This window comes from Rhinatrema bivittatum, chromosome 12 (genome assembly GCF_901001135.1).
Source record: "Rhinatrema bivittatum chromosome 12, aRhiBiv1.1, whole genome shotgun sequence".
Lineage (NCBI taxonomy): Eukaryota > Metazoa > Chordata > Amphibia > Gymnophiona > Rhinatrematidae > Rhinatrema > Rhinatrema bivittatum.
Window position 1 is genome coordinate 55015010 of NC_042626.1, and position 71192 is coordinate 55086201.

General features: G+C 48.3%; 2 protein-coding genes across 3 annotated transcripts in view; one reads left to right on the plus strand and one right to left on the minus strand.

The window, feature by feature from the left end:
- Nucleotides 1-693: 693 nt before the first annotated feature.
- PPP1R9B (protein phosphatase 1 regulatory subunit 9B) lies at nt 694-49242 on the minus strand. Its single transcript, XM_029572939.1, has 10 exons — nt 47542-49242; nt 42050-42182; nt 41440-41560; nt 26629-26733; nt 22450-22585; nt 10388-10543; nt 6741-6794; nt 5916-6145; nt 4971-5067; nt 694-3515 (listed from the first exon to the last, which is right to left on the minus strand). The coding sequence occupies exons 1-10, from the start codon at nt 48922-48924 to the stop codon at nt 3465-3467; spliced, it is 2466 nt and encodes an 821-aa protein (XP_029428799.1). The 5' UTR covers nt 48925-49242; the 3' UTR covers nt 694-3464.
- Nucleotides 49243-65980: 16738 nt separating this feature from the next.
- Nucleotides 65981-71192, plus strand: part of SGCA (sarcoglycan alpha) — a 12200-nt gene continuing 6988 nt past the window's right edge. Inside the window, exons 1-6 of one of the 2 annotated variants that reach the window (XM_029573294.1) lie at nt 65981-66114; nt 67943-68074; nt 68655-68809; nt 69122-69194; nt 69839-70037; nt 71152-71192. The exon at nt 71152-71192 is cut by the window's right edge and continues 122 nt beyond it. In XM_029573294.1, the coding sequence (XP_029429154.1) occupies nt 66078-66114; nt 67943-68074; nt 68655-68809; nt 69122-69194; nt 69839-70037; nt 71152-71192 (637 nt within the window). In that variant the 5' untranslated portion in view covers nt 65981-66077. Of the gene's footprint in view, nt 66115-66675; nt 66752-67942; nt 68075-68654; nt 68810-69121; nt 69195-69838; nt 70038-71151 lie in introns of those variants that run through there. The other variant, XM_029573293.1, reaches the window with a different exon arrangement.

Sequence of the window (71192 nt, forward strand, 5' to 3'; positions counted from 1 at the left end):
GATCCACTAACGTCCAAGAAAAAAACTTCCATTACGCAAATAAAATCCAGAAAAAACCCCCCAGAACCATCAAAAAGCTGCAGAGTACCTTGAAAAGGGCAAAGTTTTAAGCCATCCACTTTTCAAATGACCTTGTCTATGTTTATTTTTACACAAGAATTAAAAAAACAACCCATAAGACTAATTTTTTTTTTTTTTACCAGACCTACAGGAATATAGCTAAGGACAGTAAGGCCCATTCTATCTGCCCAATTATAATTCCTGGTGCGCTGCCAAAGACCCGAGTTCATCTCTGGCTTTTCCCTCCTTCCCTGCATAGCTAAGGATCTGCAGAACCTGCAGGGCTTTCTTGAATTCTGATACAGTTTCTGCTTCCACAAGTTATAGGAGGGGTTGGAGGGTGAGGGGTAGAGAGGGGGTTTGTTATGTGTATCAGAGTTGATTTTTATTGTGGATTTATCTCTGATGATTCCTGAAACAAAGAAAGGTTCTGAGCTTCTGTTTATCAACCAAAATAATGGGAAACCCGGTACATTACATCCATGTACACACACACACACACACACACATATATGAAAGTTCTATACATAGCTATTATATTCATACTATATACAGACACAATGAGACGTGCACAGAGACTCAATCAGAAATTCACTTCATAACTCTCTCCTTGTACAATCCAGAACACAACTCTTGTGTTTTTCACCCATTTGTTTTTATTTCAGATTTCAAACCCTTCATTCTGCTACAGCTGGCCTCTGTGGGCACTGTGCCCATGCCCAGGGTGTTCCAGCACCGTTCCTGTTGGTCCCGGTCCAGCCTGTGAAAAAGACTGGCCAGAAGCCCTTCGGCTGTCAGGTCCATGAAAGAGATCACAGCTCAACAGGGGAAAGAGAGAGGGGAAATAAAAAGCAGCAGGAGGAGGAGGAGAAGACACAGCACAGGGCTCAAGGTGTGACAGAGGAAGGGGGCAGTGCCAGAGAGAAAGGGGCGTGGCTGAGCAGGAACACAAGGTTATAAGAGAGAAGGAAGTGAGGTGTGTAACACATGTCTAAGTGTGAGAAGGAGGAAGGAAGAGGGAAGGAGAGAACCTGGGGACCTGCATCAAGAGAGAATGTGAAAGCAAGAGGAAGGACAGGGAGCAACTGGAGTTAACTGTGGTCTACTGGACACATTTTAGCAGTGCTGGTACAATCTAGCCCCCAACCCGGTATAGGGAGGAGTCTAGAGAAGGGGCTTTAGCAAAAGCAGCAGAACAGTTGCAGAGGCACAGTAAGGGGGTGATGTGTGTGTGTGTGGGGGGGGGGGGGGGGGGAGGTTGCTGGCCTTCCTCTGGGTTATCAGGAAGCAATCTTGTGGTTACCTCTGGTCCCTGAAGGACACAGGACAGTACTGTATGTTAAGATCCCACAAAACATGCAAATTCACTTTCTTCTCATTTCAGATTTTGGATGAAAATGTTTTCCGCACATAGTTCGTTTAGTTGTGCAGAACCTGAAAACCAGGTCAAGACTTGCGCCTCGAGGACAATGAGTGGACCATCATAGCCACAAGGTTATCAGAAGGCAGATGGACTTGATGGACCTCTGATCTTCTTTTGGACTAACCGTGAATTTAACTTGCCTAAACTGCTGAAGTAAAACGCCAATGATATCCACCCACCTCACTGTGCTGCTGGAGCATAAGACCCCCCCTCAGAAAGGAAAAGGCTAGATCCTGTCTAATCAAGACAACTAGGACTGCGAGATCAAGAAGAAGAGAGGGAAGGGGAGACATGTAAAGAAGAGTAGACGGAGAAGAATGAATTGGTCTGATAGCATTCCTGATACGGTTCCATGAGCCGGGGACGCAGAGAAGCAGAACTTCTCTTCCTTTCGAGGCCAAACAGAAGAGCCCAAAAGGACACAAGAGCAGAAGAAAGAGAAGAAGGGGATTTAAACACTTTTTCATTCTATAAAATGGTCAACACAGACAAAAACCAGAGGCAACCCATTATGTACCTTTGTATTTCCTATACAGGGCTTGTTAAAATGTACAAAACAGGCCTTCTCCCCATCTCTTTCTCTCTGAAAAGCTTCCATTCTGAGGCCCCCTACCCCCCAACCCTCTCTCTTTCTCACTGCACACTTCCTGTTCCATACACACTCACGTCACATTTAGATTCTTCACCTTTGTTAACACCATTTGTAACGCACAGGACTGCACCCTGCTGCCAGCCCTGAGGCCACATCTGTCGCGCAACCTGTGCCCTAAAAGAATACAACTGCAGTACAACCAGAGCACAGCTGGAAAGTACCTGCAGTACATCTGGAAGGCACCCAAGGGACATGTCTACCTCTGGCCCTGCTGAAATCTGTTCAGTATGACCTTCCAAGCAGTCAGTACCCAGCACTTCATGCCCCTTCCTACACCTTCTGCTATTTCTGTTTTCCGCTTAGTTCATTTCAGAGCTTCTCACCTTAGTGAATGGACCTCACATTCCTGGTCAATCAGAATAAAAAAGTCAGTCATTACCCTACCAGGAAATGATAAAAGGCCGGCAGATGAAGAAAAGATGGTAGCTTCTGTACTCTGGAGTTGGGAAAGACCCACTTCTCTGGGCACTTAGACAACGTTAACATCACCTCATCTCCGAAATTCAAAATGTTGCATTGACTTCAAATCTGGGAAACTCTTCAGGTGTACAGCACTCAGGAGCTGATTTAGTTTCCCTTCTGGTTCTGGTGGCTTGCGCTAACAATGGATATGTTTCCACCATCACAAATACTGAGAACAATGAAATACACAATTGCATTGCCAAAAATTAATAATTAAAAAATATTAATAATATTTAACCCCTTTCCCGCCCAGCCCCAAAGTCATTGAGCTAAAAACCAAAACAACAACCAAGAAAACAATACAACTCTCTCCCCCAACACAAGAACAACCTGACTCCAGTGTCTGCTCCACAGAAGCGCCAAAACCTGTTTGGATGTGTCCTGGTTCCTGGCAGGATTTCTGCAATGAGTTCACCTCGTGCCCCTTATCGCACTGCGGTGGGGGGAAGGAGGAGAAAGGGAACGGGACGGAGTGAGAGAGCTTCAGAATTACAACCTCCCTCTTTAAGTTCTGACCCTTTTCCCATTTCGAAACGTCCAAAGCAAAAAAAAAAAGGGTTGTATGAAAAAATTAAACATCCAAAGATCGCCGGGGTTCCCAAGACCCCGAAGGGATCATCCTGATCCAAATTCACGTGTTTGTATTCCAGCCTTCCAGCTTTTCCATCCTTTCTAGGACGCAGTCGTCAAATGCACAAAATCCTTCCCCCCTCGTCTCGATTTGCTTTTCTCCCCTCGACTCTCTCCTGAATGGGGGTGGGAGGGGGGGTGGGGCTTAATTGCTATCTCCATTCCTCAGGATGGGGGGGGGGGGCAGGGGTGGGGGCAGGGAAAGAGAGAAGCGACTCCCTCCCAATCCCTTTTGCTTTAGGCTGGAGAAGTCTTCAAGGTCTGCAGCTTCCCCTCCAGCTCAGCAATCTGAATCAAAATAAAACAGATTAGGAGTTTATATCTTTTTGGTATTAGTAAACATTTGCACATCTGAGCAATGTGTGCTCCTTTTCTTAAATGACTTTACTGAGGTTTTTTTCCTGCTATTACAGCTGAATGATAAACTCCTCTACCAATCAGAGAACATTATGTGGCTTCTTCAAATTCTTTTTGCATTTCTTCTTTCTTTAGTTGCTTACATGTTGTTATGATATTACGTATGTTTCTGTATAAGAGTTATTTATCTTGTAGTGATTTTTGAATATCATAAATAAAAATAATAAAATACTGAAAGAGGAGGGAGGAGTGTAGGGGGGGTGGGAAAAATGCTAGAACGTAGGCGAGGACCAGAAGGAAAAAGTAACTAGATGTTAACATGAACACTGGCATATTTTCTTCTTCTTGTTTTTAGTTTTTCTAATTTTATTCTCTAGCCCAAAGCACATTGGGACTTTGCGGTCCTGCTAGAAACCCACATAGTGCTTTAGAATGGATTTTCTAGACGCGGGGCTCCAGAAAAATGTCCCCCCAGTGTTCATCACATCATCCAGCCTCCCAACACGAGCATCCTCCTCTTACCTCCTGTATCCCTTGGATAAATCATCCCTAAAGATACTTGTTTAGGTGTTTGGGGGGAGAGAGGGAGAGGGAACAAGCAGGAACCAACATAAAACCCAACAGTCGCCCCAACTTCTCCAGTGTCTCTCCAGATCCTCAGATCTCTGTTACCAGGCTATGCAAAAAGCTATAGCACTGCTGGATGCTTTATCTCCAAGGCACAATGATATGGTACACACTTAAAACTCCACAGTGTCTAAAATTAAGATTATCAGGAGACTCCAGGTCCATATAAACTAAGCTGAGTCAATTCTGAGTTTGAACCTATGTCTTCACAGAATTAGCTGCGTTTTGATTTAAATTTTCTTTTCTTTCTATTTTAAATGAAATTCAAGTCCACAGATGTAATGAGGCAAATCCCAGGCCTGGCTGAGCTATTCCCTGAAGCCCTGGAGCCGCTGGGAAAACCTACTACAACCCAACAAATCTGAGACCATGACGTACTCAGCCCTAATCCAATTTGCTCCCCTTGGATTAAGTTCCCAAGTTTATTGTTTATTCGGACACTTATTGACTTCTGGTTCCAATCTTCCACTTGTGGAATGGGTCAAGCTATCTCCTTTAGCTACAGGTGCAGTAGTCCTCTTCCCTTTAATTCCACAGGCCTTTGCTGATTAAATGGGTTGGCATCAAGTACGATATATCCCATCCATACCACCACTAGGCTCTATAGTCATCACAGTCAGAGTATTTGGAGAATAAGAGCTTGTAGCCATCCAGCTACAAAGTCTAATGAGACATTCCCTCTCTCGCAACCTCCCACACTTTCATTTCAAATTCTGCATAACTCAGGATGCCTTTCTTTCCGGTATCCCCTAAACTCACCTTCTCTTCCAGTTTATCTATTTCCTCCTTATGAGCCACTTCAGACTCTTCCAGGACGCGCCTTTGGGCTGTCTCCTTCTTCAGAAATTCAATTTCCCTAAGGAGACACAGAGTACAGTTTGCATCTGGTGCTGGCTGATGAGGAGGTCAAGGGCACCACATCACTGTACAAAAAGAATTTGTATCACTGGCCCCCTGCGTGAATCCGCCCAGGCTGCTGGACAAATAGCACTTTTGAGCAGGGGTCTCCAAACTTGGTCTTCAAGGGCTGCAATCCAGTCAGGTGCCCAGCATTTCCATCATGAATAAGTATGAGATCTATTTGCATACAACGGATGCAGCAAATATGCATGCAAATAGATCTCATGCACATTCATGATGGCAATCCTGAAAACCTGGCTGGGGTGTGGCCCTAGAGGACCAGGTTTGGGGGATTCCTGCTTTTCATTGTCTACTCCAGTGATTCCCAGCCCAATCCTAGAAGCACACCTACCCAGTATGGTTTTATGGAGAGCCATAATGAATATGTATGAATCTCCAGTATATGCAAACCTATCTCATGCATATTCATTAGGGCTATCCTGAAAACCTGACCAATTAGTTGAACTTTCAGTACAAATCTGGGAATCAATATTCTACTATCAGAGTCAAAACAGAAATTGCTACTTGAGATTTGTATGTTGGGACCATTTTAAGAAATACATCCCAAGATCTCCATGGGATATAAAGCTTCTTCCTCTGAAATGTGTGGGGAATATTAATCTAATTCCCACAAAGCTCAGAATCTCTATGAGGAGCAAAGCATTTTTCACCCCACTCTTCTTAAAGGAATATACCCCCAGGATCTCTACTGAGAAGAAACCCCTCTGGCATCTCCATGAGATATGCAGAGAATACATTCCACTTGAGATCTCTCTGGAGAAATCCCTGACCGCAAGCCCTTACTTTTGCTGATATTCCTTGATGAGTCGCTTAGCCTTGTTGTACTTCCTCTCCAAAGTCTGGTACTGGGACTGGGTTTCCTTCAGGTGCTCATCTACAGCCTGGCACAGGTTCTGCGCCTCCATCCAGTACCCTTTCAGCTTCTCCATCCTCTCCTTGTTCTCCTCCATGCCCTGCTCCATCTGCGCCTTCTCTGCGCGCCAGCGAGCCTTCTCCTGCTCGATGGCCTGCAGCTGCACCGAGAGAAGAGACAAGACAGGAAGCGGAGGGGGCACTGGGGAGCATCACCCGGCCAAGATCATCAGAAGGCAGGGAAGAGAGGAATCAGAGAAAGAAAGAACCCTCTTCCCTTCTACTGAACCCAGCAGCAAAAGGCCGTCACGGTGAAGGATCTTCCCATGCATGGTCTATGTAGAATAAGTGCCCTTTAACCCTCACCCCAAAATCAGTTTAGGAGTCCTCAATGACTCATTACATGCGCATACATCAGGTGCCCCCTCCACCCTCCAGAATTTTGGTTTGGAAAGGAAAGGGAGAGAGGAGACTTGGGAGGCAATGGAAAACGTCAAGAAAAAAGAGGAAAGGCATCATTTAAGGAAAGGGACAGAAGGATAAGGATACAGGGAAACTGGAGAAGAAAACATCAGGGGATGTAATAAAGACAGAGAGAGAGATCAGGAGGAAAGGAGGAGTCAAGAAAGACAACAGAGGAGGGAAGTAAGCAGACAGCCCGAGGAAGTGGAGAGAGAAAGAAGGTGGCTCCCCAAGACCAAGATGTGAAGCAGGGAGGAGCCTCTCCCCATCCTGTGCCTGCCCTCCTGGGCTCACCTTCCTCTTCAGTTGCTCGATCTCCGCCTCTGTGACGGCGTGCTTGATCTGGAGCTGTTACAGGGGGAGGAACAAGGAGAGACACACAGCGTCAGAGTCGCCCCCTGTACAATCCCCAGCTCCCACTAACCTCCCTTTGTGTCTACATTGCAAATCCCAAGATTTAACCCCAATGCATACCAAAGGTTCTGCAAATCGGCAAACAATTTTAATCATTCAGTATAAGACACCAAGAAAGTTTCTAACTTGCATTGTTAAGGTTAGTAATTAGAAATGCCAGTAATTGGGGTAAAAGAAATGTGCCAGATACATACACAGTCCCACATCTACATATATGCATTCACACACACTTTGGCCCTGTTTCAATCACTGACAACCTGCCTGACTAATACTCTTTGACCTCTCACCTGACCTCAACACAACAGACCACGATATCCCCCTCACCCAAGTAACATAACCAGGGCCAACAGGTCCAGCACTAGCCTGGTTTATCTCCTTCCTCAGTGACCGCACCCAATCAGTCTCCTGGAGAGCAGCGTGCTGTAAACCCATTCCCTTTCCTGAAGAGTCCCTCAGGGCTCTATTCTGTCTCCCACCCTATTCACTATCTACATGCCCCCCCCCCCCCCAGCTACAGCCATCATGGACTGCCAAACCACGCACTCCTCCTATGCAGATTATGTCTTATTATTAGTCCCACTCACCAAGATGAAGCCATCGCCAATCTCAACAGCTACCTCAGAAAGATTACATGCAGGTAGCACCAAAACAAACTTAGCCTGAACTCACAAAAAAACAGAGGGATGCTACGGAATGGTAAGAAGGAACCCAAACAATCGCACCCAAGAGTCATCCTTAGTGACGCGAGCAGTGACGAAAAACAGCTTTCTTCCACCTTCATCAACTCCGCCACCTCTGTCCCGTCCTAGGAGATACTACTTTGGAAACTGCCACATGAACCTGGACTATTGCTGCTCTCTCTGTGCCCCTTTGCTACTGAGGCTTTCATCTCTTACATAGTGAAAACCTCGCTAGCAGAAGGGCACCTCCATGCCTCGCATTCGTCCCATTTTGAAAAAGCCCAATTTGGACCCTGCTACTCTTGACAATTGCTGCCCTATCTCGTCACTACCTTTTCTCACTAAAGTTAGAGAAAAAGTCACCCTAGTGCAATTGCAGCATTTCACTGACAATGACAACTTTCTAGAGGATTGTGAGCTGGTCATAACCCTCAGTCCCTGCTGTTGTCTAGCTTCAATGTCTTTTGCTGCGGCTTTGATGCCAGTACTCAGTTCTTTCTGGTCCTTCTTGATATATCTATGGTATTTGACTACTTAAATATCATGAAATCCTAATCAGGAACCTCCATTCACTGGGCATTACATCTACCGTTCTTAAATGTTTTTCCTCATTTTTACGGAATCAATTACAGAAGATCTTGATCAACAGTGTAAGTTCCATGCTTTTCCTGCTATCGACTGGTGAGCCTCGAGGCTCAGCACTCTCAGCCACTTTATTCAACATTTACATCTTCCCTTTGTGCCAGGTGCTAGCGAACCTCAATGGAGCATATAAGCCGATGATATTCAGTTCTATTTTCCCATCTCTCTTTCAGTGAATGATGCTGTCTGTCTGTCAACATTACCAGGTCCTGGCTTTCCACCAATAAGCTCGCCTTACATTTGGGTAAAGCTGAAACAGTTCAGCTTGCCTATTGTCCTGACGACATACCCAGACCTCTACTGTTTGAAGGGGTTGCCATCTCTATACGTGATCAGGCCTGTGACCTCTTAATATTTGATTCCCCTCTAACATTTTGGTAGCACTTATAAGCAGTGGTGAAAAATGCATTCTTTAAGCTGCAGCTTCTAGAAAATGTATCACCTTTTCTCAGTGACTGCGATTTTCGGCTGAATTTCCAATCGATAGTCATTACTACTATTGACTATTGCAATGCTCTTTAAGTGGGTATGCCACAGAACACCATCAGGGCATTACAAATTTGTCCAAAATGCTGCGGCTCGTATCACGGTAGGTGCTCCCATATGTCAGCACACGAAACCCATTCTAAATAGATTCCACTGGTTGCCAGTGACGTGGAGGATCCAGTTTTAAGATCGTCACCAGGGAGAGATTTAGGATTTTGCTGCCCCTGGGCATTTTTGGTGCTTTCAACCCCCACCTTCTGTAAGGGCTGTTCCAGTGTAGCAGAAGGTTGTTCATTGCTGAATTAAATTCAGCAGAGCTGGAAGGTAACAAATCTTAGGCAGCCTGATGCCCCTAAATGCTTGCCTTTCTAGGCACAGACATAATGGGTGCCTACTGAGAAATCCAGGGCTGATCGTTACACTAGTATGTCTTGATGTGCCTTCTCCAAAACCGATTTGGCTCACTTAATTTCACGAGCGGTTATTCTGTGTGGCTTGCTCCTTGCTTTGGAATTTGCTTCCTGAGGAGCTTAAATCCGAACCATCTTGATTCAGAAAGCTGCACATAAGATCATAAGATTTGCCATACTGGGTCAGATCAAGGATCCATCAAGCCCAGTATCCTGTTTCCAACAGTGGCCAATCCAATTACCCAAACATTAAATAGATCCCATACTACTAATACCAGTAACAAGCAGTGGCTATTCCCTATTGATTAATAGCAGTTTATGGACTTCACCTCAGGAACTTATCCAAACTTTTTTAAACCCAGCTATACTAGCTGCCTTAATCACATCCTCTGGCAATGAATTCCAGAGCTCAAGTCTGTTTCTATTGACTTAGGAACCTGAAACAGTCTGGCCACAGCTCCGCCATGCCTGCGGGGACAGGGGAGGGAGGGGGGTATTGGGGAGTTCTCCTGTATTCTGTATTCATAGTGATGTTGTTCTAGCAATGTTACATTGAAAACTAATAAAATCATTAATTAAAAAAAAACAAAAAAAAAACTGGTTAAAATCTGATTCTTCCAAGCAGCTTTGGGCCCAAACGAGTAACATGCAGCCCCATTTAAAGTTTGTATTATGGCCACACCCTATTGCACTATAAGCACCTTAAAAGTCTCCCATTCTGAAATTCTCCATACTGTATTAAATTGCAACATTTGCATGTTGTCCCCAGATATTGACATGATATTTGTTCTTTTTTATCTGTTATACTGTACTTTAAATATTTACAGTATATTGTCACACTGGCATTGTGTATCTCTAATTATTTTGTTTCTGTTGACACACACACTCAGATATACATGCACTTGCACATGTATATAGCCTCATGTATACTCAGATTAAAATCCATACACATATACAGACATCTATACAAACATATACAATCACACACACACAGACCCACATCTACACACATGTACACAGACTGACAGAACTTAATCCATACTGGATCAATATCCATATACACAGACATATCTACATATACATATACAGACTCACATCTATGTAAATAAATATACCCACATACACACACCTATATACAAAAATAAAGCCATTATACACAGATATCTGTTCACCCACACATCACATATGTGAATAAATTGTTTGCAGACAACTACATACTGATTCCAGACACACATACACACCAGTAACCACAAACTCACACACACCAGGCCAACATACAGACACACACACAGCGTTGCATGCCACCCACCTCCTTAAACTTGTGAACCAATTTCTCAGGATCCATTTCGATGGGGGATAGCATGTCCTCATTCTCCGCCAGTTCAAACACCTCGATGGCCATCTCACTGCCCGGGAACACGGGACTGATCTCCTCCTCTTCCTCATCTGTGGCATACTCTCCTGTCTGCAATTCAAGTCGAAACTTGAGTTGCTAGAAAAATCTTATGAAATGAGCATTGAAACAAGGGGTTTTTTTTAACAGAAAGAGAGTCAGTTCTTAGATTGTTTTGTCATCATCAAAATTTAAATTTCTATGGCCACCAGATCAGAATATTTCCTGATATAGCTAGGAACACACAAATCAGAAGGAGAAAGTTTATGTCTATGAGGAGAGAGGTAACAGAACGTGGGGCGAAGTTTCTGTTAAGATTTCCCTGTTGATGTTTGATTACATATCAAGATTCAAAGTATGCATTTAATCAGCCTGAGCAGTTACGTATTTACTTAGATTCTCACTCCTAAAAACCCCCATTGATCTGGTTTTATTTAAAAATTTTAGGTGGAGTTAAATACACTGCAATTTATTATTGTGTTTAAAATTCCTTTATTAACTGCTTCTTTAATATCTGGGTCTCCTCTAATTTTCTCCAATTACCTATACTGTATGATCAGTATTTACAGAACATCAGTTTTGTATTCAATTTGGAAAATCTGTGGATATGTATAAATTCTGGTTTCTGAATATATTGTTTTCTAAATGATACGTTAAAATTTAATTAAAAAAAAATAAATCATTTAGTACATATGGCCAAATGTGACAAAGTGATGCTAAACAGAAAGAGGAAGATAAAAGAGAAATTACTACTTACCTAATAAGGGTAGGTCAATCCCAATGTGTGGGTTATGCACCTCTGCTAGCAGATGGAGATGGAGCAAAAGCTGATGTCACGGCTATATAGACCCACCCCAACATCAGCCCACCAGTAAGAACATAAGAACATTTGAACATGCCATACTGGGTCAGACCAAGGGTCCATCAAGCCCAGCATCCTGTTTCCAACAGTGGCCAATCCAGGCCATAAGAACCTGGATTCTCTTGAAAAGCCAAACTGTGGACAAACCTGATTAAACTTGAACATTGTTAGCAACAGGAACCATTTGTGTTTCTCAACCAACAGGAACACTGAGCTCAGTCAAAAGGAGGAACATATCTAGCAAACTAAGGGCTAGAGAAGACACTTACCAGATATCAACAAAGAGCAGGAATCATACTCTGCCTCACTCGCCCTAAGAAGGCTAACCACAAAATCCAAATCTGGCAGCCACGAGCAGGTCTGGGAGTGACCTATCCTTCACTAAAGAAAAGGAAATTATCAGGTAAGTAGTAATTTCTCCTTCCTTAGCATTTGGGTAGGTCAATTCCAACAAATGGGATGTATAAAAGCTAATCTCGAAAAAAGGCAGGAGGCTGCCAGCGGCCCAGTCAGAACTGCCCGTGCAAACGTGGTGTCCTCCCTAGCCCTAACATCCAAGCAGTAAAGCTTGGCGAAGGTGTGCAAAGATGACCATGTCACCATTTGACAAATTTCAACAGGCAACAACAAACGAAGTTTCGCCTACAATACCACCTGAGCCCTTGTGGAATGCGGTCTAATCTGCTTTGTTAAGGCAAACTCATCAGCGACATAGGCTGCTGTAACGACCTCCTTAACCAGTGGGCAATCATTGCCCGCATTGCTGGTGCTCCCTGCCTATCTCCATCATGGAGCACAAACAGACAATCAGGCTTCCGAACAATCTTAGTCACCTCCAAATAGCGCAGTAAATGACGCTTGACATTCAAGGAACACAAAAGGTGGTACTCAACTTCATCTCTGTCCCTGTCCAAGGCAAGCAGAGAAATGGACTGATTCAAATGAAAGTCCGAAACCACTTTGAGCAAAAAGGAAGGCACAGTTCGAAGCTGAACCTCGCCCAGAATCACACGGAGAAAAGGCTCACAGCAGGAAAGAGCCTGCATCTTGGAGACCCGACAAGCTGAACAGACTGCTACCAGAAAGACTGTCTTCAAAGTAAGCAGCCACAAGGAAAGAGTATGCAGTAATTGAAAATCCAGACCTGCCAAGAACTTGAGGACCAAGTTAAGATCCTACAAAAGCACTGGAAGCTGCAATGAGGGACGAAGATGTTTAACTTCCCGCAAGAAACGGGACACATCTGGATGGGAAGACAAAGGCCTTTCATTGACACTTCCCCTGTAACAAGCCAGTGATGCAACTTGAACCTTCAAGGTATTAAAGGGCCAAACCTTTAAGCAAGCTGTCCTGTAAAAATTCTAAAATCAAAGGAATATCCACCTTGAGCAGGTGAGCACCTCTCTCTGAACACCAGGCCTCAAAGACTCCAAATTCTAATGTAAGCTAGAAAGGTAGAAAATTTCCGGGCCCGAAGAAGAGTGGAAATTACAGAAGGCAAATAACCGCACTTCAACAGCTGAGTCCTTTCAATGGCCAAAGTGTAAGACAGAACCGACCTGGATCCTCGTGTAGACTGGGCCCCTGATATAACAGATCCATCTGAGAAGGTAGCCTGAGGGGACTGCCCACCAGAAGTCTCTGGAGATTGACATACCATGGCCTTTGAGCTCAATCCAGAGCCACTAAAAGGATGGTGTTGGCTTGACTTGCTCTCTTCTTTATCAGCCTGCCTATCAATGGCCAAGGCGGGAATGCATACAGCAGGGCGCCATGTGGCCACTCCTGAACGAAAGTCTATGCCTATCACTTTTGGGTCCCACCTGCGACTGAAGAAGTGTGGAACTTTTGGGTCTCACCTGTGACTGAAGTGTGGAACTTTCGCATTGTTGAAGGTAGTCATCCGGTAGGCCCCAGAGGTTCACCAGGAGCTGAAAGGCCTCATCTGCCAACTCCCATGGGTCCAAGCTTCTCCTGCTAAGGAAATCAGCTCTGATATTGTCCTTTCCGGTAATGTGAGAGGCGGATATGCTTAGGAGTTACTGTTCAGTTCATACCATGAGTGCATCTGTCGATTCTTGGTTCCACTCTGATGACTGATTTAAGCCACCATTGTCACATTGTCAGACATTATCCTGACTGCCTGAGCCTCTAGCTGCTCGGTGAACCACAGGCACACCAACTCAACTGTCATGCCTCCAGTCTGTTGATGTTCCACTGTTGTTCCACTGCATTGTAGCGCACTTGCCCCACCAATTCCTAACAGTGAGCCCCTCTAGTTCCGGAGGCTCGCATCTGTCGTGAGTACCAACCAATCCACTACATTAAGGGAAATTCCCTTCCTGAGATGGTCCACGTGTAACCACCAGTCCAACTGGGATTTCACCTCTTATGGAAGGAGCAGCTTTACCACATAGTTCTGTGACTGCAAACTCCATCTGGAGAGCAGGACGCACTGAAGAGGGTGCATATGTGCCCTTGTCTAGGGAATCAATTCCAATGTGGCAGCCATCAAACCCAGGACCTGTAGACATGGCCGGTGCAAGGCTGTTAGGCACCTTAGGCAAACCTTCTACCTTGCGCTCCCCCTGATCCCAGCCCCGGCCTCATTCATTGAGATGCTGCTCGTGGCCCGCCGAGTGTCTGCTTTTCTTAGCTGCAAACAGGATGGGCACTGCTTGCAGCCAGCCGATTCTGTGCTTCTCTGGGCCACGAGCAGGATGGGTACTGCTCGTGGCCCGCCGAGTCTCTACTCCTCTCGGCTGCGAGTGGGACAGACTCTGCTCGTGGCCCCACATGGTTGCTCTTCGCCGCCCCAGGTAACCGCCTAGTTCGCCTAATGGGACTCACAAGCCCTGTCTATAGATAAGACCACATGGTCGGACGAACAGAGTTCCGCAAGGATCGGACTTGCAGCATCAACGAATGGATCCAAGACTCTTGCAGAAACACTCTGCCCTGCCTCGTATTGAATCGAACCCCGAGTTACGCCAGGGTCTGAGACGGCTGCAAATTGCTCTTGGCCAGATTCACCATCCAGCCTAGTACCTGTAGCAAGGAAACTTCCCTGCAGGAAACGCGAAGACTCTCTTCCAATGTCTTGGCTCAAATCAACCAGTCATCTAGATAGGGGTGAACTAGAATGCCCTCCTTGCGAATGGCCACCATTACCACTACCATGACATTGGAACAGGTCCTAGGTTTTTTGGCTAGTCCAAAAAGCAAGGCCTGAAACTGGTAATGATGATCCAGGATGGCAAATCAGAGGAACCGCTGATGTTTCTTCTGGATGGAAATATGCAGATATTCCTCTGTCAGATCCAGAGATGTGAGGTACTCTCCTGCTTGAACCACCATTATGACAGAGTGCACTGTCTCCATCCTGAAATGCATGACTCAGATGATGGTTGACACCCTTGAGATCCAGTATGGGCTGAAATGACCCTTCTTTCTTGGGAACGACAAAATAAATGGAATATCAGTCCTTATTTTGCTGTGATTTGGGAAAGGGGATCACTGCTTTCAGTATCAACAGCTATTTTAATGTTACTTACATTTCGTCCCTCTTCTGAGGGGAGTTGCATGGAGAGACCATGAAGGCATCCAGAGGAACGAAAAGAAATTCTAGAGCATAGCCATTCTGAACCATTTTTGAGGACCCATTGATCCGTAGTAATCTGGGCCCACCTGTGTTAAAACCAGGATAGACCACTACCAATTTCCCGCATCACCAGGTGAGCCTGCAAACCTTCACTGGGAAGACTGAAGGGCTCTGCCTCTGGAGCCTGTATCCTTTCGAAGACTTTGAGGACAAAAGGACTGAGACCTGTGGAAGGGATGGGATCTCTGGGAAGAACCTCCCCTATAAGGCTGAAAATGCTGGTAGTCTTGAGAATGGCCTCTTGCCCGAGAAGTCCGGGAAACTTGCTTCTTATCCTCCGGCAAATGCAGGACCTCGGTCTCTCCCCATTTACTTGCCATTTTTTCCAATTCACTGCCAAACAAAAGCGAGCCTTTGAAAGGCAGCTTAGTCAGATTGGACTTTGAAAATGTATCTGTAGACCAGTTATGCAGCCACAGCTACCATCTGGCTGCAATAACTGAAGCAGCTCCTCTGGCGGCTGTGTGTACCAAGTCACAGCCCACTTCAGCCAAGAAGGCAGCCCCCGGTTCTACCATAGGCCCTAAATCGGACCAATGCCACAAGATAGCCCAAGCTAACAAGGCACAACAAGAATCAATTTGTAAGTTCATTGTCACTGCCTCAAAAGCTTGCTTTAGGATAGCTTCAATCCTCCTATCCTGAGCATCCTTCAGAACTGCACTTCCCTCTACCGGAATGGTGGTACGTTTCCCGACAGAACACACCAAGATATCCACCTTAGGGAAATGCAACTGCTCTCTGGCCTGCGGATCCAAGGGGTATAAACTCAATAAGATACGTCCTGCTTTAAAGGACACTTCTGGCGCACTCCATTCCAAATCAATCAACTCCTGGATTGCATCCGAGAGGGGAAAGAAACAAGAAGCCATGCATAGGGTGACCAAAATAGGATCCTTTTTCTGCTTCCCCAAGGTGTCAGACCCAGTCACTCCGAGGGTCTTCAGGGTCTGAAATATCAGTCCCAGCAACTCATCTCTCTGAAAGAAATGTAGAAAAGTTCTATATGGCTCCAAATCTGGGAGAATATCCCCTTCCTTACCAGGAGAACCCCCACTGACATCATCGGTATCATCCTGATCCGCCAGCATTCGAGTTCCGTCAGACCGCACTGCGCTATGGTGCTTGACCGTGGAGACAGGTGGAGGAGCACTCGGAGCACCTGGGCCTACTTTAGTAGGAACTGCTGCTTTAGCAGGAACTGCTGCTTTAGCAGACCGGCCCTATAAAAATGTTTGCAATCCCTGGAAGAATTCCACCCAAGAAAAAGAGGCCGGGTCCATTCCAGGCCCCATAGGCCCGAACCTGACATTCTATGAGCCAGTGTTCCCTGAGGATTCGACCCCTGGACCAATCAGAGGAGGAGACACCCCTGCAGTGTCTCCCTTGGTCCCACTCCCCTCAGACCGAGGAGACAGACCATCATCGGCAAGATCGGAAGGAGGCAAAACACCCCGAGCATCCAGGTAGCACTGACACAGGCTTAAAGAAAGCGCCGACTAGATGGCTCTGATGAGGCAGGCAGTACAGATAGATAGGCGCTTAGGTTTCTTTTCCACGGGCGCCATGTAATAAGCGTACAGCCCTAAGAAGGCTCGCGCCTAGCTTTCCCGCCCGTACAAGTGCGACTAATACGAACGCACTCTTTTTTTTTTTTTTACTTTAAAGTATAAAAAACTTTTACCTGAGCTTAGCCCTCCCTGGCTGAGAGAAGGACCAGGTCCCGGCTGGAGGGGGAGAGGGCCAAAGCTTTCGCCACCGAGCCTCTCTCAGCCAGTAACCACTAACTGGAAATTAGGTCCACGCCAGACTAGGCTACCGGACTTAGGAACTCTACTAAGGGAGGGACAGCACGGTATCACCTCAGGAGGCAAACAGTGCCTCATAGACATCTCCTTTTCAACTTCTTTCTTCTTTCTTCTTTCTTCTTTTTGCCTTTTTTTGTTATTTTTTACTCACAGGCAACCCCCGAAGGAAAATGCAAGTCCACCATCTGCTGGAGACGGAGAATAGTGGTGAGCTGATGTCTGGGCAGGACTATATGGCCGTGACGTCAGCTTTTGCTCCATTTCCATCCGCTGGCAGAGGTGGATAACCCACTCGTTGGAATTGACCTACCCAAACGCTAAGGAAAGGCATGTTCAGTATCTGTATCTGGTTTTGCGGCACAGTGAAAAAAAAGATTCCTTCCTGATGTTAACCATGGAGAGTGTAGCAATTGCCTCTGGCCTGGCTTTGGAAGAAAAAGGAGGTTGGTGGGTTCAGAGAGCACAAATGTCAAATCAAAATGATAAAGGGGATGGAACAGCTCCCCTAGGAGGAAAGGCTGAAGAGGTTAGGGCTGTTCAGCTTGGAGAAGAGACGGCTGAGGGGGGATATGATAGAGGTCTTTAAGATCATGAGAGGTCTTGAACGAGTAGATGTGAATCAGTTATTTACACTTTCGAATAATAGAAGGACTAGGGGGCATTCCATGAAGTTAGCAAGTAACACATTTAAGACTAACTGGAGAAAACTCCTTTTCACTCAACGCACAATAAAGCTCTGGAATTTGTTGCCAGAGGATGTGGTTAGTGCAGTTAGTGTAGCTGGGTTCAAAAAAGGTTTGGATAAGTTCTTGGAGGAGAAGTCCATTAATGGCTATTAAATCAAGTTTACTTAGGGAATAGCCACTGCTATTAATTGCATCAGTAGCATGGGATCTTCTTAGTGTTTGGGTACTTGCCAGGTTCTTATGGCCTGGATTGGCCACTGTTGGAGACAGGATGCTGGGCTTGATGGACCCTTGGTCTGACCCAGCATGGCAATTTCTTATGTTCACTGCAATCCCAGACCAGTATTCAAATTCATTAACCCCAGATGGAAGCCCTTTCCTAGCCCTAAATCCACAGTGCTTTCGGGGGGGGGGGGGGGGGGGGGCGGTGAGGATAGGGGCGAGAGAGTATGCATCTGTGCATCTGTCGGACCCATCTCTCTGTTTCTGCTTACTCACACACCGCACTGCTGACTTCTTTGATTATCCCCTCCCTGCACCATCCCCACGATAAAATATATTTTTTTGTTTTGGAGAGGTGGAGGGGTGTTTGTCACTTTCGTTCCTGAACATTGCCCCTGTCCCTGTGATGAAGGGCCCAGCCCATAGCAAGGAGAAGAAGAAGACTGCACTTAGCATACAAAGACCTAAAGCAAACAGGCTGCTGAGGCAGTGAGGAGGGAAGAGGAGTGCGATTTCTCTTCCTCACTTTTACAGTTTATGGGATATGCAGATGTAGGGGATAAAGAGGCGCAAGGCACAGCCTTGTCATGCCCAGGCCTCACCACCAGAGGGAGCAAACACCACAATGAGAAATTACTGAAATGTCCAAGGGACCATAGCCCTCCAAATAAATCCAAATACCAACTTTACAGAGCTGACAAATGTTTGAATATGAAAGGGGTCAAGACTGCTGGAGGCCGTTCTCAGTATAAACCTGCCCCAGCAGCAGTGGGGCCAAATTTTTGAGAGAGAGAGAGAGAGACTGGGATGGGTCCGTGAAGTAACTCGCATGAGGAAAGAGGGGGGATCACAAGGCGGCAGCCGCACGCACAAGCTCCCGTGCATGCCCAGGAAAGACCTCACTGAGCTCCGACAGCCGGATCTGTGCCGGCGCTGTCAGATGACCTCGCCCCAGATGTTATGGCCGATTCATGCCTGCTTGTTGAGGGAGAGGCTTGGAGCCGCTCTTCTGTTTTTAAAACTTACTGCTACAGGAGCGAGGGTTAATCATCTACACAATATACTACCCTTCTAAAGCAGGGGTGCTCAACTCCAGTCCTTGAGAGCTACAAATGCCTGGATTTCAGGCTCTCCATAATGAATATGCACGAGATAGCTCTGCATCCAGTGGAGACAGTGCATGCAAATCTGTCTCATGCAGATTCCTCGTGGGGATCTGGGAAACCTGACTTTGAGGACTGGATTTGGCCACCCCTGCTCTAAACCTCTGGCATATTCCACTCTCTTCACTCTACATATTCTGAGCCCTATAGGGATCACCAGATGGAAAGACATAAGAATGTAAGGGGTGCCAAGATGGGTCAGACTGAGGTCCACTGAGCCCAGCATCCTGTCACTGACAGCAGCCCATCCAGGTCACTAGTACCCGTCAGATTCCCAGTAGCTGATCTCTTTCTTGCATCTCACTCCCAGGGATAAGCACTGGTTTTCCCAAATCTTCCTGGCTAATAACCGTTTATGGACTTTTCCTTCAGGAACCTGTCCATCCTCTTTTGAACCCTGCTATATTAGTTGCCTTGACCACGTCCTCTGGCAACAGATTCCAAAGCTTTATAGTGTGCTGAATGAAATAATACTTCCTACAATTTGTTTTAAATCTACCGATTGCTAGTTTCATATGGTATCTCCTAGTCCTAGTGTTGTTTGAAAGGGTGAATAACCGTTCCCTATTTACCCGTTCCATCCCAACCTTGATTTTATAAGTTTGAATCATATCCCCTCTCAGTTGTCTCTTTTCTAAGCTAAAGAGCCCTAATCTGGCCAGCCTTTCTCCAAAAGGAAGCTTTTCCATCCTGTTTAACATTTTTTCACCATGCTCTGCACCTTTTCTATGACCTCTATGTCTTTTTTGAGACATAGCGGACCCAGAACTGCACCCAGTACTCAAGATGCAGTTGCACCATGGATCTATACAAAGGCATTATGATATTCTCAGTTTTGGTCTCTATTCCTTTCCAAATAATTCCTAACATTCTATTTGCCTTTTTGATCAGCACTGCACACTGAGCCGAAGATTTCAATGTATTGTTAACAAGGACTCTGAGGTCCTTTTCCTGGGTGGTGATTCCTAACTAAGAATCCAGCATCGTGTACCTGTAGTTGGGATTACTTCTTCTTTCATGCATCGCTTTGCACGTGTCTGCATTAAATTGTATCTGTCATTTAGAAGCCCAGTCTCCCAGTCTCACAAGGTCCTTCTGCAGTTCCTCACAATCTGCTGTAGCTTTAACGACTCAAAACAATTTTGTGTCATCTGCAACTTTGGTCATCTCAGTCATTGTTCCTTTCTCCAGATCATTTATGAATATGTTAAATAGCACTGTTCCAATACAGACCTCTGGACCACTCCACTAACAACCTTTCTCCATTTGGAAAATTGACCATTTAGTCCTAGCTTCTCTGTTTTCGGTCTTTTATCCAGTTACCAATTCACAATGGGACACTGCCTCTGATCCCATGACCTTCCAGTTTCCTGAGGAGTCTCTCATAAGGACTTTGTCAAAATCCAAACACACTATATCAACTGGCTCATCTTTATCCACAAGTTTATTTACACTTTCAAAAATATCTAGTAAACTGATGGCTAAGACTTCTCTATGCAAAAACCATGTTGACAATGTCTATTTAAGTGGTCAGTGCTTCTATCATTTTTTCTGGTACTGACGTCAGTCTCACCAGTCTATAGTTTCCCAGATTACCTCTGGAGCACTTTTTAAAAATTGGCATCACATTGGCCACTCTCCAGTCTTCTGGTCCCTTGGATGTTTTAAAGAATAGGTTACAGATCATCAGAAACAGGTCTGCAATTTTATAATTAAGTTCCTTCAGAATTCTGGGGTGAGTGCCATCTGGTCCCGGTGATTTATTATTCTTTAGTCTTTTAATCTGATTTATTACATCCTCCAGTTTCACAATGATTTTTGGTTTCTCAAAATCATCACAATCAAACAATGTTTCCAGTGAGTTATGACCCCCGACATCCTCCTCAGTAAAGATGAAGGCAAAGAATTCATTTGGTTTTTCTGCTATTTCCTTGTCCTCCCTGATCATTCCTTTTACCCCCCTTGGGTCATCTAGTGGTCCAACTGTCTCCATTACAGGCTTGCTTGGAATGTACGTGATAAAGGTTTTATTATGTGTTTTTATCTCTATGACAAGGTTCTTTTCAAATTCTCTCTTAGCCTGCTTAATTACTTTTTTACATCTAACTTGCCACTGCTTTTGTTCGTCTCTAATTTCCTCATGTGGGTCTGCCTTCCATTTTTTGAATGATGCCCTTTTGGCTTTAATTGCCTCTTTCACCTCACTATTAAATCACACTGGCGGTCATTTATTTATTTTTTCTAAGAAATTTCACCATTTTATAATAGTCTCCCTTTTTAGAGTTAAATCTACTGCAGGTGTTTTCCTTAGTATTCTCCCTCCAGTGATTTAACTACATTATGATCACTGTTGCCAAGCAGATCCACCACCTTTCTCTCTTGCACCAGATCCTGCATTCCACTGAGAACTTGATTTAACTTAGTTCCCCCTCTTGTCTGTTTCATGACCAAATGCTTCAAGAAACAGTCATTGATAGCATCTAGGAACTGTACTTCCCTTGCATGTCCTGATGTGACATTTACCAAATCAAGAGTCGGGCAATTGAAATCTCTCATTATTATTGTGTTGCCCATTTTACTAGTCAGTCTAACCTGATAGCATTTTAAGGTCTGTTTCCTCATCCTAGCCAGGCAGACGGGAAGACTCTTCCCTTGTATCCTTGGGATTTCTATTCAGAAGGATTCCAGAGTGCAGTTTGTTCCTGTAAAACTTTTATCCTGCTGGACCCTAAGCCATTCTGAACATACAATGCCACCCCCTCAACCAATTTTATCTGCCCTGTCATGTCAATATTATTTGAACCCTGGTATCACAGTGTCCCATTGCTAATCCTCCTTAAGAACATAAGAAATTGCCATACTGGGTCAGACCAAGGGTCCATCAAGCCCAGCATCCTGTTTCCAACAGTGGACAATCCAGGCCATAAGAACCTGGCAAGTACCCAAACACTAAGTCTATCCACCAGGTCTCTGATTAGCACTATGCATTCTAACTCTCCAGTCTTATTTTTCAGACAATCCCAAGTGCCTAAAAAGTAAAATACCTTCAGCAAAGCACAGAAACATAGTAGATGATGCAGATGATGTATATGAGAGCACTGGGGAGAGCCTCGCCGAGCCACTCAGCCACTTTCTGCAATGCTTCTCCAAGCATCGCTAAGTGGTTTGACCAGCAGCTGTCCATGCTGGCTCCCTAGGTCTCTGCAAGATTGCTTGGATGAGACCACAGCTCTCTGGCTTTAAATGAGCAGGAATCAAACAAAACCAAAAAGAAAAACAGGGTCAAAACCCTAACTGCCCTATGAAGGAGTTTACTGTTTCTCTGCAGGAATAGATCTTAGAAATGAATGATAAGGAGGATGAATTGGAGACATAAAATTTGGCAGCAGATACAGACTTCTTGTACCATCCTATCTGCCCCGTTCCCTACCTGATCTCGAGCACAACCCTCATTTCTCCTTCAGTCTCTCAGCTAGCGGAGGCTGTTGGTGCCAGGCAAGGGCCCACGTGAGCTCTCAAGAAAGAGAAGAGAAGGAGGGACCAGGCAGGCTCCTTGTGACACTGCCTCCCGCTTACCTCTTCATCCTCTTCTGTGTACTGGGAGTATCTTTGCTCCATCATCTCGCGTTGCCAGCGTTCTTGCTCCAGCGTCTGCTGGATCAGCTGCGCCACCTCGCTCTGCTCACCTGGCCTCTCCCGCCCAATTAGGAAGCTAAAACAGCAGCAACAAAAAAAAAAAAAAGACAGCAGAGGGGCCCCCAAGGGAGCCCAAGTTCAGGGACTTTCAGGGGCCAGGACACCTCTTACAGTTCTGGGAGGGAACACCTTACAGGTCTGTCCTCATTAAAGCAAGTTACAGTTTGGGCAATACAATTCATAAGGGTGCAAATTTCTGTGGATTTCATATGTAGGAGTCAATGACAATCCTATAACAGCCATGTTTGGCACAGAGTCGCAAATAACCTCCCCCCGCTCCAGATCAGCTTGGTCCCTTCTGGTTGTGATGTCATAAAGGCCCTCATGCAGAGCATAAAAATGAATGGCAGAGCATCCCTGGGATGGAACCCGTGGCACTCTCGTCACTATGGCCACCCCAAGAGCTCTGGGGACGTTGCAGGGGAGGTGCTTGGAGAATTTCAAATATAGCAGCTCAAAAAGGCATACATTTCAATGGACCACAGGGCGAGAATGACCACCTGGGGACCTTCAAAGCCCTGCCCTCGAATCAGAACACCAACCATGCAACAGATCCATCAGAGGGGACCGACGTCATAACGGTCAGCAGCACTGCAAGACAGACCGACAGCTGCAGCAGAAGCAGCCTTGGGAATTTCAGTTAATATCTTGGCCATTCCGTATTATGGGAAAAGGATGGAAAACGGTGATAGCCAATTAGTTAAAAAAAAAGAATCAACTGACGGTGAGAGGTGGGGGGGGGGGGGGGGGGGTCAAGTTACTGACTTACAGAATCTCTTAACCGGGTTCTCGGTGAGAAAAATAATTCTCCTCGTGGAAAACCACTACGTAATCTCTGAGCTGCAGCAAAAGTGACTGTGTACGGAGCACACCATCTCAGCGTGGCTTTATCTGAGCTGTAAATCGATAAATATTAATCAAAGCACGCTCTACATCCTGCATTGGACGAATGAGGAGAAAAGCAAAGGCGCCAGCTCACTCACAGGCTAATTTCAGCCTTTCAAAAAGAGTTAAAAGGTCACGCTGTACACCAAAACATATATTTATCCTTCAGGGTGTTCCAGAAAGGAAGTTGTGCGCCCTTACACACAAGCATAGCCTAAAGCTACACTTCAGGACAGAATGGGGGATGGGCGACGCACTTAATGGCCTCAACACAACAGATGTTGTGCTGTTGTGTTAGTTTAACTCCGGACAATTCAGCAGCTGTTTTTGACAGGCCCGAAGAATGGGGAGGGTTTGCCAAGGGTGAAGGGGGAGGGGCTTGGCAGAGTCTTCTCTTGGTCCCAATACAAATCTGCAGAGAATGCAGAGGAAATGGGAAGAAAGAGGCCACCAGCTAAAGACGAACAGGGCCAACACACCAAGCCGATGGCATTTTGCCGCCACTGATGGAATATTCTGGTACAGAATTTGATGGAAAATCCGCTCTCTCTTGTCTTCCTGCTGAGCCTAGATCTCCAGCTTATCATCGGGGGGGGGGGGGGGGGGGGCTTTCCCCCGGGCCCCCTCCTCTCAGGCAACAGAGTTATAAATATGAGGACTCCAGAAAGGGGTTACAGTCTTGCTGGGGAGGGGGGTGATAGGGAGGATCAGGAGGGAGAAGTCCCCGGCCTAAGTCGCATTTGAATTTGCATCACTGGGTGAAGATGGTAGGCGGCTGAGGTAAGGAGCGCGGCTGCCCAGACCCTGGCACAGAGCTGTCAGGCCTGTCCCCCATGGGCACTGCCAACTGGTTCCATGTCTTATTTGCTGGGGCTGGGGGGGGGGGGGGGTGTCATGAAGTGATTCTTCCACTCTGAGCTTCTGTTTTATGAAATGAAATCAGGGAAGTAAACACTGTGGGAGGTAATTTTGTACCATCACGCCTAAAAAAAAAGTCAGCCAATTCGGGCACAGATTGCACCAGTTTTCCCTGCAGCCTTACAAGCACCAGTCTGCTTTGAGAATTATCCCGGAAAATACGCCTGAGCCAGTTGGGCTCCTGCTAAATCGTCCGCACAAAACTTTAAAATCCCAAAGGATGCACAGAAATGCAAACCCTGGGAACGCCTCCGCTCACTCCTGGCAGACCCTCGCGCGCGCAGGACGCTCTCGTGCCGGATTTCCCACACGGCGATCGGGGGGCAATTTTGTAAAAGGGTAGCTTTACAAAAGGAGGTCATTAGGAGTTAGGATAAATGCTAGTTGGACTATGGGAAAATCACATGAATGCAGTTTTACGAGCAGCTTATGGGCGTTTACAGCTGGTAAGACAACTAGAATTATTCTTGACCTTTGCAGCATTAACATCGGCGGTGTGTGCTCCAGTAATCGCAGTACTAGATTATTGTTGGGGCCTTCTAGGTACTCTGACTAGAGAACAAGGCAGCAAGAATCGTTATAGGCCAGTCTAGTCACGGATCTGCTGCCCCTCTTCTGAGGTTACGATGTAAGGCTGAACTACTTGTACTCACATTTAAGATCTTGCGTGGCAACTTGGTCCTCCACATAAGTCACAAAGGCTTTGTTGGAAATCATCAACCAGAGATGTGCGTTCACAATATTGTCATCAGCTTCAACTTCCACCTAGGAGGGTTTTTTGGCATGCTAACTTGCAAAATAGGTCATTTTCTCTGACTATGCCTAAGTTATGGAATGATTTCCCTATGTCCTTCAGGGAAGAGACTAATTTAATGCAGCTTTTCCATAAGCTGAAGAGCTGGCTGACGATTTCTGAGTTATAAGCTCTGATTGTTTGTTTGGAACCAGCAGCAGGAATGAATGCTCTGTTTTAGTCTTTTAATGTAAAGTCATTTCTGTATCATTATTTTGTTTTATTCTGTTGTACATCGCGTTGGAAGATTTTATTGTAAGATCTAGAAAGTGAGTTATACATTTTATAATTAAATATGTAGTTTCTGTGTCTGAAACACCACGTTGCCTGCAGAAGTCCTTTTGGAAGATTACCCTCCCAGGAGTCAATTTTCAAAAAATGCTCAGTGCCTTAGTCAGCTAAAGTTTCAGCTGAAATTTTCCTAAACACAGGTGCTTGCAAGTCATTTGCCTGGATTTAGGTACCTTAGTTGGGGATCTGGGGGCAAGCGCCAAACTTTGCTTCTTTCCCTGTACACACCCAATTTTGAGGCCCATTAGATGTTCAGCTTCAGTCAATTTTCACAAAGGGGCCAATTATTTATTTAAAAGTATTTCTATTGCGTTTATAACAAATATATATAGAGAGAGAGAGAGAAAGAGAGAGACTGACTCCTTATAAGGCTCTCATATTAGTCAACTATTTATACCACTGTAGGAGGGTCAACCAGTAACTCAAGGTGAGGTTTTGGTGGTGGGTCTAGGGTTTGGGGGCCAGTTTTACACACACAGGAGGTACGAACAGCTCAGTTATACATCAGTGAAGATTTGATGTGATTTGGAGCGAAGAAAGGTACACAAAGAGGAGATTTGTACAATGTACTCTCACCCTTTCCTCATTCCAAATCACATCAAATCTTCACTGACAAGTACTGTGCTGTTCGTACCTCCTGTGTGTGTGTAAAACTGCCCCCCAAACCCTAGACCGCCACCAAAACCTCACCTCGAGTTACTAGTTGACCCTCCTACAGTGGTATAGATGCCTCTCCAGAGGCGCTCTCTCTCACACTCTCTCTCTCTCGCACTCTCTTTCTCTCTCTCACTCTCCAGGTACCCAAGTCCATTGAAAACTGATTTCTAAGTAAAATCAATACACTGTCCCTACCCAAAACAGTTTACAAGCTCTATCCGAGTGCAGGGGGGTTAAGTCATTTGCCACAGGTCATACAGTGAGCACAGTACGCCAATGACCCTCTTACACTACCAGCTAGAGAAAGAGAGGGAGGACGAGGAAGAGAAAGAAGAAAGGGGGGAATGGAAGAGGAGGAGGAAAGGGAAAGGAGAAGATCAGGAGACTGTTTTGGGGTGCACTGGTGTGTAATTCAGAAAGCCTTGGTGCATATATTTAGGAAACGTAAGCTGCTCCCCTCACCACCACCACCACACCCTACCAGTCTAAAGGGTAAGCGCTGTTCCCCCTCTTACTGGACACGGCCTTTGGTATTCCTCAGCACCGACGCCGCGAAGCTCTGCGTGACTCCCACCAGGCTGGTCCCATCGACCTCCACAATCAGATCGTTAACCTGGATCCTGAAACACAACCGGGAATAAAAAAAAAAAAAAAAAGTGAGAGCGGCACAGGACAGCGGAGGCACCACAGACCCCCTAAAAGCTTTGGGGGGGGGGGGGGGAGGGAGGGTTTAATCCAAAACAGACTTGTTCTCTTATTATCACCGCCTCAGTGGATAAGCAATGTCAGACCTCCCCCAGCCCCCAACACGAGAGTCCCTGGGAACCCTTCATCAACTGGGAGAGGAGCTTCCAGCTCCATCGCTCTACTGAGTCCTCTCTGCGTGGCTGGGAGCAGTCACCGACCACTGCACACTAACGAGCACGGCGCTTCCTAAAACTGAATGCAAAGGCTACAGAAAGGCACAGTTTTGAAACTATATAAAAGTCCCTGTCCAGCATATTGAACCATTTTGCAAGTGGTCCTGTTCCCCCAGGGTCAGTTCCGCCCTTCGTATCCGCCTCTATCGGTATTAACAGCCGTCAGGAACAGGTCCAATTCAGTTTTAAAAAAACCTCAATGGAACAGCTTCAGTTAAGATCAAAAGAGTAGATTAAAGCCGTTTCTTGCCATCTGAACCATACAGAGGTTTCCCATGACTGTAAAATTAATGTATTCTTAGCTCTAGCCTAGCAGCGCCTCCTGGTTCTACACATTCCGCTCGTCTCCAGCCACCCTTCCTAAAAATCTATATAGGGCTCTCTTTAATTATAGCCTGTTCTCCAGTCCTCCCTTTAATCTCCCTTTCCACAGTCGCTTCAGGTTCTGCCTCCCCTCTCACAAAACCTTGCCGCACTTCATTTGCACCTCTCTGGTGTCTGGTGACTCTCCCCAGGAATCCCGATGAGGCCATAACAAATAATTGTAAGAGAGGAGTAATGTCACTTCCTTTTCCTTACTGCTGTAATTGCTCTTTTGGATGGACCTTGCATTTGTCCACACTGTAATCTCATGCCCTCCACCCACAGGGGGTTTTTTCCCCTCCCATTGGTTTGGGAGCAAGCGAGGCACGTGACAAGCGGCATCTGTCGGAGCCCCCCCCCTCGCGAGAAGGAAGGGCACTGAGAAACCAGATGTGGTTATGTAACACTCAAAGTGCTCAACAGGAAGCCTGAAGTGAAAGGCTGTGCACCCCCCTCTCACAGACTGGACTGTTACATACACTGCACATGCACAGACCACAGAAACCTGATGGCAGAAAAAGATCATAGAGCCTCTCTAGTCTGCCTATCCACACCAACTAATTCAGCTTTACAATCCCTCCCACTCCCTCAGAGATCCCCTGCATTTATCCCATGCTCTCTTGTATTCAGATACCGTTTCCTCCAGCACCTCCACCGGGAGGCCGTTCCATGCATCCAGCACTTTCTCTGTAAAGAAATAATTCCTAAGGTTACTCCTGAGTCGACCTCCTTTCGTCCTGATTTAAAGACCCCCTTTTTCTAGAGCCTCCTTTCCAGTGAAAGAGGCTCGCCTCCTGTGCATGCAAACCTTTGAGATATTCAAATGTCTCTATCATATCTCCCCTGTCTCGCCCTTCCTCCAGGGTATACTTGGTTAGATCTTTAAGTCTGTCCTCCTAGGCTTTAGTTGAAGACCTCTGACCATTTTAGTAGCCACCTTCTGGACCGACTCCATCCTGTTTATATCCTTTTGAAGGTGAGGTCTCCAGAATTGTACACAGAATTCCAAGTGAGGTCTCACCAGGGACCTAGACGGGGTGATATCACCTCCCCTTTTTTCTGCCGCCCATTCCTCTGTGCATAAACAGACAGATTGCACCACAGATCCGCATTCCTCCCTGCATGGGGCTTGGGATTCAGCCAGTGCAGACATCTCGGAAAAAACTCAGGGTATTTCTTGTAAGTTTACCACAGAGCTGGAACAGAGTGCACACCTCCTGGTACCAAGAGCCCAGCCGGTGAAGGGGTGTGCCTGACAAGGGGAGAAGTCTCCCAGCAAGAAGAAAAAGGTGTAAGAGTGAAGGGGTGTGCCCGACGAGGGGAGGAGTCTCCCAGCAAGAAGAAGAAAAAGGTGTAAGAGTGAAGGGGTGTGTTGGGGGGGGGGGTGCACATCCTAATGCTACAGACAAAGAGGGGTAGAAGTAGAGGGGAGGTGTGCGGGGCAACCTCCCAGCACTGAGGAGAGAGAGGGGGAGCAGTGGAGGGGGTAGGCATGGGGGAGTCTTAGTTTAGTTGCCTTAATATGCCGCCTTTCTTCACACAGTCAAAATGGTTACGAAATAAAACAATGCATAGCACAAGTAACTTGTCAGCCATTTCTGTCTGTTGTTTCCGCAAAGTTAATAGTTGCCTTTTCAGTTCAATGACCTCATCCTCCCCTGCTGAGTCTCTGCGCTCAATCGCTTCCACTCATTTGCCCACATCTGTTAAAGCTGCAGTCAAAGAGCTCAAGTGAGCATGGATCTCATCAAAATTCATTCATTCAATCAATTCATTCAACGTTTTTATATTCCACAATCTACAATCCTGTTGTAGTGCGGCTACAACTCAACCCGTTGCCTTCTGCGTCATCAATTCGCCTGCAGATAGTGCCAACTTTCCTCCAGCTGGCTGTCCCCTATTCCATGCCCTTTTCCTTTTTTGAAGACGTCAGGTGCGTATCTCTCCAAACTCAGGGGTCAGTGCAATAAGATGCGTGTTGGAAATTGGCGCTTGTATTGAGCACCCGTTTTCCTAATGTACAAGCAGCCTAATCTTCTGGGCCCTTGATGCAGTATTTAAAAGAAGGGATGTGTAAAAATGAGCGCGCTAGGGAGAATTGTGTGTCCCTAGCGCTCAACTGCATTGGACGTCCACAATTGCAACAGGCGGTCAACGTGTCCATTTTTATCCCGCTTCTTCTGGCCGATTTTGCCAAGGTTGCGGAGATGCCCATAGCTAAGCGCCTCATGCTATGGGCGTCTAAATTGTGCATCCAGAAGAATTATTTTTTTTTTAAATCAAGCCAATATACATCTATTTTTCAACATTGCAAGCAATAAATTTGTCATAACAATACTAAGTAGGAGGAATCAGAGAGGACCATATTTTTAAATTTCTCATGAGGCCTTGACTTGCGGATTGACTTTACTCCATTTCTGGGCCTAGAGTTAAATTTGCCATGTTAAGTGAACGTTGGGTGCCCAATGATTTTTTGCATTGGGGGGTAATAGCTAATAGCCTCATCTACATGGAATTTACATGTGATGGGTGCTATCGGCTATGCATTTGTTTGGGCTCGCTAATCTCCTTACTGAATTGAGTGCTAGTCTACCAACTCCAAATCACGCGTCCAACTACGTGTAAACCTGTGCGTTAGGCTGGGTGCACTTTATTGCCCTGGCCACTCAGTCCCGATCATGTCTCAGCACACCGTTCTTACTTTTATGATAGACAGAGATTGTTTTGGAAAGAGTGATTTACAGATTTTGAAGAGTGACACCTGGAGCTAAAACATCATGGATCTGATAGTCGTTCAATGCATCACATGCAGTTGAATGCATCACATGGTTTTTTAATTAGATTTATTTTATGGATTAGTTAGTTATTTCGACTGTCTTATGGTGATACTGTAATGGTCTGTTAGATAACTTTGAGAACAGATCAAAGAAAAACAAACTCCGATGTGGGGGACTGCAGAATCTACACCAGATTCTGAGTTAATCTCAATTTTAGGAGTGTGGTCTCTGAGTCAGCTGCAACTCCCTGAATTTAGAAGGGAGCAAGCTCATAGACAGGGCAGAAAATGCGCGAAGCAAAAACAGCCTAGGGTGGTAATCAGTTGCCTGTTTGTTAAATTATACTCAGAAACCGCTGATCCTGCAGGGCTTACTGGAAACACAGCTTTGGTTGGCGCAACAAGAAAAGCACTGCTATTCCAGGACTTCTCCAACAAGGCCTCCTAGAAATGTTGAGAATTCTTATCACTCTGATCCGATTTGTTCAAGAAAAAGATTGTGTTTGTTCTACAATATTCTGCACGTTTAAAGAGATGGCGCTCAATAGTTTCTGAAGTCCATCCTAAGCAATCCTGGCTGATGATTTATAGTTTTTGCTTTGCTTTTCCAACAAACCAGAATTATCTTAAACATCTAGATGTTTACATGCAGTTTAGGACTGGGTTAAACGTTCCTTTCGTTCAGGCATTTTGGATTGGGGGGTTGCCTTCCTACATTTAGGAAAAGACTCAAAACGTGGCTATTTATGAAAGCCTTTCCAGACCTAAACTGAACCCCAATTCATCATTAACTAGTCGCTTAACATGGTAATTAATAACTCCACCTCAACAGGGTAATTCATTAATGCTACAAATGCCGTTATTGGCATATATGTTCTCTCTGTTAAAACCCTAGCTTCTTTTCTCTGTTCCAAGTTGTATAACTCCCTTGTTTTATTGTAACTGCAACCCTTAGCCTTCACTTGTTTAATGTTTACTATTATTATTATTATTATTATCATTATTATTTATTATCTTTTTTTGTTCCCTCTCCACTTGTTAATTGTAAACCGACATGATGCGATATTCATCGCGAATGCCGGTATAGAAAAACTTTAAATAAATAAATGCTTCTTAAGTGATCCCCTGATCGTTCCGAAGAAATTATATTGAGTATTTCTAAAATGGTTGCATGGAGTTGGATGGCGGTTTCCGGGGTTATTCGTTGAATGAATGCTTTTCTAGGGGGAGGGAGTGGGAGGGATTGTTTGGGGGAAAGTCTGGGAATTTCTGAGAGAGAACTGTGTTTTATTTCGTGTCTTGTGTTCTCACCTTGTACCTTTGGTGATTTTTCAACTCAGATGCCTGCGCTGCTTGCAGGTTTTATTGGCCCCAGGTCTATTACATCTTCATTGGTTAATTAGATATGGTGACCCACCTTAGACATGTTACCTGCAATGTAGCACGGTTTCATACACCTAGAAAGGGAAAAGATTCTCTCTCATTTGGCAAAGCTTAAAATACCATGATTCAGGGCTTACAAAACTGAAACAAAAATGGGTTTCTCAAGGGTTTTTCTCCTCCTGTACTACAAGAAGTAGCAGGGTAGCCATTTTGAAACTCAGAAATGTTCTTTGACTTGGAATTATTGGGACATTCCATGGGAAATGGGTCGTTTTAGCTTCTGCTTCCACGCCCAGCACTTACCTGCAAGATTTCTGTGTGCGGCTGATATTGGTCATTACTTTCTTGGGTCACTCCCCCATTATTATGGGTGGAGATTTCAACTGTGTAATGGATCCCAATTTGGATAAATCTCCCAGTTCAAGAGCAAAGCCCATGAGCACAGATAAGAGGATTTCTTTTTTTCTGCAAGTAATTGAATGTGTTAGATGTTTGGAGACTTCTGAATCCTATGAACCGAGATTTTACTGGGATTTCTAGGGCCCCAGTACCCAATCCAGAATAGACTATATTTTGGGGCTATTTTCTGGGTTTGCCAAGCCATTGCAGAAGCTATGGTTAGTTCAGATCATGCTCCAGTGCTGTGTTCTACAGAATCGGGACTCTCTAGGAGGATGATAAACTTTGGAGAATGCCCTTGTGGCTTTATAATAATGAAGGGGCCGATATTCAAATAAAGCTGAGCTCCAAAATGCAGGCTTCTAAATTAGGGTCCTAAATTAGTAACCTATTTTCAGCCAAATTTATGTGCCTACATTTTCAGCTGAAAATTCACATACATTTAGGAGCCTGCTATTTATTTGCCTAGATTTGGGTTCCTGAGTTAGGTGTCTAAGTTCTGAAAATCAGTGCTAAGCTCCTAACTCTGTTTCCCCAATCTAACTCTGCCCCCATAGCCATCCACTTTTTAGGCACTAAATTTAAGAGCTTAATGAAACTAGGAGTCTAAATTTAGGGACTCAGCCTTAGTAAATTTTCAAAAAGGGTCAATTTAGGAGCCTAACGTCAAAAGTTAGGAGCCTAAACTCTGAAAATTGACCCTGAAGAATTTAAGAGGTTTAAGGTAAATGGGGGAATTATGCTAGGTATAATGATCAACATAGTGTTATGCAAATTCTATATTTGGGTACAGCAAAATCAGTGCTCAGAGTAGAAATGATTAGTTTTCTCATTTACTATAAAAACGGTTATCTACAGAACAGGTAAATGTGAATCAGTTATTTAATCTTTCGGATAATAGAAGGACTAGGGGGCACTCCATGAAGTTAGCAAGTAGCACATTTAAAGCTAATTGGAGAAAGTTCTTTTTCACTCAATGCACAATTAAGCTCTGGAATTTGTTTGCCAAAGGATGTGGTTAGTGCAGTTAGTGTTGCTGGGTTTTAAAAAAGGAGGAGAAGTCCATTAACTGCTATTAATCAAGTTGATTTAAGAAATAGCCACTGCTATTACAGGCATCAGTAGCATGGGATACTTTTGGGTACTTACCAGGTACTTATAGCCTGGATTGGCCACTTTGGAAACAGGATGCTGGGCTTGATGGACCCTTGGTCTGACCCAGTATGGCAATTTCTTATGTTCTTACACTTAGGAGTCCCAACTAAACTTGGTGAAAATACATTTAACCAGATGCAATTCAGACTCTGTGAGAAAGACCTTCTTAAAACACAGAGGTTATTGAATAATTTAATACATCTGAAGGTACAATTTGCCTTGCAGTTTGTGAAACATAGGTTTTTTCCTATATAGGAAAAAAGAGCTGAGAAGTTGTTGGTCAGATTGGTTAAAACACAGAGCAGTTCTAAGTTCATCCCTGTTATTAAAAGACTCTAGGGGAGATACTTTCTCTTCTCCAAGAAAAAACTGAAATATTCCAGGATTTCTTTTTTATCATAACTAGATGATGTGCAATTAAGGAAGGACTGATAATGTCATGACTATCTCTCTCTCAACTACAAACTTGGAATGCCTTCCTTCCTTGAAATCTCCAGGTCCGGATGGTTTCAACTCTGATTTGTATAAAATTTTCTAGGATCTAGTGGTAGATCCTTTACGATGTATTTATGTGGAAAATGCAAAGCAAAAATTAATGCCAGACTCTCTACGAGAAGCTATCATCGCTGTTATTCTGAAGCCGAACCGAGACATGAGCAAACCTGCCGAATATCTTACTGAAACAAGATTATCAAAAGCTATGCAAAAGTTATAGCCAATAGATTGGAATACTACTCTGTTTTTATTTCTAAATTGCAAGTAAGGTTTGTAATGGGTAGGCATTCGAGGATTAATGATAGGGAATTAGTTGCGACTATTTGAAAGCTGCTTTAATAAGTCTAAACCTGTGTCTGATCCGATGTTTGTAAGACTAGAGGTGGAGAAGGAATTTTACAGGGTTTCCTGACCTTTTATATTTTTTACATTACATGGAAAGGGATTTCAGGGGAAAATATTCAATTTTATTAAAGTTCTATATTCTTATCCCACAGCAAAACTTTCAGTTAATGGATGTCTTTCTTCTGAGAGATACAACAGGGATGCCCTTTATCTCTTTTATTTTATTCTTACAACCTCTGATTTGTAAATTGGAAGAGCAAGAAATCTGGGGTATCCCTATTGGTGATACAATTGTTAAAACTTTAGGATTTTCAGATTGCTATCAGAGGCCACAAAATCTCTCCCCACAGCTCTTCAGTGGCTGTGTGGCTATGGTTAATTTTGGGGGTTTAAGCTCAATCTGGACAAATCTGAGGCCTTGGATATTGGGGGAAATTTGACTGAAACTTGGGCTGATTTTGCATTGACTTGGGCATATAAGGCAATTAAATATTTAGGTAAAATCCCCCAAGGGGTTATATCTTCTCAAAACCTTCCACTTGTGGTTAAGGAGTTTGAACGTAAGCACTGTAGTTGAATGCTTTCTCCTCTGTCCATTAAGGGAAGAACAGCCTTAATTAAAATAGAACTTTTGCCAAACTGTTGTATGCATTTCAGTTGTTACTTATTCTTTTAAAGGCCAAGGATGAAAGACTTCTCAACCAACTATGCGATAGATTTCTTTAGGGGTCTGAAAAAGACCCCTAAAGAAGACTGCAATTGCCTGCTGAGGCAGGGGGCTTAAGATTTAAAGTCTACAGCAGCGCCTGTTTATTGCATTCTGTAAGAGACTGGATGGTGGCTTTGCATTTGGACGTAGATTTAGACCTTGAGAGGCAAACTGTTCATCCATTGTCTCTGAAATACTTTTTGCATACAGAAGCTATTAAACTTGGCTCAGAAATTCTATCACATACTCTAGTAGCTACTGTTCGGAGAACCTGCCAATTCTTTCCAAAGTATCTTTCACACTCTACTCCAGTTTCTCCCTTGTTTGTTTGCCAATTATGGGCAATCCAATGTTTTTGCCTGCACAGTTGTATCCCACTTAAAAACTGTTAAAAGAGAGAGGTAGTGAAACCTTTGGTGAACTTGTAATACCTATCACTATATCTTTGCAGTCTTTTGCCTATTAACTTAAGGAAAACAGACTGAATTATTATTTGCTATTGCATCATTCTGTCTCCACTGTATTCTAAAGATCTGATTGGGCAGCTGTTCCCCCTCAACTCATTTCCTTGGTGGACTTTTTTTGAGCTAGGCATGGATTCTACTACCGGTCTTTGAAAGTTTTTCCTTAATGCAAAATCTTGCACTGCGATATATCTGTGTTGTCTGAAGTTTGGGCATAACATTGCACTGCACATTATGGAGGAAATTTTAAAAGGGGTTGCACGTGTAAATGTAACATACGATTGTAGCAATTTTAAAAAAAAACATGTATGCGTGTAAAGTGCACTTACGTGTGAATATCCTATGGACAATTCAATGGTCTAGATTGTAGCAATTTTCAAAAGCCCACTTACACGGATAAAGTGCATTTACACGTGTAAAACCCAATTTTAAATGTGTAACTGCTTTTTAAAATCAGGCCCATTAAGTAAGATTAAGGTTATGTGTCTCATTGTGGTACTTCTGTTTTAAAAATGTCTAGCAATGTAGATTTTAAGGTCTTGCAAAACAAATAGGGATGTCACGATGTGGGGGTAGTAGTGAACCCTTGGACTGCTGTTAAGTTGATACTACCTATCTTGTGTGTGCACAAGACAGGCCTTAACAGGAGCAGCTGAGACGCCACAAGATGAGATCTTTTGCCTGACCAGCTACGACCCCTTTGAGTTGAGTCCACAGGTTCTGGTGACCGGCAGGGCTTTCCAGGCCTGATAGAGGAAGCAAAGTCAGTGGCTGGGCTGAGGAAGACGGAGAGCAAAGCAAAGTCAAGGTCCAGGCTGAGATCAAAGCAATGAGAAATCAGGCCAGGAGGAGAAAACCAACAGGAGAGACAGAAGCGGGCAAGGCTGGAACAAGGCAGGGCAGGAATTCACAGGAACAAAACCAGGAACAGGGCAGGAACTCGCACTACAGAGCAGGCAGGAGACCTGGTGTGAAGGCACAGGAAGGTGGCTCTGAGCTTCCTTTATACTAGGCAGGATGTGATGTCACCTGTGCGGGTCACAGGAAGTCTAGCTGGGAGGCTCTATAAAAGGGCTCAGGTTCAGCATTGTTCCGGGATGCAACCTGATCCCAGAGGCACTTCAGACTAGAGGTGAGGGGTATTACAGGGGATCAGTGCTTCTGAAGCCTGCCTAAAGCTTGGAGCCAAAAGTTGTTTCCTTGTTTATGGTAGCGATTCTCAACCCAGTCCTCGGGACACACCTAGCCAGTCGGGTTTTCAGGATATTCACAATGAATATTTATTAGCGAGAGATTTGCATTCATTGCCTCCATTGTATGCAAATCTATCTCATGACCCTAGTTTATGGGGTTGTCCAAAAATCCAGTCTTTTTGGGAAAACTGTAGCACATGAAACGTCAGTGGTTTCTGGGAAAGCTATTATGCTGTCTTCTGAATTCTGTATATTAAATTATCTTGACCCACATGTTCTTATGGGCAAATATCATAAGCCAAGTTTGGCTAAAGCCCTTTTGGTGGCAAGAAAGTGGCTGAAGCACTTTCCACCCAGTTCTTTGAACCGATCCAATAGGCTGGCCGACCTGGTCTCCCTGGAATATCGATCTGCTCTTTCAAAATGCCCTGAAGCTTATGCAATCTTCTGTCGAATTTGGGATACCGATCTTGAAGCCGTACCGGAGGAATACCGATGATGGAATGAAGTATTCTCTTCTTCCTTTTCTCGTTAATGCTCTGAATTTAGAAAGCCTTTTAACCGCGTTCCTCATACACAGGCGACATTTCAGCTCTCTCTTGGGAAAGGGTTGGCTGGTTGGCGAGTTCTGTGATCAGTTTATTCATTATCGCCGTTTCACCTTGGATGTTTGTTTTAAGGGTGAAAAGGAGAAGGGAAACTGCATTGACTTTCAGAAGTTTCTACGTTTTAACTGCAGCTTGATTTGTATACATCAGGGTTTGAATAAAAATGTGGAAAGTCAACAAGAAATATGCAAAATTAACATGTAACACGACAAGCTCACACGTGAATATAAATAATGAACCCAAAAATCCGCAAGTCAAGTTGTAATAGAACAAAATTCAGGAAGTCAGCCATTAAAGGTTTGTTTGAATAGCCTTGTTTTTATGGCTTATTTTAAAATTGGGGATAATCTAGCTCTAACCAAATATCTATTGGAAGGAATTCGAGTGAAGGGGTGGGCCATTATGTCTCCCAACAATAAGAAGAAAGGTATAGGAGTGGATGTGTCTCCTAGCATTAAGATGGGTAGGAGTGGAGGGGTAGCTCTAGGAAAATAGAGGGGTAGGAATGGAGGGGTGTGCCTAAAGCAATGATTAAGGTGGCCAAAAGGGGGGTGAATTAAGCCATGGAGGGACGACAAATTGAATCAGTCCATCCTAGGCACCTTGCCCACCCACACGGAGCAGCCTCCTGCCTGTCCTGCAGGCAGGACAGGCCTTACCATGCTGCACCACTGTCACAAGGGCCGCAGCAAAGGATATGAAGCCCGTGATAAGTTCCCCATTTCAACCTCTCTTCTTTGTATCTCTCCCTGCCCGAGAGCTTTTTGCATCCTTCCCTCCGCCTGAGGTTCCAGCGCGCCGGTTTCCTCCAACCGCAGAGGATGGGCCAGGCCAGGCCATGCGCTTCCTCTTCTTTCCACCCAGTCCTACCCCTCCATCTCCCTCTCCCTCTCCCCCACTTACCGCCCCTCTGCCCACAATCTCTCTCCACCCTCCCTCCCAGCCGGCCTCTGCCTTGGGTTTTGTCCCCCCCGAGCTGCTGGTCAGAATGTGCCCTTTCATTGTCCCCGGTACAGGGCAGCACCGCAGGACACGGGTTTGAGTCCTGGCCAGAATCTGAGCCTCGACAGGGGAGATGAAAGCCAGGAGCTGAGGACGCTCCCTTCTTCTCCCGAGAACCTGTACAATGCCCTGCCGCCCTACTTCCCCAAAAAGGAGGATTAAAGCACCTGAAAAATAATCATTTGAATGTTCAAAAGTCACAATCTGAGATGTAATTTAAAAATAAATGTTTTCTGCATCTGCCCCTTCCCTCAGCGCTCCGTTTACCTCATGAGCTGGTTTTCTGTGTTTTCTTCTCTGCCTCTCTCCTCCTTCTCATTTGTCTCTCTCCACCTCTCTTCCCTGCCTCCTTCCTCTATCACTGCTTGTTCACTTATTCCCCGCCTCTCCTTCTCCCTCAATATCTTCACCATTTTCTTATTCCTACCTCCCCATGACCATCTCACCTCCCCCTGCCTCTTCTCCTCAGCCCTCAAAGATGCCCTCCCTGTTCCTTGTCTCCCCGACTCCTTTCCCTCTGCCCCTCTCTCCCTTCCTCAGCCCCAGGACTGCCTCTCCAGCCCCCACAAGGATTCCTCTTCGGCCTATCCCAACCTGTCCCCACCACCAGGCCATCCAGCTCTAACCGAGGGCGCTGCTGCTGCCGGGCCACAGCCTTGAGAAGAGGAGCTGCTGCGCCCTGCTCAGCCTCTCCCGCTGTCCTCAGAATGCGTCCAACAGTGGCGGCAGCAGGGACCGAGCTGCTGCGCGTGTGCCATGCCTGCAGCAGCACACGCTCCAGGGATCAGAGGAGAGGGCGTGGAAGAGCAGCAGAAAATCTCCCTCCCACACCTCCACCTTCCTGTTCTCTTCCTCCCTCCTCTCCCCTCCCTGTGCAACCACTCTCCCCCCTTCCTGCACTCTCCCCCCTTCTGACAAAATGCTTTCATCTCCCCTCGTGCATCCCCCTCACCACCTCTCTCTCTCTGTTGCCAACCTTTTTCTACCATTGCCCTCTCCTCTTGCTCGCCTTGTTCCCCACTCCCCTTCCTCCCTTGCTCTTCTCAGAGCCATAACTAGCCAAAATCATGCCAAGAGCAGACTTTGATGCAACCTTCCTCCCCTTGCACTCCTCCTCTCCCTCTCCACTGTACCCACTTCCCTCTCTCCCCTTACTCCCCTCACCCCTCCAATGCTCCCTCCTGACTGCTTCTGGTGAGCATAATAAACCAATCAGCAGCGGGAGATGGAGAAGCAGCTGTTGAGGCTGTGAAGCAGTTCATTTCGGTTCCTGAGCTGGCAGTGCTGCTTGCAGCTAGCGGGGAGGGCGGAAGCTATAATGTAGGAGACGCTGCAGCCTATGGCACGAAAAAAAGAGAAGGGTAGGAGTGGAAGGGCGTGTTTGGGGGCATCTCCCACCGATAACAGTGGGGTAGGAGTGGAGGAACGTGCTTGTGGGAGTCAGCCAGCACCGAGGCCAGAAAGGGAGTAGGGGTGTGCTCGGGGGGATTCTCCCAGCACTAAGGAGAGAAGGGGTAGGAGTGGAGGGAGGTGGCTGGGGCAGTCTCCCTCCCTTGGCGTATGCTCTCCCTAGCTCTATTTGAACTTTTTTTTCGCCTCTGAAACTCAGGAGGAGAAGGCAGGCTGCAGGCAGCTGGTGTGGCTGTGAGCTCCTGGGAGGGCGGTTTCTATAGGATTTTAGAATGTAAACAGAGCAGCTATGGATTGGGCTCTTCAGGCCAGACCAGGATTGAGAGCCTCCACAGCCCTTCTATCATGAATATTAATGAAATGATATAATATTCAAGAATGGGAACAAGCAGACAAAAAAAAAATCCATCCAGATATCGCTGAGCGGCCCCTGCTTATGGTCTGTGCTGCACAGGCTGTGGCCTCTCTCATCACCCCCTCTAAATGTGGCCCTGAGATCCCAGCTCCAGTAAAGTGCCCCCACCCCCGTCTCCTGTGGCCAGCAGCTGACAGCTTCCTGTCAGATCCACTGTTCCTGTTTGCATAATTAATCCCGCTCAGGGCTCCGTTTCCAGTTGTCATCAGCTTCCTGCCTCTGGCGTTTAACAGCAAGCATGAACACACAGAAGGTCCCTGCACGCAACCATCAGGCCGCACGTGACACACACACACACACATCCAGCAAAGACACTATTCAGGGCTTCCAAACCCAGAGGAGGGACACGACAGAGGGACAGTCTCAGAGTGCCAGGGAAACCCCGGGTCACCGCAGAGCTTCCCCTGGGAAAACGCAGTGGCATGCGCACCGTGGCTACAAAAGTACCCGCAGCCTTCTCTACCTGTTTTCCAGCGGCTGCACAGCCTGCACCGGAAGGCACACGAGAGTCCAAAATTAAAATCACCATGAGAATGTTTCCTCCCCCCTCTGTATCCCCTCAGCCCCCGCCTCGTGTTTCTCGCAGGTAAAAGAACAAAGTGTCAAACAGCTTGTGTGCTTTCAGCCGCACTCAGGGGAAGTGCCAATTTCTAAAGACCGTTTTATGTAGGTAAATACAGGTTTACCCACGTAAAAATTGTCTTCTCAAATAACTAAAAGGTATAAACAGTGCACAAGAAGCAGCTTTTTTCCAGGGGTCAAGGGTCGTAATCTGAGGCACTGGGGAGGTGGTGGATGCATGGAAAGGCCTCCCAGATTTGGTGGGGGAAACAAAACCGGTATCACAAACCAAGAAAGCCTGGGGTAAGCACAGGGGATCTTCAGATGCGGTGGGAGGGGAAGCCCAGGGCTGGATTTGCAGTTGGGGAGCCCACAGGCAGATCTGTAGGAGAGGGGAGGATTCCTGTTTTCCCCTTAGAGGTCAGAGAATGGGGGACCTCTCAGAGACTGGGGGGGGGGGCCTGAAGTTTTGGTGGCCAGCTGCATTACCCGTCTAGGGGAAGCCTGAGACCAGGTGGGCAGATCTGGTGCTCCCTCAGCATGCCTGGAAAATGATCCCACCAAAAACTCCCATCTGCCCCTTTGCAGGGGGAATTTTGCTGGCAAAAATGTATGCACGGACTGTTTAAAAAAACAAAACAAAACAACCACAAAAGATGGGCGTGAGCGCCAGCTCCGACCAGACTCCTCCCACAAACGTGCGAGGGAGTTCATGCACAGGAGCCATGCAGGCCCATCAGCTGGGCAATTTTACATGAGGCCATTTATGCAGGTAAAGCAGAAATGCCTTAGAAAATTAACCTTCCTCCATGCAAGGTACCTCATAATCACATGCAAGGAAGGCAGACAGAGCAGCATCCAGACAGCAGCATTTGTAACACGTTCCAGGCTGTGCTGGGCCTGGTTTTACGCCAGTGCATCTGTCAACCTGAAATTGGAACTACAACTCCCTAGATGCAATGGGGTAAGGGGTGGTGTTAAAACAAGGACCAGCTCGGCCTACCCTGATAAAATGGAGCCGGTTTGTAACCCCAGCGACAGGAAGCAGACGGAAAGCAAAGCAAGGGGAGGGGGAGGGGGGGCGAGTAGCGCCAGTTCCCACCAGAAATGTGCGCCTTCCCACCGTACCTGCCATCTCGATGGGCGGCTCCGCCTTCGGTCACAGTCTTCACAAAGATTCCCAGTTTCTCCAGGCCCATGTCTGCGCCGGCACCCATTCCAATAATACTGATGCCCAGCCCCTCCGAATCTGGAGCAGAGAAGAGTTCAGGGTCACAGGTAGCCGGCCAGGACGAGGCCTGCGTGTCAGAGGCTTCAGCCACGCGCGACCCACTCACCCCCACGCACTTCAGCCCTTTCACCTCAACTCCCACTCTGTACTGTTCCCCCCCCCCCCCCCCAAAAAAAACAACCCGGCATTCATTCCCCATTTGTGAGATCCAAGGAGAGCTCAGATGAGGAAGGGAATTACCCTGGATGATGTCGTGAAAAACACCAAATGGTGGTGGTGAAAAGTTGTGAATGAAAGGGAATAAGGCTGGAAGGAACAAGGACGGGGTTAAGCAACGCTTGAGCTGGAAAGGCGCAGAGTAACCAGGGCTGACGATGGACATCTCTAAAGGGCGGTGATCCACCCTGCCCCCACCGTCCAATCTCTCCATCCCGCTGGCCTCCAGGCAATTAGGCAAGGGGCTGGGCAGCGCCCAGCCTCCCGGCCTCCCCTGCTCGGGTCACTGACCTTTCTCCAGCTCCACGGGGAAGAGTTCGAGCCTCTCCACCCGCTTCTCCAGCTCGTACTCCGCCGAAGCCGCCATGGGGTCCACGTCCTCATTCCGCCGATCGTACTCTTCGTTGGAGTAAGTGCTGAAGACCTAGGAGATAAAGAGTCACAAAAAAAAAAAAAGAGGTGAAGAGGTGCGCGGCGTGGAGGGGCAAACACTCCGTCGCCTGCCACTCGTGCAGATGGGTCCAGGTGAGAGCCCAGCAGCCGGAAGGGTCCGGGGTGTGGCGTGTGCAGAGGCACCAACAGGGCAGCCTACAGCTCACTGACAAAGTGCTCTGGACGGAGAATGACCTTGTGTGCCCACTTTGTCATGCTGCCTACTGCCTCCCCCGCAGACCCTCTCCGGCCATCGCCCTCCGCGTGGGTCCCAGGCGCACGAGAACCCTTGCCACTGCTTCGGGCTCCCTACCGCAGAGAACTGCTTTTCTGCTTCTGTGTCCGATTTGTTGTCGATGCATGTCATGCGAGGAATGACATTTTAATCTGTTTATTCAGTCAAGATAGCTCGCCCTGCTTTATTCAAGACAATGGTTATGATTTTCTATGTAAAAAAAAAAAAAAAAAAAGGGAAAAGGTTTTTCCTTCACTGTATTTATTGCTGTGACTGGAGGGAAGGCCGGGCTCTGACATTCGCCTACCTGCTGTTCTAAAGGCTGTACTAGCTAGTAGGGTCCTCTGACGTTCCTGCATTCCCCCCTCTCTCTCTCATTCCTCTTTCTTTCTTAGTAAGCGAGTCAGTCAGAGTGCAGAGCACCCCAATGGCCAAGTTAGGGCACCGAAGAAAGCTGGTGGCACCGACCACTGCCCGCAGAGGGTCAGGGGCGGATGCACAGCGTGGAAATGGTCTGCTGGAGGAACCATGCGCAGTCGCCTTCGGAGAAGCCATGCCGTTCATTCTAGGGCCGGCCAGAGAGAGTTTCCCCCAGAGGTCTAGGGGACTCTCCCGTGGTGGTCCTGGCAGTTTTTCCTGGGACGCCACACGGTTCATTGCACACCACAAGGGAACACGTTGATCCCTGGCAAGGACGCTTCCGCCCACCAGCGTCGGCGGATTGATAGGCGCAGTGGCCACACTGCCCCATTCCACCGGGTCTGCAGTCTTCCAGGGAAAACTCTCTCGCTGTGGCACATCCCCGGGAGAACGGAAAGCCGAAAGAAGAGACGCAGGTAGAAGATACACAGAGAAGAGCGTGGAGGAAGAAAAAGACAGGGCAGGATGGGAAAAGAGAGGGAGGAGAAAGCAAGCAAAGCCCTGGCTATTTATTTCTACTGCTGGATTTTCTGTTTCTAGGATCCAGAGTCTCTCCTGGGCCTGGATGCAGTCAATGGGGCCAGTTAAGCCACCCGAGATCCCAAGGCGTTCCAAGAGAGCCCCTCCTCCTCCTCCCCTAACATTTGCAAGACCCTAGGAGGGAGACGTGGTGAGAGCAAAAAGGGGGACCCTGGAGCCAAGGAGTCGGTGCCAAAAATGGGTCCCGCATCTGACGAACTGAGAAGCGGCCCCCAAGGGTCCCGCGTTCGATTCCTGGTCAGGTCAGCTGGGGCTGCTGCTGAGGCAGCGCTCACAGCCCCTGGGGTGGGGGGGGGAATCACGGTCATCGTCAAAGGCCACACCTGGCGGCCGGATTTAGGGCCCGAGATTCCAGGAGGAGCTCTGGTGCACGGCTCCCGGCCTCAGGGCCGTCGGGACAATGCATGGACAGGGAACAGTGGAAGCGTCTCGTTATGATAGGGAGAAAATCCCTGGGATGCCAGGATGCAAGCCCTGTTTCTGACTGAGCTTGAACCAGAAGGAGAAAAGAGGAAGTACCTTCGGGGTTCAGGTAGTCTGAATGGCTACAGAAGCACAGTGCGAGGCAGAGGTAAGAGAGGACAGAGGTGCAAGGCACCTCTGTCCTCTCTTACCTCTGCACACTCCAGCTGCACACTCCAGCTGCACACTCCAGCTGCACACTCCAGCTGCACACTCCAGCTGCACACTCCAGCTGCACACTCCAGCCCTACCTTATGTACATTAAATCTACGTCCGCTTTCTCTTTCTGTCTTATCGCAGCGCTGCACCTAGAGCTTCCCGAGCTGGCGGGACCGTGGAGCCTCTCACTGAGTGTCCAATCCCAAGGTTACCCATTCTCTCTCGCTCACGCACCCATCCAGCTCCGAGACAGCAGGACTCCCTCCCGCTTCCAGGTTCGTACAGCAGGTTATGACCCGAATCTTTCCCAGGGCAAGACATGAGGTAGGGACTGTCAGATTAAACACCAGGCTTGCTGCCTTCTGAGGCTGGATGGGCTGGCTCTCAGACCAGACCTCAGTGCCCAGGGACCCTCGCAGACCCTTATTGTGCTGAGGCTCCCCAAGGGTAACCAGCATCTCAGGTGTTACCTTTCATATCTGGGCATGCAGCCTCACACTGCTCGCCTAGCTGCCACGTGGCTCCTTCGGTCCCTAACCCTACCACTAGCCACCCTCCTTCATGCGCGCATCCTGAGGGCTGTAGCCCCTCACGTGCCTGGGCCTCAAAGCTCATGCTCAGATGAAGAGATGGCAAGGATTTTAGGGTTACCTCCCTGGGCTAAACAACGTCCTGGTGCAGCAGGGCAGAAGCAGCCCGCCTCCAAAGTTGCCCTGCTCTTTCCCCACTGCCCCCACGTCCCCTGGTCCGGGATGTCACATCTGTCCAGCTGCTTCTCCTGAGTCTGTGGTGGTGCTCTCCTCTGCTGGTCATGGCCACGCGGATCACCATCCATCTGTCTGAGCTGCGTGGCAGAGGGCATCCACGGAGCCCTGCACGGTTCAAAGAGCAGGTGAGTGAAGCCCGTGGTCATAGGAGTCAAAGGAGAGGAGAGGCACAGGGGCACTGCTCCTTTCTCTCAGTGCCTCCTCCTCCCACGGCAATACCACAAGTGGTGGCCTGGCTTGTCCGCCCCTTGCAGGGGCCCCGTTAGCACCTTTTCAGTGTTATCGGTGCAGTGTGTCCTCCTGTAATAAAGCAGCCCCTTGTCAGCGTTATCCATGCAGTGTGCCTTCCTTTAATAACACAGCCCCTTGTCAGCGTTATCCATGCAGTGTGCCTTCCTTTAATAACACAGCCCCTTGTCAGTGTTATCCATGCACTGTGCCTTCCTTTAATAACACAGCCCCTTGTCAGTGTTATCCATGCAGTGTGCCTTCCTTTAATAACACAGCCCCTTGTCAGTGTTATCCATGCAGTGTGCCTTCCTTTAATAACACAGCCCCTTGTCAGTGTTATCCATGCACTGTGCGTTCCTTTAATAACACAGCCCCTTGTCAGCGTTATCCATGCAGTGTGCCTTCCTTTAATAACACAGCCCCTTGTCAGCGTTATCCATGCAGTGTGCCTTCCTTTAATAACACAGCCCCTTGTCAGTGTTATCCATGCAGTGTGCCTTCCTTTAATAACACATCCCCTTGTCAGCGTTATCCATGCAGTGTGCCTTCCTTTAATAACACATCCCCTTGTCAGCGTTATCCATGCAGTGTGCCTTCCTTTAATAACACAGCCCCTTGTCAGTGTTATCCATGCAGTGTGTGTTCCTTTGGCAATCTATTCCCGCTTAGTGTCATCAATGCTGTATGCTCGGCATCTCTGGCTGCAGGGCATGTCTAGCGTTCACGCATCTTCGCGCTACAAGTTAACGGACTTAAATCAGCATAAACGGCCCAGTGAGTTTCCTTCCCGCATCCCACACGCTCGGCTCAGGGTGCTACTATACACAGTACAGCACAGTGCAGGTAGCTCATGGGAGCCTACAAGGGAGGGGCCCGTGAGGTCAATATAAATATTCCTGATTACTTTCCATAATAGGAGGGGGGGGTACCAGGACCCTCGTAGCTTCTCCGCCCCCGATAAGTGACGTCCTACACTATTACTGGCTCAGCTCCACTCCATAACTGTAGGAACTGGGCAAACTGGATGGGCCAATGGGACTTTATCATCTATCGTGTTACCCCCCGCCCTCACACAGCACCCGAGCACTCGCTCACTCATCACACTCGCCATGCCCGTGCATCCTTTGCACTCCCTCGCAGAGCTCCATGCCCCTCACTCAACCCCTCCGTACCCACTCACACTAACAACTTCCCTACAAAGCCAAGGCAAGCTAGCAAACCCAAAATCTTAAAAGTTAACAGAGACCACTAAATTCAGCTACCCCGGCAAGGAAGGGCCCCCAACCCCCCCTTCAGCTCACTCTGACCTGTGCCTCCCTACAATGCCAGAGAAGGGTAGGGCTCACCAGAGCTCTGCCCCATGCCAGTTAGGCAGCTGAAGTTTCAGATCACACGTGATCCTGCCCAGCCCCTGACCCCAATATCTGAGCACCTCGGGGGCTCAGAAGAGACAATCCACCTCCATTCACCTTCCCAGAGCCCCCCAGGAGGTCATCCAGCCCAGGCTGGGGCACGAAGCTGTGATCAGCCGGATGCTCCTGCCCCCTCCTTAAAAACCGTCTCCTCCACTTTCAACCCAACATCTGGCAACCCCTCCCACTTACCATGGCACCCGAACCAGAGAGAGAACCAAAACAATGCCCCACATATACACACATACAAAGACCCCGCTCAGACAGACAGACAGACAGACACCCTGGGACGGAATTATAGGGGCTTTTAATCTGCCATCTGCCTCCCTTCCCCCCCCCCCCTCCCGACACAGCTGTCCTCGACAAAGCTGGTAGCAGGGCTCACGCCTAAGGCCCCACCGCCTCATCCCAGTGCCTCTCCTCTCAGCACGGGGGGGGGGGGGGGGGGGAGACCATCATCCAGCGGTGGGGGCTCACTCCCCCCCCTCCCGACACAGCTGTCCTCGACAAAGCTGATAACAGGGCTCACGCCTAAGGCCCCACCGCCTCATCCCAGTGTCTCTCCTCTCAGCACAGGGGCGTGGGGGGGGGCTCACTCCCCCCCCCCCCCCCCCCCCGCCTTACAATACCCTGGGAAGGATGTTCAGCCCTGCCGCAGAGGCTCCAGGGTGCTGTCTGTTTGCCTTGTGGCTGTGTGTGGCAGGGCCAGCAGATAACAGCTCTGTGATAGAGCAGGAGAAGCGATTTTTTTTGCACAGAGAGGAAGAGGGGGGTGGGGAGGGTGCCTGCTGCTGCTGCTGCTCTTTGCCCAAATGCAGAACAGGAAGCGTGTAACACGGATGACACAGTGCCTTATTTCCTCCCATGCTGAAATGGCTGATCCCTGCAGCATAACACAAAGTCCCGTTCCTCCCCCCCCCCCCAACAACCTAGGCCTTGGAAAAAGATAACAGAATGGCCTAGGACACACAGCAAGCCAGATGTTCTAAGCACATCTGGGCCCATCCGTGACAGCGGCAAGCTGCAAAGAACCCACGGCTGACTGGACAGGCAGAGGGCCTGGTGGGAGGTAGCCCGGGCCAAGGGGAGAGGGATGAGCCATGCACACACAGAACCTCGACTTACTTTGATCGGAGCTGTGCTGAAATGAATCTTCCGGCTCGGACCCGTCTCTTCCTCGTCCGACAGGCCTGGAATCTCCACGCAGCTGGATTCGGGCTCATACAGACCGTCTGCCTCCTCGTCCTCATCCAGCCCACTCCCTCCCGAGTCTTCCCCCAGCCCACTGTAGGCACTGATGTCTATCAGGTCAGCCTCTGAGCAGTCCTCTCTCCTAGATTCATCTCCCAGGTCCTCTTCCTCTCTGTCCTGCTTCCCCATCTCCAGATCGTCCTCCGCCAGGCGGTTGGGCATCTCTGGGAACTTCTCCCCATTTTCCAAGGTGGCATGCACGGTGACCTCTGCCTGGATCACCTCGCCCCCTCCGCCACACTCTGCGGTAGAATTACGTCCACCCGCTCCAGTGACTTTGTCCTGGCCCGTCACCCTTTTTCCAGCCTGAGAAGCTGATCCAGCCTCCTGTTCAGAGTCCCCACTCTCATCCACCTCCACTGGCTTGATCTTCCTCACTTCCTGGACCTTGTGTTGGCAACCAGCCTCCCTCTCATTCAACCAGCCCCCAGTCACTTTTGCTTGGCAACCAAAAGGTGGGCCTTGGCACTTCTCCACATTCTGGTCCTCCTGAGGCCTTCCCCGGTCCCCGTCACTCCAGCCTTCTCCTCTGGATTTCTCCTGACCCTGCAGGAATACCTTTGACCTCTTGCTGACGAGCTTGGAGTTCAGGGCCACAATTTTGCCAGGGGCCTTGTGGAGGCTGTTCCTCAGATCGGCCTTCTCGAAGACCGCACTGAGTTGGCTGACCGTGGGCGACACGGCATCCGTTTCCAGCTTGTCCAGGGACTCCGTGCTGCCGTTGAACCTCACCACCACGTCCAGCTTGCGGTCCTGGAACCCACCCCGCTCCTTCCTCAGGAAGATCCTGTTGGTGCTCTCCTTCTCCTGCAGGTTCTTCTCGAAGATCATGCGCGTCTCCTGGAGCTTGGACAGCGGCTTGTCCGTCTTGGAGTCAAAGCGGCTCACCCTCTCCGACACGCTGGTGCCCAGCTTCAGCAGGGCGCTGTGGTCCACGTTCTCGTTCAGGCTACTGGCCCTTGGCAAGGACAGCCGGACAGGCTTCTCCTTGGCCTTGGCCAGGTCACAAGCCCCCTCGCCGGGTGCCGTGGAGCCCATCTGCAGGAACATGTTCTTGATGCGATGGACGTTGGAGCCGTACTTCTTGCTGCGGGATTTCCTGGCATCCTCCGAGTCGGCGCCCTTGGGGGCTTTGAGGGCCTGGATGCCGGCCTCGTAGGCGTTCCTGTGGGGGGATGCACTTCGCAGGCTGCCAACGCTGCCACCCCCGCCCCCGCCGCTGCTGGTACCAGAGGAGAGGGACTCTGACTTCATCATGGTTCAGAAGGGCTTCTCCTGCTGCCCGACCAACATTGTCTCTCTCTCTCTCTCTCTCTCCGCAGTGAATTCACATGCTCACAACCCCCGCCTAATGCAGGAAGGGGCCAGGCTCCATCTATACAGCTTGCATTGTGCAGGGAAAAAAAAAAAATGGTCCTTGTAGTAGCAGCAGCAGAAAACCGGAGCCTGCGAGGAAGGGTAGTGGAGGCGGTCTCAGCTGCTGAAGGGGCTTCTATCAGACCATCTCAGAGAAGGGAAGGAAGGGGGGGACGAGAGAGCAGGCGACGGGAGCCTCGGTACCCCCCTCCCACCCTGTCTCTGCCCCCCTTCTCCCCCTGCCTTCCCCGCTGCTGCTGATGTTGGGACTGGTGCGGGCTGCACACTGGGTCCTTCTGCAAGCAGCCAGAGCCTGCCCCCACAAGGAAGGCGCCTTCTGGGTCCTAGGGAGAAACAGATTCCGGCAGGGCACAGACACTGCGATCAGACAGGAGGGGAACGCTGATGGGAGCCAATATGATAAATATCATCCAACTTCTAAAGAGCAGGCAGCTTCTAATGACTTACTTTGAATAAGTTGCAGAGAAAAGGGAGGGGAGAGGCTTGGTATAGCAGAGACAGGTTGAAGAAGGGGATCTGAAGCTACTATACACAGAGTCAAGAATGCCACCCAGGGTTCAGGGACCCCCCCCCCCAAACCGTGACAGCTGGGAAGTGGGAGGGTGGGACCAAGGGCCGAACCCTTCTGCAGACGTCCCCTTTCCCTCCCCTCCTCCGCTGCTTGCTGCTGAGAGAGATGGGATGCTGCGCTGCACCAGCCTTGGGTCAGACCCAGGCTGGCTGCTCCTACAATCATAACAGGGCTAATTCTCTCTCACCCCCCACCCTTTCTTCCCAGCTGTCTGCCATCTGCACTTGTTTCCTAGGGGTGACAACCAAGCAAAAATGTGTATATTCCCCCCCCATCAAAGTCACTAGGGAACACCGATCCCTTCAGGTAAGTTATGTGCGACTCCCAGCTGCACAGTCTCACCCTCCTTTCTCTTTTTTTACACAGTCGGATACTGCAGAGAGAAAATATCATCTAAAGCTCTAGACTTAGATTATTTTTCTGCAGGTCTTCCTCTGGCACTGCTTGGACAGAGGAGCAAACACAGCCTGAGCTTTGCAATGCATTTTCTCTGTGCAGCAAAACACTGGGGGTTGGGAGAAGGTGGCAACTGGAACCAGTGTGCCCATGGGGATCTGAGCTGGGAGTCACAGAGCAGAAACACATTCAAGCAACCGAAAAATATGTTTTAATAATTAACACACACACACACACTCACACCTTTTAAACAGGGGGAGGAGCCTTCAAATTCTGTCGTTTTATCTGCCCCAGAGCACACTGGGAGGGGGTGGTCTTATTTTTTTCAATATGGACTCACAGTAGTTGTCCAGCCACTGAAGATTTCCTGAAAAGAAGAATTATTTCTTCTGTTAAAAAATGTGATAGTTGCTTCCTCTTGGCCATGGGGCAGTTTGTTTCAGGAGAGAATGATCCAGGCCTGGCTTTACCTCCTAAAGATCGTGCTCTGACAGCAGAGATTTTGAAACCTATATTTTCATGTACTTAGTCTTCTAATTTTGATCTACTTTAGTTAAGTTTGTGTTGAGGCATCAGTCCTCACTTTTATTTAGAGTTTATTTCATTTCTTTGGACTTTTATTGATTTGTTTGTTTGAGGGGAAGGTAGTATACAGGAGAAGGCAGAGGAGCTGACTGCATATATAGGTTGAAGGTTTAGTTAGGCAGGGACTGTTCTTCAGGGATTTAGTTTTAGGGTGAGTTTTGTTTTAGGCAGGGTTAACTTCAAGGCACATTTCCTTTCTTAGTTGCTTTACAGTTTTAAATTCTGTTGTGCTCTTTCCTTCAGCCTCCCATTGGAGCTGAAGGGAGAGCTTTTATTTCAACTGTTTTGTTTGATTTAGTTATTTAATTTCAACCCTTCCCCCATAATTGCCTTTTTTAAATTTTATTTTAGTTGTATAAATTAAAAGAGCAGCAGTTCTTACTCTTTATTTTCTTTTAATCTGAATTTTTGGGCTCCGAGAGGGGGAATACCTCTTCTGCTCAGCCGAGCCACAAGCTCAGATTCGGTGGAGCTAATAAGGCACCTGCTGCAACAACCCTCCTGGTAGAGCAAGGAGCCAACGTTTTTTTTTTTCCTCAAGTACATTTCAGCTTCAGTTTTCTCTTTTAACTCTCAATTCCCTGTGCACTTTCTTTTTATTTTTTTAGAGCACAGGATTATTTTTTGAACTAGCTTTTCACATTCATTTAATTCACAGTTATATTATATTTAATTGAAGAAAAAGAATCACATTTAAATAGATGTCCTCACTTCCTCCTTTTTATAAGAGGCTGCTGCAATCCCAGTCCCCACTGCCAAAAACTCAAAAAAAAACAAACAAAAAAAACTCAGCCTAGGCAACGGGGAAAAAGCAGCCTCAAGAAAGCTTGGGGGGGAGAGGTGCCAGCTGGAAGTCAGAATCAAAGAACATCCGTGACGTTCTGACTGCTACCCCAAAAAGCTGCAGCAACAACCTCAGCTACAGCTGCCCCTCCTCCAGCACCTCCTATCACTGCACCCCCTCAAAATGCAGCCTCTAACCCAGCAACAGCTAAAAATGTATGTATTTATTTATTTGAAGAGTTTTATATACTGTTATTAGGAAAAGCCATCATAACGGTTTACATAGTGAACAAATATAATCAAGGAAACTTGAGATATTATTATAACATAGTGAACATTACAGAAAAACATAATATAACAGTTCTAAGAAGTAATGTAAGATTGGAAGAGGAGGGAAATATGTTAGATGACCCCTCTGCTGCTGCTGGGCACAGTAACCCTGCCCCAGGACTGTCACCTGCTGGGGCAGAGACCCTCTGTTTTTTAAGGGATCTTTTAGTAACTGGCAGAATTTCACCAACCACTGCAAACTCCGTTCCTGTCTCAGCTCCGCCCAATGCTGAGGCACCCACTCTGGCTGGTGGACACCCCCCCCCCTCCTTCCACCGCGGAGGTGGCTGCATCCCCAGCCAGAGAGACGATGCAGATAATACCAAAACACACCTCAGGCAGCCGCGGGGCACAGCTCCTCTCCTCTCCATGGCATCGACCTCTGCTGCAGTCAAACCACCCCAAATAAGATCCTGCAGCGGTGGTATCAGGTGCAGCAGCTGGTGGCCCTGTCAGGGGGGGGGAATGGAAGGCAAACACAACAGCCAGGATCAGGCAGTAATGGGGGCCCCCCTACCCAATATGATTATGTCACCTACCCAGAGGCATGGGGGTCAGGTGTCCAGCAATGGGAGGGGCAACTATCGAGGACCACACTGGCCGATCTGGTGGGTCCTGCAGTCATCGTGGCGGCCGGCAAGATGTATAGAAAAATAGGATTTTTCCTATGTGGACTGGCCGCCTCACCTACTGCAGTCGTAAAGGGCAGAGTGGTGGAGGGGGGTCTTCATACCAGTTGAGCCTCTGGAGGTCCCCGGAACCAGGGTGGTGCTATCAAATGTGCCACCCTACACACCTGAGGCAGTAATAATGGGTCACCTGTGCACTCTCCCATCGCTGTGATACCCCCTGGGGTGCAGGCACAGGACTAAACGCCACGTCCTGTCCTATAGACTGCAGGTGAGCATGAAGCTGCCTCCGGAAAGGGAGGAAATGGAGGGCTCCTTTATTCTCCCATATGAGGGGCCCCCGCGCGCACACTATCTACTACAGCACAGAGGAGGTGAGGCGCTTCCTGTGTCAGAAGGTGAGGCATAGCCACAAGGTTTGCCCCCAAAGCAAAGAAAGCCAACAGGTCTGCCACCTCTAGCCACCATCCTCTGCCAACCCCTCATCTGCAGCTGCAAAGGCCCCAAACTGTACCCTTACCACCGGGTGCCAAAGTCCTAGCATCCCTACCACCCCCTCGCTGGGACCTGCTCAGGACACCACGCGGGCCTCCCCCTCCACTGCCAAAATTGCAAATGCCCACCACCCCAACGTAACTGCCAGTGCCGAGAAACACCAGTTCTCGATAGGGGAGACCTCTAATACCATTTCAGAGGTCCCCAAGAACATCACTGCCAGAACCCCTACTGTCAAATCTGGCAATAAAGTGACAACTTCCTCTGGCGTGCCAAAGAAAGCCATGAAGAAAGCCAACAGGGCACATCAGAGTGACGGTGAGGATGCAGTCTCTCCACTCGCCATCCCAAAGAGGGACTGCCTTTCACCCCAGTACTGGTGAGGCAGCTACCCCTGCAAATAACACCTCACAGGGGGCTGCCTTGCATATATGAAGGCAGCCACCACTGTGAAATCCACCTCAAAGGGAACTGCCTGCTATGAGTATGGGGTAGTCACCCCTGCAAACTCTAACTTGCAGGGGACTGGTGGGAATGTGGCAGCCACCCCCGTGAATTCCATCTTGCAAGGGACTGTATCTAATGAGAAGGTGGCTGTCACCCCAGCACTGCCACTATCAGCAGAGACCTCGACTGCCCCAATTTCAGCAGGGGGTGGGCACAGCCTCTGGAGATTCGGCTGCTGCCGAAGAGATAATGGAGCAGGTTAAGGAAGGAGAGCAACTACCTTCCCTGTCAATACTCACCCGAGGCAACCTCCATGGAGGAAACATCACACCCTCCCGACCCCTTCCATGCCTCCCCTCCCCTTGACAGCACCTCTGCCTGGAAAGAGGGAAAGGGAAGAGCTGGGGTGGACTGGGTGTGGTGCAGGCCATCCAGTGGACGGCCGGCGCCATCTTTAAAAATGGCGCCGGCCATCCAGTGCTCCTACCATGTGACAGGGGCCGGCCAATGGCACGGTTACCCTGTCACATGGTAAGGGCAAAGGGCCATCAGCGCCATTTTTATTAGTGGCAGCGGATGGCCCGAGAGCGGGAGATCGCTCCCGGGGTCCACTGGACCACCAGGTAATTTTAAAACATTTTTGGGGGGGTCGGGAGGGTGGTGGAGGCTAAGGGAGCGGTTTTAAAGGGTCAGGGTGGGTTTTTAGGTTGTGTCCTAACTCCCATTAGTGTGCACTAACCCGATTAATAATTTTTCACGATAAATCGGTGGAATTTCTGTTGTATCGCACTCTTTAACGATTAATGACGATTTAAAAAATATCAGACAATATTTTAAATCGTCAAAAAACGATTCACATCCCTACTGGCCATTGGGCCTTTCCTGCATCTCCTATGCAGGAGGCTCACTGGGCTAATGCTGCAGGAACCCGAGATGTGCGTGACCCCCATCGCTATATGCTGACAATGTTGCCCAAGACCCGGTTGTTCTAGAGGGGGTGCAGGCGTGCCAGCAGGTATACAATACTCTGCTGCATCCTTGGCAAAGATCAACTGAGCCAAATGTTCTGGGCTTTTAGTTGGATGACAGGTAGACACGCAGGGAGACATAATGCCTAGGAGGCCATGGCTCCTGTCAACTGGCATGTGCTGGAAGACAAAATGTGCGCTCACCTGAGGTCGTGGACTTGTCTGCTCAAGTTGCTATCCCTCAGAGGAAGAACTTTGGTGATAAACCAGCTAATGGCAAGCATTCTCTGGCATTGGTTGATTGCCCCAACCCAGAGGAGATTGCTAGATTTATTCTGGGCCAGAAAACGCAGAATTTCTGCAGGTGTTCTGAGCCTCCCACTAGGAGAGGGTGGGCAGGGCCTGGTATGTATCCAAAGCCAGGTCCGAACTTTCTGCCTCCAGACCCTGCAGAGGCTCCTTTATGCAGACCCTTCTCCGCAGTGGTGCACGCTGACCTGTTACTATCTTCGCCAGTTATGCACCCTACACTATAACTGGCAGTTTTGTATTCGTCCGAGTGGTTACGGCAAGAACTTCTCAAGGCTGCCAGTCTTCTATCAAGATCTGGTTAAAATTCTGAACTTGATCTCTGTGACCAGAGAAGCCCAGGCAGCCATGGATATGGAGTTTCTAGCCAAGCCTCTGCTCTTCAACCCATGCCTGGGAGAGAGCATGCTCAAGTACCCCCCGGTTCACTAATGCTGGCTCAAATCACAAAGGTTGGGGATCTCCTCAACTATGACAGACAAAAGTGGGTGACCCCAGAGACCCTAGCTCATCTCAATGGTCTTGCAACCCCTTATGTTGCCTGTCATCTTCTCCAGATCAGAAACACCTTGTCACCTGACAATTGCTCCTTCCTCAAGGAGGTTCTGCAAAGCAAATCAGACTTCTTCACCCAACTCAGAGTCCCACACATCCAGATCTGCTTATCAGCTTCATGCCCATGAACCTTCTCAGCCTCCCACTCTGACAACCCATCTAGGTTGTCAGACTTCATCCCGGCATGTTTCTGCATCATGTCAAGATGGAAGACCTACTTGCTCGTGCTGCACTTCCTCACCCTCATCTCCTACCCAGACACCATCTGGTGGGAACCTCTTCTTCCATCTTAGGGCAAGAACCCCTGATGGGCATCCTTCTATTCCCAGCACATCCCTCGGTCCACTGGGGACCTGAGCTGGAGAATTTTGCATGGCTCAGCACGAGTGAGTTTTTAGCCCATTTCACGGACTCCTCATCCTTCTGTCCCTTCTTCCAGAAGGACCTTGAAAGACTACTTGTTTCCCCCCTGTTGGGAGAAGAACCCAAGAATATGGGGTATCCACTGGCCCCACTGATCCTCAGGGAGCACCTGAGCCCTGTTAGCCAGCAGGACGGGGGCTATGCGAACTCTGAAAAGCCAGACGCTACGTGAATGTGCATCTCTGAATTACGAGTATCTCCTTATCAGATGGATTAGCTTCTCTCCTTCAACTGACTTATGAGGAAAGATTGAAGAACTTAAATATGTATACCATGAAGGAGATGAGGTGCAGGGGGGATGCGATACAGACCTTCAGATCCCTGAAAGGTTTTAATGATGCACAATTGACAAACCTTTTCCGTTGGAAAGAAATCAGTAGAACTAGAGGTCACATAATGAAACTCCAGGGACAACAACTCAGGACCAACGTCAGGAAATATTTCTTCTTGGAGAGGGTGGTGGATGCCTGGAATGCCCTTTTGGAGGAGGTGGTGAAGACTAACTCAGTGAAAGATTTCAAAAGGCATGGGATAAATATTGTGGATCCCTAAAGGTTAGAGGATGGAAATGAAGAAAAGAGTGCATGGAGGTAACTTGATGGTGTGGTGGTTACTACCCTTAACCAATAAAGCCTTCATACTGTTGATACAACTGCAATATTGCTCTCTGCTTCAACGGCAAGAGGTAATGGGAAACTGGACTCAGAAAGTAACGAACAAGGGCCCTGACTTTGACGGCTCGGGAAACTTAGTATGGGGGTGACCTGTATGGCGCGGCAGATGTTAACATAAGCTCGCTGGGCAGACTGGATGGACCATTTGGTCCTTTTCTGCCATCATTTTCTATGTCTCTGTTTATGAACTGGCACCTTTTTTTTTACACCATTGTGTGGTTTTTATTTGTTGTCACACTCTGGGTTTCCATAGCTAGGTCAACTGTGAAGAAGTAAATATCTGGAAAGGGGCCGGTCCTGGCCATCCTGGGGTCGGTTCTGTTTAACGTCTTTCTGGGCGATATTGCAGAGGCATAGAAGGTAAAATTTGCCTTTCTGTGGAAGACACTAAGATCTGCAAATTAGTGGATGCCCCGAGGGAGTGGCGGGAATGAGACGGGAGTAAGAAAGCTTCAGGTGAGGTTGTCTGCTTGACAGTTAAAATTCACTGCATATAACACGTAGTCATTCATTTCTGGCTGCAGAATCTGAGGGCACGGTATCCCATGGGGGCTGAGAAGGTGACGTGCTCTGACTAGGGACGAGACCTTAGGATATAGTGTCTGACCTTTTTCTTCTCCTCATGCCCATCAACCCAAGTCATATTTCTGCCATTGATGAGCACATTCTGGTGCTTGGGATGGGTCTCCGCAAGATTCTGCATGTGCAGGGGCTGTCCTTATGCACAGACCTACTAGGGTTTGTGCCTAGAGCAGCAAAATTTGAGGGTGGCAAATTTCCTGACCAGTCCTTCCCCCCCCCCCCCCTGCTGCTGCCCTGCAATCCTGCCCCAAATCTTGGAAGGCTCCCCTCTTACTTCCACCCCCACTGCCTCCTCTCCCCAATCCTTGTCTGTGGGGGCGATCCTCAAGGTGCAGTGAGAATGGGGGCTAAGCCTGTGCTCACAGACCCTGCTGCCTTTGGGCTTCTGTGGGGGCTCAGGCTTAGTCCCCACACGTACTGCACTGTGTGAGGCAGACCAGAAGATGTTACATAGTCAGACTCTCTCACCAAAATCGGGTCTGGTAGAGTATCCCCGATTTTGCCACATTGGTTCTTGACCTGCCAACTTGGATATGGCAGCAAAGCAATACGATAAGGCAGTGGCCAGATGTAGGGTGCACAGGGAGAGGTATAAAACTGTAAATAAAAGAAGGTGCTAATGCAGCTGTGCGTTGGTGAGATCTCATCTTGGTGTATTTCATCCAGTTCTGCAGGCCCTACCTCCAAAAGGATATCGACAGGCTGGAGGCGGGCCAGAGAAGGGCTACTCAAATGGTGCAGGGTCTGCACCAAAAGCCAGACGAGATGAGGCTGAAGGACCTAAACATGTTTACTCTAGAACAGAGAGATGAGATGGATACAACAGAGGCATTCAGATTACCTCCCAAGCATAAATAACACACAAGAAGTTAACGTTTTTCTGAGAAAATAATGCCCTAGAACAAGAGGCCACAGTATGAGGCTCCCCTCAGGACCAACATCGGATAAAAAACTAGTAACAAAATTCAAAAAAAGTCTGGAATAAGCACAGACGATCCCTAGTGGCAAAGAAGCCAGGGGAAAGCAGAGGACAAGCAGGGTATCTGCTGTCATATTCTGTGACAGTGGTAGCAACAGGGGCTGGGAACTCGCAGTGTGGCAAACAATCCACCCTTTGACCCCTCAAGAGAAGAGGCAAGGGGAGAGGAAGCATGACCCTACCAATACTGCAGGTTGTGGGGCAGCTGGGTGCAAGCGTCAATACCCCAGAAACCAACCGGGCCAGTACTGTCCGGCAAGGCCGCGAGGACCGAGGAGGGCAGCTGACTCACTAGTTTTGGCAGCTGTTGGGTTGTGTTATTGCACTTGGTGGGGATGACATAGGGGGGCGGGGAGAGGCTGGATGCTGGAGATCCTGAACGGTCATTGCAATGAGCAGAAGTCCCAGTGGAAATGCAGGTGCTCATGGAAGCGGGGGTCTGACTGGCCTGAAAGGCTACACAGGGATCCTAGGACTTTTGTGGATAAGGCATAGAAGGGGAGGGAAGCCGCGGAGGAACAAAGTTGGGGGATCTTGCAGGCTCGTCCGCTCAAAATGCTGGAGATGAAATGAGGAAGGGGAGAATAACCATCCTTGCTAAGGAGAGAGGTCTCATAAACGGTCTCACGCGGCGGCTGGCGACGGAGATGTAGCCTCAGCAGCGCGGACAGGAACCATCAGGCAGGTCAGATGGGCCAATTGGCCTTTTCCTGCTGTCACCCACTGTGGCAGCAGGGATGATTGTGAAGTTTGTTATGGATGCTGCTGCCTCTCTTGCTCAACTGGTTCTGCTTGAAGGCGATTTAAACAAATGTTGAAATGCAATGAATGATAATTACAAGAGCTTCTCTCACTCTTGTACACCCCTTAATAACACACTCCACTTATAATTAACGGTTTGACGCTGTACAGCTTCTTCTCATACCTGTGAGCTATTCTCGAACTCAGGAAAGTTCGTCGGCCTGGCAATTTGTAGGTGGTGCCAAAGTAAATACACAGAGCAATTAAAGAAATAAAATCAAAATAACCCAACCTCCTGGAGATACAGGGAAATGTAAATGTGTTTTTGTCCGATTTTGTTCAACGGATGCGGCGGATGAAAGGGGATATCTGGTGTTTTTGCTTTTTGGGAACCGCAATGCAGCAAACAAGACATGCAAATTGAAACACTAGGCTTGCTTCTCCCCCACCCAACCATCATCCCTCGCCTGCTGCCCCATCCCGGTTAAACCCTCCAGATGCCCAATATGCTGCAAAACAGTTGGAAAAGAGCCATTCTAGGCCACATCTGGCCAGATGCTCGGTTAATGGCGCAAGACGATGATGTTCCCTAGGAGGACGTTTCCCAAAATCTCAGTTTTATGCCCCTCGGTTACAGAAAATCCCCCACACCCCCTAGTTTGTTAATGTTTTAACGATCTCAGAAGGGGTCCAGAAAAAGTCCCACAGTGACTGTTACAGGAAGCCCTACCTAGAGCAGAAATTTACCCCATTGGACCTGTCACACTACCCCTGCCCAGAATTTAAAACCTTAAGTCTAAATGACTGTTCCCCCAATTAGCTGGAGCCTGACATGGGGCAGGGGAACCATTTCTCCCACCCCTCTGGTTGCGTTCCAGGCCCTTGCTGCAGCTGCTTCCTGATAGCTTTCGTAGGGGAAGGGGGTCAGGGGTCAGAGGGCAGTGGGACACGCGGGACCCAGAAGCACTCGTCATAGAATCGGAAGAGGTGACCTGCCATCGCCATTCTTCTGTCTGTGTCATCTCCATGGGCCCTTGTGCCCGCCCGACGCTGTACACCTTATATTTGCATCACGTGTCCATGAACATTTAGGTCTGACCCCCTCCATTATGTCCCTTGGGATGGTGGGAGGCACAGATGACACCTAAATATGTCCAACAATGGATTATTCCTTGTTTCACTATTGCATTTGATTGGAAGACCTCTCCTCAAATGATATACTGGCAGGGACTGCACTACTGGAATATATTACTTTTGTACTGAAGGGGAGGGGGGATCAGGCCGAGAGTAATAAAACGAGGGATTGCCATTGGCAAAGGCGTTAATCAAACAAGGAAACCTTGAATTAATGGCCTTGGGTTCATTCTATTTGGTCCTTTTTCGTGATGGCGTGCCTGTGACTGTCTGTTCACAATATCATGACATATAGAACTCATGTTTTGATCCTTTCGTTCCAAATTTAAATAAAAAATATTTTAAAAAAACCCCAAATCTTAAATCCTGGCTCTTCCCCTTGTCAGTTTAAATCATGTTTCTGTAATAAATATATTTTCTGAAACCTCTGCATCTTGCCTAGATTGTAAGCTCCCAGGAACAGGGACCCTCTCTGCTGGGAATCTGTACAGCATGTAGAAGCGCCTTAGACATATGAAGCACTAGGAGGAAGCAATCGGGAGGAGTCAGGCTGGATGGACCTCTGGGCTCCTATCAGCCTGACCAACCTGGTACATTTGGCTTGGCGAATACGGAAAGCCATGCTCAAAGGCTCTTCTTCAGAGTGGTGTGTGGGAATGAGGGACATGCCGTGATTCCCCTGTCCGCCCACTGAGACTTGTTGGACTGGAGGAATATGTTATAGTTTTGGTACTGATGTTTTTGTTTTTTCTTTAACCAAAATGTCTGCATCTGGCCTCCTCCTCTCTCTCATTCTTGTTGTATACACTGTATATAATTTACGTTCTGATACAATAATATTTGGCTTTCTAGGTATTTCAGCACTTTTTCCTGCTCCCTCTAAACTCCCCCCAAACCTGGTACTGCAGCCTCCCCGGAATAGCTGGTCCCCCTCACCTTTCCACTCGCCCAGACTCTAACATGGGGGGGCAGCAGGACCCCGCAGACGCCTCGGAACAAAGGCTTATTCCTGGGCTTCCTGCCACTGTCGAGGCAAACTGCAGAGGGGGCTGCTGGAGGGGCCAGAGCCTATGCGGCCCGCGAATCCCCTTCCCCCCGATCTCCGGGAGAGGAGGCAGCAAGAAGAAAAAAAACAAAAAAACCGAAGGAGACAAAGAGGACGGCGGGGAAACGCGCCTCAGCAATCCGGGCTGTACTCCCTGCCCGCCTGCTGGGCCCTGCCTGTGCATTCAGTGCCCTCCCCAAACGTTCAGCCTTCCCCTGCCGTCGCTGCTCTTTTTCCTCCTCTTTCCCTGTACAGCCACCATAGACGTTAACTCTTTGCATGCCAGGGCTAGCGCTGGAAGATCTCCCCTGAAACATTTGTGGGTGATGCCGGGGAGGGAGGTACCTGGGAGGAGAGGGAGTAACAGGGAAATGTATTGGTATAATCTGTAAAGGAAAAGAAGGAGGCAGAAGGATCTTGCTGCGTACGTGGGGGATACGGTGCCACCCACCTTCAGCTGCAGTGCAAAGTGGCGGAGGGAGGAGGCGCTGCGCCACCTAGTGGCGGCGCCTCAGGTCGTTCCTCGCTCATTCCTGCTCCGTTCTCTTTATGCCACAGCTGCTGCAGCTTGGGTGCTAGCAAAGTCGTCCCCCCCCCCCCCCTTTAATTTATTCATCTGGCAGCTAATGCAAAAAAAAAAAAAAATCCATTAAGACAACCCCCACACCATTTCTTCAGATTTTTATTTCATGCAGCACGGCAGCTGAATAGCGGATGTTCATCGGAGCCCCATGCAGGTGTCCCACTGGTACATGTAAAGCATGAATAGAGCCCGGACAATAGACTCGGGGAAGAAGAGTTTTTAAAATAAGGGAAGTGACTATAACATAGACTGCATAACTTTTATTCCAATGGAATAAAGAGGATGTAAGAAGTCAATGTGACACAGAAAAGAAAAAAATGCAATAAGACCAAGAGAGGAAGCAAAAGAATCAGAAATAGGAACTGTGATGGTCTGAGGAATCCAGCTAGCTAGGATCTGATGTACTAATGAAAGCTTATATTAAAATGTTGGCCTCGGAATAGCTTTGTATAATGGTGTTGCCCATTATCTACAAAAGCTATTTAGTTCTCCTTGTGTTTGTTCATAGCCCTGGCACATGATCTCACCCCTCTGGCCATGGTTGGTACTGAAGAATGCTTGGATGGTAGGGATCACCCCAGTCATATACAGGGGGTGTAAATTGCATCTGCTGTCGAAAGAGTTTCCCTCCGTGGTCTACGGCTTGTAATATAGATCAAGAGCCTTTCCTTCAGGCCGTAATGGGTAGGAGCTTCACTCTCTGGTCTAGAGCCTGGATTAAAGATCAGCTGCTGCCTCCTCAGGCTGTAATTGATGTCAGATATTGCAACACAAACTTCCAAATTATGGTTCTGTTTTGATTTAACACCAGAACTTATTTATCAGTGCAAGGAAGCTCTTTCAGTAAAACAAACGCTGATTGCTGGGGGGGGGATGGAAGTGGTACCGGTCGCTAATTTTGTTCTGTTATCGCCTCTCCCCATGTGGTGTAGCCAGTGCCTTCCTTTCATTTTTCGGGGGCCGGGGAATAATCCTGGGAGGCAATAGCCAATAGCATGCTCACTGTTTTATGTGCAGACTTTTCTAAGGGTGCCCTGTGCAGGGAGATGTAAAATAAATTATAAATTATTTAAATCCGGGGAGCCGGTGGTCGAGGAGAGAGGGGTACCCGGGTCCTGTCGCCACACCTTGAGACCTGTTTAACATCTGTTTGAGACCCGGAACATCTAAAGAACCCGCTTTGCCCGGTGCTGGAGTGAAGCGGCTCAGATGGACTCACAACGAGGCCATTGAGTGACGTCAGTGCAGGGCGTCTGCTACTATAAAGGAAGTAGCAGATGGCGTGCAGCCGCCGTCGGTGCACGGCCTAAGCCGCGCGCTCCGGCTTAGGCCGGCGAAGGCTGGAAGGCTGCCACGACTCTTGGCTCCGGACGGAACATCATCTCCTCCTCTCCAAACCAGAAATTTTTGAATACGACAGAAGAGTGAGTAGAGACCTTAAGTTCTGTTTATTACAATTTTAAGTAAATGAATGATGCCGCATACAAAAAGAAAAGGCAAGGTAAGGCAGGATGCCTCAAATCCAGCCAGACCTAACCTGGTACAAACGAAACTAGAAGGTCTCTATTTAATTACAGATAACAAGACCCCAGAGAGTCCCATTATAGTAGAGGATATGGAGCATGTATCCATACTATCGGGAGAGGTCAGACTAAGTCCTGGGGTCCCAACTACACCCGCACCACCAATGTCTATTGCAACCACCATAGCCCTAGGCTCACCCATAGTACGGAATCCGACCATTGGGTTGAACCCGTTTGAGGAGGACAATGGTGAGGGATTAGCAAGACCGGAAGAACAGGAAGGAAGTGTTCCTCCTATTCAAAGAGTGACGCGAAATGGTGAAAACATCGGTGGTCAAGTTATGTTTTCTGAAGGAAGTATGCTCTCCCATCCCACTGGGGCTGCTCTTGGACAAGATCTTTCAAATGTATTTAATGTACCTTCTGCTTCTAATGCTAAATCTGGGGGTCCTAAGCATGTCTCTTTAGAGATGTTGTGGTCAGCAATAGTATCATTGCAAAATAATATAACGAATTTAAATATTAACATAAAAGATATGCAGTCTACGCTGTTAAATATAAACCCTTTGGTGACAAGTAACGAAGTATCTCTAGTAAAGGTAAAAGAAGAACTAAAGACAATGAGAGAAGTTCAAACTTCGATAATTAAGGGAGAAAGTATTTTATCAAAAAAAATGGAAAATTTGGAAAATACAATTAGATATTGTAACTTAAGATTTGTTAATTTTCCCAAATGTATAATGATTTCTTCAAAAGAACAGCTTAAAGATTATTTTAAGGGAGTTTTGTTAATGACACCTGACAATTTTCCCCTAATTACGAATGCTTACTTTCTGCAAGAGAGAAATCCAAAGGCAAATATAGAATTGCCTCCACAAGAGATAACTTTGAATGTAACAGAATTATTAGAAACCTCATACACTGCCCAGATTGAGAAACGAGGGACCTTAATGGTGAAATTTGCCCATTCTTTGGAAAGGGACAAAGTGTTGAAACTATTTATGCAAAAAAGAACCTCTCTCTATCTGGGTCAGAAGATATGGGTATATCCAGATGTGGCGAAAGAAACCCAACTAAAGAGGAAAAAGTTTATCAGCTTAGCAAATGAGGCTAGAATTTATGGTATTCGTATTTTTATAAGATTCCCCAGTAAATGCATTATGTATGTGGACGGTACAAAATATATATATTTTGAACCAATTGATTTGGAGAGACTTTTGGAAGAGCATAGAAACCAGAGAGGGGGGGCAGAAACCCCAGAAATCTCAGACCTTGTCCTGAATGTTGGAAATCCAATGAATGAATTATCTGTATTAATTCTGTCTGTTTTTCTTTTTGGAAATATTTAGTTAGAAGATATGCTCTTTAGGCTCCCCATCTGTTTAGTAATATGGAATCAAGAGATTGAGTAATCTAAAATTATGTTGGGGTAATTGTAATGTTTAAAATTTGATAGGGAATTTACTATTTTTTCTGATTCCTAAGAATTCAATGTGAATTGAATACAAATATGAATGGTTTGTGTTGTAAACTTAAATTCATAAATAAAGAATTTAAAAAAATAATAAATAAATAAATAAATAATTTAAATCCGCATTGAACGCGAAGTGTGGAATTGCGCAACACAAGTTTATAAATAAATAAATAGATATCCAGCTGGCTTTGCTGGAGGGGGGGGGGAGGAGTGCATTTTCTGAAGAGAAATGCAGCTATAGGACATGAGATGTAGGAAGAGAGTGGACTCGGAGGAAACTTCAGGAAAATATTCTTTACCTCTAGGGCAGTGGATGCCTGGACTCGCCACCAGCCGAGGCAATGGTCAGGGTTTAAGCAAGCCTAGGATAGGTAGCAGAGGATGGGAGGGAGGTAAGGGGAAGGGTCGAGGCAGAACTGGGAAGGTGATGGAGCCTCAGTGTCCAAAGTTCATCTGCCAGCAAGTATTGGGCTTCTGTGCGCTCAGACACCTACCCTGGGCTCTCTACCAGCTGCAGGCGTCCTGGGGGGAGGGGGAGTGCCCAGAAAAAGGGTAGAATGCATCCCCCAGTGGAGGAGGAAGACTGCTCTGGGCCTGAGCAGAGACCCATGCCAGCCTAAATATAGATACCCATCTGAAGCCAAACAGGCCTGCAAGCCAGAGATAATAACTTGATTATGCTGCACTCACAGTCATCCTAACCCGCCCTCCCCCCCACCAAAAGACCTCCCCCTTCACAGCCCCCTGCTGGGTCCTGCTGACTCCCAAAACACAAAACCCCGTGCTCCTCCCATCCCATGCACTGTGCTGTAACCGGTCCTCATCTCCTGCACCCTTACTCAAAGCAGCATCAGCAGCACAGGGACAGGACAGGACGTGCAGCAGAGGGCGGGAGGGCCTTGCGTTGCCCTCTTATTGCCCTCTCTCTGCCTCTTGCCACCCCATGTCCCTTTTATACTCATCCATTCATGGTACCTTTGTCTCAAGGGCTTATCCTCAGCCAAACTTTTCATCCCTTGGTCGACCGCCAGCTGCTCGTGGCAAAGGTCCCAGGGCTTCTGGCTATGAGCCAGCTGGACGGGGTCCCTGCTTACCTCAAGAGGCTCAGCTTCTCACTTCTTAACTCCGGGCTCTGGTCCCTGATACTCGAGTGTCGACTCAACCCTTAAACCAGCGAGATCAGTCCTTCTGTGCTAGGGACCCCCAGAGAGCCTCCTCACCCATAAACCCAGGGGAGAGACCCCAGTGCTGACCAGCGAGATCAGTCCTTCTGTGCTAGGGACCCCCAGAGACCCTCCTCACCCCATACATCCAGAGGAACCCCCCCCCCCCCTAGACTGGGAAGTAGCTCTATAGAAATGATGTCAGTGTGAGGAATGGGGTGACTCAGGTACCACAATGCTGGCGGGAGGCGAGAGAGTGGGGAGGGGTCACCTGCAGTGGTACTTTTCTAAAAAAAAAAAAAAAAAAAAGATACTGGGTGGGTCAGGGTCTGCGACGGCCTCCACCTTCCACTTTCCCCCCAGTGGGGAAAAGGAAGCAAAGTCCAAAAAGGTTGCGGACTGTCGAGCCGGCAGAGAAGGCCTCCGCAGGTCACACCGGGGCCAGGCCAGGATTGGAAGCGTCCGTGCCCTCTGGGGCTTAGGGAGAGCAGCAGGATCCCAGGCACAGAGCTAGGACCCTGCTGTTCCCAGCCTCCGCTGCGCTCCTCGTGCCAGCAAGCTGTCCCCATCAATCAATCCCTAACCCACCCCCCCCCCCCTCAATCCCCCACCCCTTACAAACCCCTAGAAGGCTGCAAGGGAAGATGGCAGCAGAAGAGGTGCGGAGCGCTTTCCTGGCAGGCAAGTGCCCTCCTTCCGAAGCAGGGATGATCTCGCACGGGGCATCTGTGCCAGCGCCGGGGGGAGTGGGGGTGGGGGGCGGACAAGGCTGGGTGTCAGCTAGCGACCTTGATCGCTGCTGACAGAGCCGACGGCATCCACCCCCCCGTGCCGTGAAAGTTAGGATCCTGAGCCTGCCACTCCTTGACGCTGTCAAAATTATGTGGGGGTGCTGGTAACCCACAAACCCTGCCCCCCCTCCTCCCTCCCTCCCTCAGCTTTTTAATTTGGCTGCTTGTGTTTCTCCCTCTCTTGCTGGGAGCTTTTCCTTCCGCCTCTCAGTAAGATACAGAGCGAGAAATCAGAGCCACGGGTTAAATTTGGCTCTGACTCCAGCTTTACTTTTAGGCCTTTGGCTGCGGATCCGCCCTCTCCCCTCAAGTCCAGGGCCAGGGTGACAATTTGCAGAAAAGTCAGTTGGCAGTTCAGCTGAGCTTACTGGAAATTACAGTTTTGTTTCAGGGCATTTCTGTGGCGTTTGCCGCGGGGAAGTTGCTGGGGAAAAAAAAAAAAGCCCCAGAGTCTTCTCAGCAATTCATGGTTAAGGAAAATTGCATTTATGTAGATGCAGCTCGCAGCTTTGCATCGGTAACTCAAGGTGAGTTACGTTTCAGGTACAGGAGGACCCCGTCCTTGGGGGCTCACACTCAGCCTAGCACACGGGTTATCCCGGCGGTTGGACACGCGGGGATAACCTGCTAGACTCACACCCGATGCAATAAGGGGATTAGCGTTCCTAATAGCGCTCCTCACATGTAAATGCCATGTAGGTGAGGCTGTTAGCAGCTATCACCCCGGATGCAGAAAATCACCGGTCGACCAACGCCCTGGAGCTGGCGCTAAGTCACACCGCGAGTCAAGAGCACATGAAAAAAAAAAAACCAGACAAAAAAAGTTCCACGTGACTCCTACGACTTCGCATGGTCGCGACACTAAGTTCTACTGCTTGCGGCGGTTAAAATGAGGGGGAAAATATAAGGGCTCGGTTACAGACAAAATTGTTTCTGGGCGCACAGTCTACACGCTTCAGGCGTGCCTGCAAATTGGGCGTGTGAGCTTTCTGCGGTGGGATACTGAGCGCCCGTCTTCCTGGCCCTCGCACAGCCACGTCTCCCGGGCGCCCCGTGCTTTTGAGCGCTGGGGGAGGCACAATTTTAGCCCGGCGCGTCCTTTTTTTTTTTTTTTTTTTAACGCGGCAGCTCCTTAAGAGGCGGCGTCGCGCGCCCAGGAGAGGTGGATCCGCGTGCGTTGAAAAACAACGGGCGCCCGGTTTGGACGCACGTTCTTATGCGCCTGATATCGCCTCGGCCTGTAGAGGTTTGCACCTGAGGGTGAGGCGACTTGACCAAGATCAGGAGCGTCAGCGGTATCTGAATGCTGCATCCCAGCCCTCAGCTCTAGCCTCTCCCCCCTTCCTGCAGAATTATGCAGGGTCCTGTTCTCTCCTGTTCATTTGACCGTGTTCGTATTGTGCCCTGCTCTGCACCTAGGAAGGGCGGGTAATAAATGTTTTGAAATAAATACATAAAACGTTCATAAAGAAGGGAGAAAGCAGGAATCCCGTTACTCCCTCTCCTGCAGGGAGACCCTGAGCCGTTTCTGGGTTTTGATCCCATCCTCCTCCTCCCCCCAGTGCACCCTGGGATTTGCAGTCCCTGCTTCCTTCTGTTCTGCAGTTGACGCTGCAGGTACCGGGAGGCTTCATGAGGGGATGGGGGAGATTTGCTGCTGCTGCCGGTGCATCGCCCCAGACTGACCTTTCTGGTTTTCCTCCCCTCCCTCTCTGCAGTTCTCCTTGGGGGACTCCTGCCGGCGGCATGCGCAGATCATATCGTCTATCCCTCGGTGGGATCGCTTTTCGTCCACGAGCTGGATCCGGTCTACTTCCAGAAGGCGCTGGCTTCTAGCACCGAGAGCTACCGTGAGTCTTGGGGTCGGCGGGAGAGCAAGGGAGCTCTCAGCCGAGCCCTCTAATCCTCGTGACCCGGGGAAGGCGGGAAAGGGCAGCTTCATGTGGTCAGATATGGGGAGGGGGCAGAGACCTTTAGAAATGGGGTAGAAACCTTATAATCAGGAACAGGACTCAGATCAGAATTCAGTTGGGGGTGGGGGTGTTATGCGTCTAATGTGACCTCCCCAGGGGAACGGAGAGCTGAGGGTGAAGACGAGCGAGCGAGGCGCTGGGGGCCTAGGCAGAAGCCACCTTTAGCTAAGGAAGGAACTTGAATGGGACAGCGACCTGGGGGGGAGGGGGGGTCATTTCATGCAGAGTGGGTTCATGCAATCAAAGGCGAGACCCCCGGCACGCGTGTGCACCCCTCATTCCCTGATCTAACTCTAAAATGATGGGGGGTATGGGGGAGGGGGCACAGGGAGGGGGAATACAGGTGAACAGTAGCTGAGCAGGTGTTTCGGGGGGAGGGGAAGGGGGGTGAGGGGGGATTTGACTCCCGGCCACAGGAACCCAGCTCCATGCAGGACCTGCTCTTCTCTTCTCCCAGGCATTTCTTCGCCTGCCCCCTTCACGTTCCATGCCAACCTGGAGGGGCACCCGGACCTTCCCCGATGGCTGCGTTACACCCAGCGCACACCCAGCCAGAGCGGATACCTGTACGGCTCCCCCACTCCGTCCGAGGCGGGGAGGCAGATCATTCAGGTACCTGTCCGGCCCTTGCTTCCAAGCTCCACCACAGGACTTCCAGCGGTCGGACTGGGATGCAGGGATGTGCATGTGACGGGGGTGGGAGTGGGGAGAGGAGAGGTGGCGTGTGTGTGTGTGTGTAGGAGAGAAAGGCCAGAGATCAGGCTTGCAGATGTGACAGATGTGACGGTGCTGCGGTTCCCTGCAGCGTTTTGCTGCTGCACTTTGCTGTTCTCGTTACCAGAGGTTAATGAGGAAGGCAGGCTCACTGGATACAGGGTAGAGACTCGGCTTTCCTCCCTCCCTCTGTCTGTCCCTCTCTCTCAGGTGACTGCCTATGACAGACAGACCTACGACACCCTGAGGGAGAAGATCATGTTCTACATCGGCTCAACCGCAGGTTAGCAACCCCCTCAAATGCCACCGTTGACCCCTGTATTTCTGTAGGTGGAAGGGGCTCGCATTGTCTGCCTCCTCCCACAGAAAATACTTCCTTATATTTTTATAGTGCCACTGGGCAACGGTGCAACGGTGATAAGTATTCAGGCACAGTAAGTCCCTTCCCCAAAGAGCTTACATTCTGAGTGGCAGCAAGAGATAAAGGGACTCGCCCAACATCACAGGGAGCAGGAGTGGGATTTGAGCCCTGGATCCCCTGATTCTAAGGCCATTGCTCCCACTGCCAGTGGGTTCCTTCCCACAACATTAAACCCGGAGAGCAGGTTAGCAAAGCTCCCAGGCCCATGACCGGATACCAGCATTGCTTTGTAAGAGACTGGGGGGGGGGGGGGGGAGGTTAAATCTGGGCTCTGATCACTGGTTTGCGATGGTCACGTGTCCAGGCTTCCAGGGCAATCCTGCTGGTATGCACGGGCTACCGAGAGGTTTGACCTCTGAGCCGGTCAGAAGGACAGGGAAGGGGGGTGAACCTGGACAGGCTCCTTGGGGTCTTCCCCTGCCCTTGCACCGTATGCCGCCGTGGTGCCGTCCTCTCGCCTTCCCTGAGGCCCCTTGGCCCGGCCTAACCTCTCTTGATCTTGGCAGACTCCCACCTGCCGTACCAGGCGGAGTTCTTCGTACAGAACTGGGATGTGGAGGAGCTGCTCCCCGAAGCCGCCCAGCAGGACTTCCAGCGCGCCCTGGACAGCATCTGGAATCTGGCTCAGCTGAACATCGTCAACATCACCTCGGCGCTGGACCGGGGGGGCCGGGTCCCACTGCCCATTGAAGGGAGGAAGGAGGGGTGCGTATTGCCCTTAAGAGCGCAGCAGATTTATGGGGGGGTTGCCATCCTTTCATCAGGCATTCAAGTGCAAATTGGGTCCTAGAGATCATTGTACTCTGTGGGTTCTGATCCCTTTTACTGGACCAAGATAAGAATTATCCAAAGAAGAAACCATGCATATATTAAAATCAAAGGGGCAGCAGCAGTAGTGTCTACGTTTTGCCTTGTTATGTGTGCTTTAATTATGCATGTATTATTGCACACCGCTTATGTTGTTTTTATTGATTATGCGGTATATACATTTTATAAACAAATAATCATTTGAATTTCTAGCCCACCTTTGCAAATAATATTGATGGTGGTTACTAATTTAAGGTACAATGAATCCCTTCCCCAAATCTAAGTGGATAGCTGAGGCAACAGGAGATAAAACTGACTGCTTTCCAGCCCATTCATGGAACCGCTAGGCCATTCCTTCTGTTTCGAGGGCCCATACGAAAGGTAATACAAATCCAGTGGAGGTGCTATAAGACAGATTCAGCCTAAGGGGACAAACTATTGCATAGCTGATGACATTGCAGTTCAGTGTCCCTGCAGTTGGCTGTGACATTCTCAGCAGGCAACCCTTCTTTTTTTTTTTTTTTTTTTTAAAGCTCAGGAATGGTGGAAATGGAAGGGGCTGTAGTGGGCATGGGCCCTTCCTATCCCTAACCTAATCCCCAGTGTGGCTTTACCCAGGAGAGACTGAGACCGGACGCAGGGTGATGGTCTGGGTCTGCTGATGTGTGGGGTTCGTGTGCAGGGCGTGAATGTCCATTGCAGGTCAGCTGGCCACCCTAACTCTTCCACTGCCAGCGCCCGGGATTAGAGGAGATGTAATTCCACCCGCGGTCGGTCAACGCCTTGCCGGTGCGCAGTTCCCTTCATTGCCCCCTGCTGGCAGAACCTGAGAATGCACTCAGCATGGTTCCCACCCACCCGCGTCCCTTCACCTCACAGTGCCTCCTGCCGGTCAAGGCAAGGACTTGGCCTGATATAAATTTTATAGCTGATGCTTCTTGGCCTAAACAGTAAGGGCGGCTCTGTAATTAATCGGCCCATGTTGATTACAGTCTTTCTGTCTCCTCCACAGCGTTTATGTGAAGGTCAGCTCCGATGCCCCTTTCCCGGCGT

Excerpts from the sequence above, each read along its gene's own strand:
- PPP1R9B (XM_029572939.1), bottom strand. The coding sequence starts at position 48,924 with ATGATGAAGTCAGAGTCCCTCTCCTCTGGTACCAGCAGCGGCGGGGGC. Across the intron at positions 22,586-26,628 it reads AATACCAAAGGCCGTGTCCA|CTTCCTAATTGGGCGGGAGA; the intron begins GTAAGAGGGGGA and ends CTGCTGTTTTAG. Across the intron at positions 6,146-6,740 it reads TCGAGCAACTGAAGAGGAAG|CTGCAGGCCATCGAGCAGGA; the intron begins GTGAGCCCAGGA and ends CTCTCGGTGCAG.